Genomic DNA, 72,089 nt, shown 5'->3' on the forward strand with positions numbered 1-72,089 from the left:
ATTCATTGTGTCACATGCAGCTGTTTATGATTCATACAGAGAGCTTCCCATTAATGAATAGTGGTTGGTTCTCTGTGTTACACCTGTCACAGAATCAAGAATTATTATACAGTTTTATAGAGAACAGTAGGAATGATTTCATGAAGATTTCTTTATGGCAGCAAGGTTGAATCAGTCTGAGGGAGAAGGAGCTCTGCGGTCTCAGAAGTGTGGACTGGAGTGGGTGTGGTGAGTTGTCCATGAGGGAGAGCAGTTTGTTCAGTGACCACTGTCCCTCACTGACCAATGACTCTTCCAGCCTTGTGGATTAGTTTGTTGATCCTACTGGCATCTCTGGCACTGATGCTGCCCCACAACAGACAACAGCAAAACAGACGCACTCGCTGCCACAGACCGGTAGAAGAACAACCAGCTAAAGACCGGGGCAGGAAGTAAAACCAACTGAGGATACAAAATAAGCCTGATCTTCAAAGTAAAACAGGAAATAACCGAAGAGAAAAACAGAAAAGCAAACTTCCACTTGACAATCTGGTAGAGACAAAGGTAGACAGAGGTAGAAAGAAAAATTAAAAAAACAACAACAACAACAATAATAATAATAATTAAGACATTTAATTAAGATTAAAAACACAAACTGTGGAAGCATCACTGATAATACGTGTATCCATGTTAGAGTTTAAAGTCCAACATCTCCCTCTAGTGGCCATATATAAACCATGTGTGAGGATGGTGTTAATGTAAAATGTGAATCATAGTGTTCCAGTCAGTCATCAGTGTGTCTCTGCACAGCTGTAATTAAAATGTGTTCAGAGGGCCTCAGTGTCTGAATGGTTCCAGTTCAGCTCCATAACAGCAGCATCCCTGGTTTGATTCCTGTGTTTCAGCTCATATGTGCCTCTCTCACTGAGGGGGACGTCCACTACATGGACATGGATTTGTTCACCAACCAAACTACAGATCAATGAGAGCAGAGGATGTTTGATTTGTTTCAGATTTTTCTTTCCATCTGTGTGAAGTGACAAATCTTCAATCTCATTGCATTAAAAGTTACATGTTTATAGTTCATAACTTTTTTTTAAAGAATTTAGTCCCCACCTCTATGTTTGAACCAATAGCAAAGCTGGTGCTCAGAGGAAGAGGGCGGGCTTTACTTGGTGTCAGTGAGAGAAATGAAAAAAAGCTGAAATGAGTGAGAAGGACGATGAAGGAAACATCTGTGCTGTGTCTGCTCTGTAAGTAGAATCTCTGTGTTTGTTTGAATTCTTGTACTTTGACTGTCTGCTCTCCTGATAACTGATGATGGAGGAGAAGACATGAAAAACAAATCAGGCTGAATTCAAGTTCAAAACACCACGAGGACCAACTGCAGGTCTGAAGTTTAACAGAGTTACTGATGAATTTATGAGTGAAAATCTGAAATAAAGTGAAAAGCTGAACAGAGCAGAGGACAGGCCTTAGTTGTTTGTATGTATTCAGTGTAACTATAATGTAACTTAAAGTACTTCCTTGTTCTACAGTAACTACAGAAGTGGCTCACGAAACATGAAATGATGTGATCAGTTTTATTTTATAATTCTGTTCATCGAGAAGTTGAAAAGTGAAATCCTGGAGCCTCTGGTTTAGTACGAGCAGCTTTTTGCTGACCTGGTTTAGATCCACTTTTCCTCTGACAGGAAGATCAAACTGGGCTGTAGGCGACACGACATGGAGAGTTTGATGTTTGTGTCTTAGAGGGAAACATCAAATAATACGAAGTTGTTCTGAGTGATCACCTTTGTGTGTTTATGTCAAATCAACCTGAGTGTCATTTCTCTTTAGTTCTGATCTCACTGCTGAGCTGCACAACAAACCAAGGTCAGTAACCTTCTTCTGTCACAGTTTAAACCTGAGAAATGCTCACTGATATGACCTGATTGGGTTCATGTTTCACAATGTAAAGTCTAACAGATCATCAGGTTTTTCATTTTAACCCTCACAGCTCGTCTGACTGTGAGTCCCAGCAGCTCTCAGTTCTTTGAAGGAGACTTTGTGTCTCTGAGCTGTGAGGAGGACGACAGCTCTGCTGGATGGACTCTGAGGAGAAACACAACAGAAAAACAGAGGACTCAGTGTGGAGATGGGTGGGGAAGATTAGCCAGTTCTTCCTGTAACATCAGTGCATCATTCACACAGGACAGTGGAGTTTACTGGTGTGAGTTCAGAGAGGGTCCCATCAGTAACATGGTTAACCTGACAGTCACTGGTAAGCTGAGTGTGTGGAGTTAGTGTTGATGAAGCTGTGTGTAAATGGATGAAATGCTGTAGTTTGTCTCTGTGTTGAGGTGGATCAGTGATCCTGCAGAGTCCTGTCCTCCCTGTGATGGAGGGAGATGACGTCACTCTGCTCTGTAAAACAAAGACCACTCCCTCCAACCTCCCAGCTGCTTTCTATAAAGATGGCTCCCTCATCAGGAAGCAGCCTACAGGTCACATGACCATCCAGCATGTTTCCAGGTCTGATGAAGGCCTCTACAAGTGTGACATCAGCGGTCATGGAGAGTCTCCATCCAGCTGGATCACTGTCACAGGTGACACACTCACCTGTCTGTGTTTCTGCAGCTTTCAACATTCACAATGTGACGACAACTTAATGACTGTGTTTGCTTTATTTTAGACAAACACACCACCACACCTCCACCTACATCCACACCTCCACCTACATCCACACCTCCACCTACATCCACACCTCCACCTATATCCACCTCTCCTCCTCCATCACTCTCTCCTCCTGTTCTCTCTGTGTTTTCATTTGTTGGATCAGTCTTTCTTGTGGTTCTACTGGTGTTACTGGTTCTGCTGGTGAGAGAAGATGTTGAGAGGAAACTTGAAGGTGAGACTCAGACTTTTGTAAATTTACATTTTATGCACACTTCAATAACTCCAAATGTTTTCTTAGATTAAAGGACCATTTAGATGATTTTACAGTAAAATATTTTTGCTATTAAATTTGAAAATGTCAGCAGATGAAGGTAAAGCTGCAGAGCATCAGTCGTGCCAGTAAAACAAAGCAGAGGTGATATTTATGGATTTTACAGATGTGAGAAGAACTGCATTCTTTTTAAACTCTTTGGGGAAGTAAGAACATTTAATAATTTAACATTGAGCACATTTGTAAATACATTCTGCCATCTGTGTTGCACTGTGGTGCAGTAGATGGGTTTGATCCCAGCAGCTTCTGTCTGTGTGGAGTTTCTTAGCGTGTTCTCGCTGTGACTGAGTGGGTTCTCTCCGGGTACTCCAGCTTCTCCCACAGTCCAGGAAATGTTTTTGTGTCTTAGAAGACAACTGACACGTGTGTGAGTCAGCGTTCACTGTTCTGTGTCAGCCAGTTCAACAGTGCAGCTCGCTGACGTGTTGTAATAAAATATCTCAGAGTTGTTTGATTCAAATGAGGCTTGTCTACATTTTCTTAGAACCACATGTGGTCGCGAACAATGATGCAGGTCCACCTTATATGAACCAGTCTGGATGTGTTCAGATTGTTTCCTACTCTGTTAGCACCTGTGATGCTGGATGGCTAATTGTCATATAGCTTTTAAATTATTTACCTTTAATATCATGATTTTTGGGCCACATCTGGATCACAGAGTATTTGACAGTGCAGTAGCCGCACAGATGAGGCCCAGATGTGGTTCACAAACAAGTGGTTGAGATGAGACACATAAAGAGACCAAAGATCATCAAATGTGTGTTTTCAGCCTCTCAATCGGTCCTTTAGTTAAAGCATCATTTCTAAAGTTCTGCATGTTAAACACAGCAGCAACATCCTGCTGACGACTACACTTAGTCTGAATCTGGTGAGAGTTCTCACTGCACTGGGTTTTTCCAGCTTGTGGTGAGGTGCCTCAGTCTGCACTGAAAGAAGATGGCAGCTTTTTGGACGCCACCTTCCTGTTCACACAAACTCATTGCTGTTCTGTCCGTCATTCATTGGTTCACAGCAGAGGTGCTGAGAGAAGAAAAAAGGTGTGAATGGCGTCTGCATTTTCTTTAAATTCAACACTCACTCTCTGCAAGATGCAGTTTTAAAAACTGTGTTTTGACACAGCTGTGCTGCAGTAATTAAAATGGTTAATTCTTCAGAGAGTGATGCAGTTATGAACAAACAGCGTTCAGATCGAACAGACTGAGATGTGCAGTTGCTCTTTTTATTTAACTTTTAAAAGAGTCTTTAATTCTCCTTGCAGTCACTGAGTGACATCATGACTCAGGTTCAAGCTTAGATCAGACCTGTGGATGATATTAAACTGAGATATAAATAAAAGCCAGCCTGTCCTTTAAAGAGATATGAGCAGCACCATGCACAGTCGCTTATAGATTTGCTCTAATGAGGAAGCAGCTAAACAACTTTCCTTTCTGTCTTTAAATGTTGCTGTCACACACAAGACTAAGGGGCTGCCTTTCAGCTGTAGATAAAGATGAATCATTTTGAACAGTGAATAATACAAAGCAGCTCTGGTAGAGTTCATGGATATATAAGATAAAGAGCAGGATTTTGGTCTCAGTGAAGCACAAACCTGAAACAAAATCAACCAAATAAAAAGCAAACATCTGTGTCTCAGTCCAGATGTTTGCAAACATCTGTGTCTCAGTCCAGATGTTTGCAAACATCTGTGTCTCAGTCCAGATGTGTGCTTTGGTACACCACATGCATACATGTACTGGTAGTTATGTCTCCAGTCAAACATGGGAAAGTGTGCACTTTACTGGACTAAACGCCTGCAGCATTTCACTTTGTATGTGGTATTCAGAGAAGAAACTTTCAAACTTCTCTTGCAGGTCTCCTGTTTATCCAGGCTAGGGGCCAGTATTATGAAGACTGGGGCCAGTGGGATTATGTTAAATGTCTGTTATACTGACTACTGCAGTTTCTCAACATTCAGAGATGCAGAGATGCATTCAGAAAGCAGTCCTACATATTTGTTTAATATGTGCATTGAAGGACGGCTTTATGTCTTTAAGACATTCCTGCAGTTTAACTAATTGGTGTGTGTTATCTGGCTACATGGATAGATAAAGCAACTCTGTTTCATTTTGCAGAGACTGATACAGCTGTGGTCTACTCAGCAGTGAGAGCTGAAGACATCAGGAATGGACAAACAACCATCAGAACAAGGCGATCCAGGTCTAGCTGCCTTTTAACAGAAACAAGGTGGCTACTCACTCTGTTTCCAGCAATCATGCTAAGCTAAGCTAATATAACCAAATTAAACTAGATCCTCTAGAATAAGCTCTCATTAGCATAGCGTTGCACCAGGGCAACAAAATTTCTTTAAGCCTCATATCCAGTACATGTGAACTTAAATGATGCCAACCAACCAGAGTGTTTGGAAAAGTTCAATAACATGTAGGAATCACTATCAAGTGTTACAAGCATGGCCCTTTAAGGGTGAAGCCTGATGGGAAATGTATCGGGGTGTGTGTGTGGCGGGAGTGCCTGTGGATGTGTGTGTGTGGGTGTGTGTGTGTTTCAACATCATGAGGATGTTGAAACAGCTTTCTACACAAGACACACTGTGTGGATGAGCAAATGTTGCCAATTAGGGGCAAAAGCAAATTCAAGCAGTACCTGCCCAGTAAATCTAGAAAACAGGGTTTCGGGATATTGCTGGATTATTTCAGTTCAGTTCAATTTTATTTATACAGTGTCAAAACACAGCAATTCACACAGTTGTGAAATTTACATTGGGAGGCTGTGCAACCAAGCTTGGCCCAAGTGGAAATGTGGTCCTAAACTTGGAATTACACAAAGTCTGTGCAAATCCAAAAAAGAAAGCAAGAAGAGAGAACGAAACAGTAGTGGGGTATATGTAAAGAATGAAGAGACGTGGAAGAAGCAGAGACCCACAGTTCTCATTCAAAATCAGATTGAGACATTATAATATAATATATCACTCTGGCCAACAAAATATTCACCAACCCCATCACCCAACTGGTCCTGCAGATGGCCCCGCCCCTCCCTGAGTCTGGTTCTGCTGGAGCTTTCTTCCTGTTAAAAGGGAGTTTTTCCTTCCTACTGCAGCCAAGTGCTTGCTTATAGGGAGTCATCTAATTGTCACGGTTTTCTCTACATTGTTGAATGGTCATTACATTACATATATACCACCTTGAGGCAGTTGTTCTTGTGATTTGGGGCAATACAAATAAAAGTGAAGTGAATCAAACAGGGCATGGTGCAGGGTTCCTGAGTGTACCTCTGTTTTACAGCACAGAGGAACTGTTTGGGAAAGTTTCACACAGAATGACAACAATGTCTCAAACCATGAGAATCAGTATGACATGATATTGTACTATTCAAGCCTGAGTGTGTATCATGTTATATAAGTAAATGCGTTTTAAGTGTTTTTTAATGTTTTGTTTCAAAATCATCTGAAATCTTTTGAAGATTTTCTGATGTTTTTATTCCTTAATCACAGCTGTGTAATGATGTGTGAGTTATAATTTCTCTGTTGGTTCTTGAGGGGATTTCTGAAATATAACATTTTTTGTTTTGGCAATATAATTACCCAAAATGAGTGAGAAAGCGATGTTGAATAATTTTCAGCATGTACCGTTAAAATGTGTGCAGTAGAGGGGTAAATGAAAAATATGAAGCAGGAAATGAGAAGAGTGAATCTACTTCAGATGTAAAGATTCAGTTTCTGTTATATCATGTTAGATTTAACCAGAGAGGGAAAAAAGTGGAGACAGAGCTTGTGAACGTTGTTGTGAAGCACAATGTGAATCAGATTGTTTGAACTGTGTGTGTTTGTGTTCAGACTTTAAACCAGAGCCAGACGTCGTCTACTCTTCACTGAAGTAGTCCACCAGTCCAACCACTGACGTCCAGCTGCTGGTCTCTAACTGGTCCCCCCAGCACCTCAGACCAGAGGACATCCACATGTTTGAAGATTTCTTTATATATTTTATATTTTTTTAGCTTTATGTTGTTGTTGTTTTTTTCACTTTCTAGACTCAAATGCAAAATTGTGTTATGTTACTATGTCCCATGTCCTCGGTAACTGGTTGGAATTGTTGTAGTATGTTTGTGATTGTTTGCTCTTGTTTCCCCGTCAGTGATCTGGTTTCACTGGTTTTCTTCATGTGGTTCTGTGGGTTTTAAAAAACTGTCTCATGAAAAATCTGACTAGCGTGATTGTTGCTAACACACACACAGCTTTAATGCAGAAAGCAAAGAATAAACATTAAACTACAACCACAGACTGAACACAGCAGAAGCATCATTCAGTGGCCACAGAAAACCTTCATGATGTTTGTGTTTGATGCTGCAGAGTTTTTATTTCTCTCTCCTCAAACACCAGATGTCAGTAGAGTGCAGATTGCAGTGACATGAAATCTGTTTTCTCACCTCTTCCAATTTATAATCCTACCTACAGAGGCTGCTGAGGGACAGACAACTCTGGCTGACATTTATCTGTAGTGACTGTGAGTCAAACAATAGAATGATAATAAAAACTAAAGCGAAACTGAGCCTCTAAAATATCAGCCAATGGTTCAAAACTAAATATCAGCAATAGAAACCTGTTAAAGTTTCACTGATGATCTGCTTGTATCCATGTTAGTATTTAAAGTCCAACATCTCCCTCTAGTGGCCATATATAAACATGTGTGAGGATGGTGTTAATGTAAATGTGAATCATAGTGTTCCAGTCAGTCATCAGTGTGTCTCTGCACAGCTGTAATTAAAATGTGTTCAGAGGGCCTCAGTGTCTGAATGGTTCCAGTTCAGCTCCATAACAGCAGCGTCCCTGGTTTGATTCCTGTGTTTCAGCTCATATCTGCCTCTCTCACTGAGGGGGACGTCCACACACACACACACACACACACACACACACACACACACACACACACCTCACTGTGTTTGAACCAATAGAAAGCTGGTGCTCAGAGGAAGAGGGCGGGCTTTACTTGGTGTCAGTGAGAGAAATGAAAAAAGCTCAAATGAGTGAGAAGGACGATGAAGGAAACATCTGTGCTGTGTCTGCTCTGTAAGTAGAATCTCTGTGTTTGTTTGAATTCTTGTACTTTGACTGTCTGCTCTCCTGATAACTGATGATGGAGGAGAAGACATGAAAAACAAATCAGGCTGAATTCAAGTTCAAAACACCACGAGGACCAACTGCAGGTCTGAACTGACTCTTTATCTTTGCTCAGGAGTCGAGGAAACACAGCAGGCAGTGAAAAGATCAAATCATTCACTCATTATATCAACACAGCTGTGAGTCTGAAACATGAAATTTAACATGTTCATCATTTCAGTCACCTGTAACTGTCTTTAAAGTTTTGTGCTGCACATAGTGACTGTTATTCTCTGAGCTGTTTGTGGTTTAAACAGAAACTAAAGGAGCTCAATTTTTCTTTTTCTGGGAGACAGAAAAAAGACGTTGCAGGCGTTTCCTCACAGGGTTGCCAATCTTCTAAGGGGAAGTAACATGTCTGTGACCACAGGCCATCAATCTAAAGCAGTTTGGTTAAAAACCATCTTTTAAACACCATTAATAAATGCATGAAGTTAATTTAGACCAGTGATCACTGCTCCTTTTGACGAACTTCACTCATTTTTATGAATGGACTTGACTTCAGTGACACTGGATCCCGTCAAAAACAGGAAAATGAAATATCAGAAACTATCTAAACATTTACAGGTTGTTTATTCCTCTTTGACTAAAACTCCAACCTTCGTAATGAAATCACATTTTCCCTTTTATTTTATTAAGAGAAAAATATTTCATTTATCTTAAATGTAATATTGTAATTTTACTCAATTACTGTAACTCAGTACTTTTACTCTGCTTTTCTAGTACTTCTATTCACTGACATCTTAATCCTGGGTTCTCCTGAGCTTGAACCTGAACGTCAGACAAACCATCGACTGCAGGAGACATGAGCCTCAGACCATCTCACCATCATCATCTTCATCATCACCATCATCATCATCATCATCATCATCATCAGGTGTGTCATTTTTAGTTACAGGAGCGCAGCGATGACGGCCATGTTTGAGCTGTAACTCTTTTCTGAGTTTATGTAACCAGACACTTGTTCACATACACGAGTCAGCTTTAACTAAATAATGATGATAAAATAAGTTGCAGTCGTTGTAGTTTTGCCTCTGCTCACCACCAAAGTGAGATTTCAGTCAAACAATCAAAGTGTAAGTGAAGTGCAGACTTTCAGCATTAGGAGCTTTGGCCATTTTCATACACAGTCTCCTGCAGAGGCTGATGAGTAATGGGACGACTGACAGCAGCTTCATGACCAGGTGAGGATTGTTCCCTCAGCATTTATGAAGCAGCCGTGATATCTGAAGCTGATTCAGTGTGTTTGAACTTTATAAAGTTTGACTGTAATTTTAAATGTAAGGCCCTCAGAGACGTCATCAGAAAAACAAAACAAAGTTATAATGAAACTGCTGTCAGTCAGTCGTCCAGTTACTTTATTCACTCTGAGAACAGAGGACTGTATCAAAGCTGAAAGTCTGACCTTCATCACAGTGTTGCTGTATGATTAAAATCCACTGTGGTGCTGTACAGAGACATTTTACAAAAACATACGGACCTAATTGCATTTTCATGTCTTCATATCAGGAACAGTTAACTGAAGACCATTTTTAAAATTAAATAAATATAACAAAGGTCCTGGGTATGAGTCCTCCATCTGGCCAGTGTCTGTGTGGGTTCTCTTCAGGTACGCCGACTTCCTCCCACAGCCCAAAGCCTGAATCACTTAGGCTACGTTCACACTGCAGGCGAAAGCGCATCAAATCCGATTTTTTGACCCTATGCGACCCATATCCAATCATGGTATGACAGTGTGAACGGCACAAATCCGATATTTTCAAATCCGATCTGGGTCACTTTCGTATGTGGTACTGAATCCGATACGTATCCCATGTTTTAGAAAGCGACTGCTGTGTGAACGGTCATGTCCCATTAAATCCGTCTTTTACATCACTGACACAAGACAGACGCCAATTATCAGCGCCGGAGAAGACATCGTGAACGCTTCCTGGCCATCCAGTGTAGATGTCAGTGAAACTGTTGGGAAGACAACGTGAACATTTTATTTGTACTGTATAATCTGCAGATTCTGACAGAAATCTGCAACTATCCTTTGAAGCACCGCTCCTCTAAAACAGCAATAAGGATCATTATTAGGTTATTTGTATTATTATGTAAATAACAAAATAACTTAAAGCAAAAATTGGGAAACGTAAAGTCCGAAGTCTTTATATTAAGGCCATCAGTCAAACAATATTGTTTGGTCTGGGTCTAAACAGAGCGAGTTCTGTGTGACATCTTCTTTTGCACATGTGGGCCGCTTTGAGGGTTCACACTAGAGCGCGTTTGCTGTCGCATTTTATTTGTAGTGTGAACAAGCAGACAAAAAAATCGGATTTGATCAAAAAATCGGAATTGAGCATTAAGACCTGCAGTGTGAACGTAGCCTAAGTGTGAATGGTAGCCCACAGGCACGTGCAGAGGGGGGGGGGGTGCGGAAGGGGCTTGAGCACCCGCCCCTTTCCTGATGGGTGCTCAAAGTGCCCTTTTGTTGAGGCAATTTTTTTTTTTTAAATGTGTGTGTGCGTGTGGAGTCCTGTCTGTGCCCCTCAACAATAATATTTAACCAATAATCACATTTTTGCTAAATAAAAGGATCTGGCTTGCATCAGTCACATGATCACCATTAACTAATGATCGCCCTTGACGGCAGAACGCGCTGGTTACGAGCCGGGAACGAGCTCACAAAGTGCAAGCGCATTTTTTGCGGTCCGGACGGAGCTGTAGGAGAAACACAAATTAACTCAGAGACACAGACTGATGCGACAAAACCAGTAAGTAGGTGTACAGCGTACACTGTAGTCTACAGCACACAGCAGTATTAGCTTATTACGTACACGTTGGTAAGCTGTCTTGTTGCAACTGACGAACTGAAACAAATGAGCGTGCTGTGTGTGTAACAGCGCGACAAACTTTACCTGTCCTTTTATTAACTGCACAAGTAGTGCTGGTCATAGCTGCTGGCTCACTGGGTAAGGCTGTCATGGGTCTGTAGCTCTGTCACCGTTTTAGGGAACATATTTAGTTTTAAAGTAAGTTACAGGGCTTTTCCTGCCTTTCTGGAGGGATTATATTTCACTTAAAACGATCTAATATGCATGTCCACATAATTATGGATTATTATAATTATAATATTTAAAAAAAACACATGCTGTATTTTAAAGAACACACATTAAGAAACAGATTATATTAGATTTATATTTTAAATAAGACAAAATGCTGATTTTACAGCAGCAAAATTATTGTATCTCTACAGTTTAAAAATGTAATAAGCTTTCTCCCTCCACAGAGTGGATAGTGAAACAAATGGAATCATCATAAATACATTATTATAAATTTATTACTTTTTTTTCCATCATTGCTTTATTATTGTAGCTCTAGTAATAAATAATAAGGGAAGGATTGTGGATCAGCACCATGATGGAAACTTGTGCCCACAGTATATACAGTATTCTGAAGAAGGTCTAAGATGTCACTGTGTGTGTGTGCATGTGTGTGTTTTATGTATATGGATTTTTGAATTATTACTCATAATATAACATTGTCCAGACATGGCTGGTAAGGACATGAGGAGGAAACAGTAGGAGCTGTGTGAGGCTACTAAAGGCAGTGGATCCCTCAGCAGCTGGATTACAAAGAGCACAGGTAACATTAACACATGTACCAGTTGTTGGAGAGGTATTCCAGTATAAAAATAATAATAAGCACAACTGAAATGTTTTGCTTCTATAACATTTTTCTATCATCATTTTATTACAGATTAAGTGTAAGAGTTGTTAAGTGTGGATAATTAAATAATAGTTTATTGCAATAGCAAGTTGTGCCTTGTTCTCAGATAGACAGCAAGTGGAGAGTGATAGATGAGATGATGGGATGGAAGGAGGAAGAGAGGCAAAGTGTGATTCACAGGCAGGGTCTAGTTTATTTCTCAGTTTTTTGTTGCCTTATGGTTCCAAGTGCTGTCACCAATCTTTGCATTTTGTTATTATCTCATGACACTTGTTTAATCAGCTACCATCTCTCCTATGGACTTTTTACAGTCTACAGTCTCAGATCAACACAGCCCTGCCCTCCAGCACTATCAGCAGCAGGAGCAGCAGAAACACCTCAACAGCAACATTGTACCCATCAGGTAAAACATAGGCTACGTTTGCTTTGCCTCACAACAGTGATATAGTATGATGCGATCCCATATTAGATTCTTGATGAATGTGTGTTGTTGTTATTCAGCCTGGTTCAATGTGCCCCTTTTTAGCTTTGAGCACCCGCCCCTATAAACGTCTCTGCACGGCCCTGGTAGCCCATGTTAGCCCTGTGACTCGCTGGGGTACCTCATCTGTCGCCCGATGGCAGTGCCCCTGAATTAGGATCTCCAGCATGTTATTTATTTATTTTAATTTAAAATTTGAATTATAGTGTTCTATCAGCAGGGGCGATTTTAGCCCATTGTTGGGGGTGCTTCAGCACCCCCAAAATGAATCAAAGAACCCCTAAAGATTTCTTACCTTTTTTTGACAATATTTGCTGTTTGTGTGACACACTACTAAAAATATAAAAAGCATACAGTACTTGGTTGAGACGGAACATTTTAACAACAAAAGTATAGATAACCCCTCCCCCCTCCCAAAATGGTTTGTTCCAGCTCGCCCCCACTCTGGCTCTGGGGTCGTTGCTGCCAGAGCGATGGTAGCTGAGACGCAGCGGAGCGGAGGTGGAGTGCCTGGATTAAAACAGGACATATTAGCTACATTTAACCTTCAGTTACTCTTTATGTAGTTAGATAGGAGTCATGTTTCTTTTTAGCTGAAGAACCTTACACCCCGGTAACCTGCAGTGTTGAAAACATGTTTTCCGACGATGTTTGCTACCCTACAATCCGTCCTACTCTGTAGTAAATTCAGCGACATTTGACCGTCCTGTTGCTCCCATTGAAATGTATACAGCCTATTTAAAATCTAAAACTTAAAATTGTCCGTAGCCTGCTGTTGTTACCACTGTCCTGTTTGAAATGGATACTAACTAGTTAACTGACTGAATGCCCATTAACCTTATAACTCCTGTTGTGTGTGTGTGTGTGTGTGTGTGTGTGTGTGTGTACAGAGAGACAGCCAGGTTCATATAAGATCAGATCAAATGATCCATCAATAAAGGATAATGTTGGATCAGTGTTTCAATATTTTATATCTTCTATTAGATGTTCATGTGGTTTGGTTATTTGCCTTTTGGTTGAAAGTACACTGAGAGAGGACTTTTCGTTAGTGATCTTAATAATTATTTTTTTCATATTAATGTAATTTTTTCATCTAATTGAATACAATCTATTTGTGTATGATTGTCAGTCCAAAGAGGGAGAGAGGAAAGAGGGGAACGTGAGGAGAAAGTACAAGGTCAGGAAGAACCAGGTAAGAAAACAGACAGGGAACAGTGACAGGCAAAACAGAAACTATTAAACTGACGAAGAGAAAAAACCTGATTTTACTCACACAATCTGGAAGTTGTGTTCTCCCTATATTAAAGCTGCTGTACAGAATCTGCGAAACAAACTGGGTTGAAACATTTTCGACCCTCTTTAACAACATTCCAACATAACATTATCATTGATTGGGGAGATTAAAATTAATGATATATTTTTATGTGGTTCAGCCACAACTCTACTAAAACCTCAGCCAGTAATAGGTAGGCCAACTTTTGGACCGTCCAGTTGTCTGTATGACTGCCGCATACAGACACACTTATCAGTGTTTCTCAAACTTTTTACAGTGTGTACCACCTGAGAAAAATGTCAAGCTCTCCCAAGTACCACTATGAAAGCATGAAACTCATAAATCTTACAACACAAAATTAGTATTATTAAATTAGTTAAATAAACACAATATTGGAAAACTGATTAGGAGCTGGGAGGGTGACCTCCAGTGTCAGTGTGATGATCATGCCTGGAGTGAGTCCATACAATCTGTGCATTCTTTATTTCTTAGTAACAGATTTAAAGAAATACAATATAAAATTTTACATAGACAGCATAGAACACCTATTTTTCTGAATAAAATTGATCCGAGCAGGTCTGCACAATGTATTAAATGTAAATCTGCGCCGGGGTCCTACGTGCACTGTCTTTGGACTTGCTCAAAAATCTCAAAATTCTGGCTCTGTGTAACTAAAGAACTAAAAGGGATATTTAAAAGCAGAATACAAAGAGATCCAGCTCAGTATCTATTGGGGCTGCCAATTTCGAACAAATTTCCAGATAAAAATAAGCATATACTTCTATGCAAACTACTGTTTTTGGCAAGAAAATGTATTCTTTTAATTGGATTAATGAAAACCACCAACAATAACTCAGTGGTATAAAGAAATTTTTAGAGTATTACCAATGGAAAGACTGAGTGCAAAATTAAGTGGCAATGATGATATTTTTTGGGATATATGGCGCCCGCTATTGGATTACTTACCTGATGATCTGAAGAAAACCATACTGATAGGCACAACCCCACTTCACTGGCGGGTTGAGATTGTCAGGAGATATATGTAAATGATTGGTAGACCGAATTATATATACTGTATCAGTTTCCCGTTTACATGTCTCAGATTGCTCATTGTGGGGTTTTTCTTTGATCTGTTTTGAGGTTGTTTTTTTTTTTTGGTTTGTTTGTTTTTTTGTTTTGTTTTGTTTTTTTTGTTTGTTCTGGGGGTTTTTTTCTCTTCCTTTTATTGCTTCTGTTTTGATGTCTGTTTTGTTTTGTATAAAGGGAAAATTATTAATAAAAAAAAAAAAAAAAAAAAATTAGTTAAATTAGTATCTGCAGTAAAGATTTTTTCATACATTGTATACATTCTACCACAGGCAAAGTTGCCTCCATTTTTATAGTTTATTAATATTTTGTAATAATTTATTCTGTTTTGGGAGTGTTTTTTATGTATCTGTATTATATTATACATACACATTAAAAGTGAATCTCTGGCCAAAACATGCACTCAGTTTACTTCTTACTCACTATGAGCATCATTTAAATAACCTTTATCAGATTTGATGGTTTTGTTACAGACTTCTCAAAAAAGTGTTTTGCTTTTCTTTCACAAATGTGGGGATTAAATTGTGTTAAAATGTACAAAACGGTGATGTCATGTTTTGAGACGAGGACCCAGGCACAGAGAGACTTGATGAATTTAAGAATCTTATGATTTAATAAAGAAATTTGCAGACTTGCACAGAGATGGTAAAATTATGATGACTGATAATGGAGATGAAGACAACAGATGATGACGACAGGGAGGAACAGGGGTTTAAATGCACCAAGGAGACAATCAGAGAGAACTTGGGACAACTGGAGACATTTAAGGATGCAGGGACTGACAGAGACAGGGAAGAAGTCTCATCGTGACGTGTAAAGTTTATCTTGCCTGGCTGGGCAGCTCTCTGGGTGCTCAGCACCCCCAAAGCTCTGATCCTAGAATCGCCCCTGATTCACCTTCACTTTTAAGGTCAGTATTCACTCAGATCTGCCAGTGACAGTGATGGAAGAGCAACACCTCCACCTGTTAAATACATTAAATGGAATGGCTTTATAATACGGTGGGCGGTTCCATGTCACTGTGATAGATCTGGATAGATGATGAATATTCAAGGTACACAATATTTTCCCTTCATACAATAAAATATTTCAGGTGTTAGAGGTCTTTGAAGTACACATAGAGCAGGTGTAACTTGTCAGTTATTATGTCCTAATATTTTTTCCAGGATTTCTCTCAATTTTAGCAATTCGGGTAAACGATGCATCATTTGTCTGCACTCTGTAGTGATGTCATGTAGTGTGATCCAGGATTAAATGAAACAATTAGTTTTTAAACCAGTGTTGTTTTGTAAGTTTAGTGTTTTGTTAGTTTACACATACTAAACCGTAGAGACATTTGAAACCTGCTGTTCATGAGGATGCTAGTTAAAATCCCGGTTCTGGTGTTTATGTTTTCTGTAGCACAGAAAACCAACAACAGCAGCAACAAGAATCACAGAAACACTCAGACCAGCGATGAGTCCAACAGGTGCAACTGTGTCTCCTCCTGTCTGACCTGCAGGTGAGAAACAGGTGTGAGGTGTCAGCTGTCAGGTAATTTTATATTTTGCTTCATAAAAATCAAATTGCCCTTGAATTGGACTAAAATGAAATTATCTTGTAAACAGCAGATTAAATAAATAACTATAAATATATTGTTTAGATTAGAATTTTTTAATATATATTCATAAGGAAACTGGATAAATAATAACTGTTAACTGATAGAGGAGGGGTGGGATTAAATAACTTTTTTACCTCCTTTTAGATATGTAAACTAAAAGTAAACATGGTGTGATATTGTAGCCCTCAGTAAAGATTAGAAAGCTAAATCTCAGCAGAACACACATTTGACAAGTTGTAAACAGACTCTGAAGTGGAAGCGAAACTTTACTTATTGTAGATCACGATTTCTTAATGCATGTTCTAACCTGGAAACTAAGATTCACTTTCATTGTAGCCTAATGTGTCAGCAAAGTTGCCGTTTGTCACTTTGTTTCTGCTTGTAACACTTTTGAAGCAGCCAATTTGAGGTGTTCTCCCCTTGAGCCCATGTTAAAAGGCTGGCTTCACTACACACCACAGAAAGAGAAACAGGACAAGTGAGTGATGATTTTCAAATATTACTTTTATTTCTGTAGTGCAGCACATTGCAGAAAAGCATTAACAAGCAAACATTCCAGTATATCATACATATAAACAAAAATCACATTCATGCTCCAGACTGCAGCAGTCAGTCATAAATCAATCAACAAATATGAGTCAAAACTATTTACTTTGAACATTTTTCATATCTCACATGTTCCTGTGTACAAAGTAAATATCGTTAGATTAAAGAAAAATCTATCCATGTGTATGATCTCCTGACCTGAAAGAACAAAACACATCAGACTTCTTGTGTTTTCCTTTTAAAATAGTTTTTTTTACTCCATCGTTTCTTTTTCTGCATCTTTTTATTGTACTGGCACTTCCTCACTGGTCTCATTTAGTCCCATTTTGTGGTTTGTTTACTTCCTGTTGTTTCACCATCATCACTGATGTTACTGCTGTTTTTACAGAGTTCTGCAGTATTTAAACATGAACGTGGATATTTGACCTGGTGTAATGTGTTCGTCCCTCAGTCTGCTGAGATGATCACCACTCATCTCTTCAAGCGGTTAGTTAGTCTGTTAGTGTAGTGATGTGTAATAAATGCATTTTTTAATGTTTGAAGTTACGAACAACTGCAGTGAGTGCTTAGAGCCACTAGATGGACGGATGGATAGAAAATAGTTTGAAAAGCCTTTACTTTGCTCACACGAGTCACGTTTGACATCAAATTGTTACCTAGAAAGAAGAGTTACATTAACTAGTTACTTACAGGAAAAGGATGGAATCAGAAACTGTGTAGTGTTTGTGATCCTGGCTGTCGACTCTATTTCAGACTTCCTCTAAGCTACACTGACATCACTCCTCCTTTGCTTTGAACTATTCACAGTTGAACACAGCGTAACTGTAAAACCACAGAGTTGAACTTCCTGTTATGATGTTCTGCTCTAAATGCTCCCTCACTTTTTGTCTCTATGACAAACTAAGAATGATAAAAGGATCAGCTGACATGCGTGACGTCAGTTTTAGTTCCAGAGTTCTGCAACATCAACATTGATATCGTGCAGACTGATGCCAGCAGAAATGAGAGCTTTGTTTGGTTTAAATGTTATAGCATGAAAATGTTTTAGTTTTACTTTAGTGTTTTGTTCTTTACATAGTGTAGTAAAGTTTCCTTTACACAGTGGGTTTGTCTTTAGTGTCTGGTCGTTCTGGCATTTTAAGCTGAAAAGCTTCACAAAGGTCAGAGGTTACAAATTCAATTCTCTGAGTAACACATCCATATCATAACCTGCTATAATGTTTCTATGATAATGAATAAATAATAAACTTAGCTGCTATTGGGAAAAAAAAACACGACAAATGAAAATTTCAACCACCCTGTCCTATTATACCTTTTTCTCAGAATTTACCTCTCTGGGCCAGAACAGAAGACCAGGGTAGGGGTGTCAAACATAAGGCATGGGAGCCATAATCTGCCCATCACAGGCCCACTGGGTGTCATTGGAAAATGCAGCTTTGCTGCTTTTTCACTGATGACCTCATCAAAGGTGAAGGTGATGCCAGATTGAATGTGAACTTAAACTACTTTACATTGAGGGGAGTTTAATGTGGCCCACGATGTAAAACCAGTTTGACATACCTGCCCCAGAGTCATTCACTAATATTAATAAACTGGTAAATAACATGCTGTCATTCAAACAGGGTTCATCTTCACTTTTAAGGTCAGTATTCACTCAGATCTGCCAGTGACAGTGATGGAAGAGCAACACCTCCACCTTTTAAATACATTAAATGGAAAGGCTTTATAATACGGTGGGCGGGTCGTTCCATGTCACTGTGATAGATCTGGATAGATGATGAATATTCAAGCTACACAATATTTTACCTTCATACTATAAAAGATTTCAGGTGTTAGAGGTCATTGAAGTACAAACAGAGCAGGTGTAACTTGTCACTTATTATGTCCTAATATTTTTTCCAGGATTTTTCTGAATTATAGCAATTCGGGTAAATGATGCATCATTTGTCTGAACTCTGTAGTGATTTCATGTAGTGTGATCCAGGATTAAATGAAACAATTTGTTTTTAAACACATTTTTTTACTTTAGTGTTTAGTTTAGTTGTTGTTTTCTAAGTTAAGTGTTTTGTTTGTTCACACATACTAAGCCAGGAGTTACTCATTGTTCCCAATATTTTTTGAATCTCGATGTTCAGCAACATTAATTTCTGTCCTCACATCACCTAGTTTTCTTCTAAATGCATGAAACCACAGCAGAAGACTCAGTAATCAGCTGTAGAGACATTTCAAACCTGCTGCTTTTCATGAGGATGCTAGTTAAAATCCGGTTTGTGTCGTTCATGTTTTCTGTAGACCAGAAAACCAACAACAGCAGCAACAAGAAGCCCAGCAGGAACACTCAGACCAACAATCAGTCCAACAGATCCTCCTGTGTGACCTGCAGGTGAGAAACAGGTGTGAGGTGTCAGCTGTCAGGTAGGTGATGAGTGAAGAACAGAACAGAATCCATTTCCTCTTCAAACTGCTGTCAGACATTATCTACTGCACTCTGATCACATCACTCAGACCAGCTGCTTTCTACAAAGTCTCATCAACAACATCTTTAGAAACAAACATCAACAACCAGGAAGCAGCTTCACCTCTGATCACACACACACTCAACTCTACTCACTCACCTGAAACAGTCAGGCTGACAGTGTTGATGCTCTCCCATGATTTTGTCACTTTGTTGAAAATATTACAATTGTATGATCCATCATCAGCAGTCGTCACATTCTTCAGAACCAGAGACACATCTCTATTATTCATATTCCTGTCCTGTAGATCCACCCGGTTCTTAAAAGATGGATGCTGACCATCTGGATCCAGCCGGTCATCCCGGAAAAAAAGCACATAATTATCTCCCAGGTCAGCTCTGTTCCTCTTCATACCTTGCATGATTTTGTCTGATGGAACTCGACATGGTAGAACTACGTCCTGTCCAGGCTCAGCTGTGACGGTGTTCTGGGCTGAAACAGGAAACAACACAGAGCAGAGAGGTTAACGGTCAAAGTACAACTATTCACTTCTACATCAGCTAATCAGAGAGAGAAGAGGGGAAAAAAAACCAAACTTCTTGTACTTTATTTAAGAAGAAAGTTGCCAAACCTTTGAATCTGTAAGTCAGATCAGACTCTTGTTATATACAAGCAGTTTTCAGTTCTCTCTGGGTAGTTTGGCTTCCTCCAACAGTCATGCAGTTTGTTGCACAGTAAGTATTAAATCATAGATTTTAAAGACATTTTTCTGAATCTGATAATCCGGCTCTTTGGAAAAGAGGAAGAAATAAGCAGATGTGGGACATTCACTAAAAAGCATAGAGGATTTATTTGTTTATATGGGGAAAAAGAGAAAGAAGTGGGTATTGAGAATGTCTCCTGTGGCTGCTGTGGAGGTGGAAGTAGAACAGAAGCCACTTGACATTAAGGTTGGGCGATGTGTGAAATTTTTCCAGTCAACAAGGGCGACTTTTTAAAGGGTGGAACAACTGATTTGCACATTTAGAATTTATACGTTTTGTTTGGAGGGAATATTTTACCTTCTTCTCTTGTTTGTTTCAGTATTAATATTAGAGTTGGATGTCTCGAGATCGGTCTTGGTCTCGAGACCGGTCTCGAGACCACTTTTACGTGGTCTTGGTCTCGACGGACTTTTGTCTTGGTCTCGGTCTTGGTCTCGACGGACTTTTGTCTTGGTCTTGTCTTGGTCTCGACGGACTTTTGTCTTGGTCTCGGTCTTGGTCTCGCTGTTTCGGTCTTCCGTTCTCAAATCGACATAGTGTTCGGGAGATTTGGAGTCAACCATCAACGGAGCGGGGGGGTGGCTTACTGGGCTTAAGCCTGGGTCATTTTTTCAGAAGCATGGGGTTTTTTGGAGTGTAATTTGTTAGTTAGATGCCTGGCTGACAACTGTATAAAACAAAAACAACACACGAAGCACAGAGCGCACCGTCGTAAATTCCCCCTAATTTTGGTTTGATCCGAGCTTGGACACTAGGCGACTGAGCACAGCACGCATGTGAGCGAGGGGGGAGAAGCTGCTGCCTGCGAGTTTGCTGCAGACAGAGGAGAGCTTAAGTTCGACCAGGTACCAAAGCAAATCATTCGTACTGAACTAATAATGTAAATATGACGGTGTATCACAAAAGATTGATATCAAACTGATCAGTTGGTTGCGTTACTTACTCTTCGAGTGAATCAACAAATGGATCAATAAAAAGCCGAACAACAATGCTGATTTTTTAGAAAGTCTTAGCTTACATTTCATATTTTCAGTTGTTACCCTCCACGGCTAAACAAACTCTCTAAATCGGTTTCAATTGTGTACTGATGAACACAACAATGGACATAAGGAGCTTCTTTCAAAGAAAAAACTCAGGTAGATGTTATTTTATATATTATGCTTTGTATGTTGTTCAGTATATCTATGCAAAACAAGAGGAATTTCAATACACAGCATTATATTCACAGATGAAACCAGATATTTACATACACTTTAGGTAGAAAACATAAAAACTATTTTTTACTGTTAAACATCAATTTAGAGTAAACTTTTGTTTTAGATAAATAAATGTTGAAATATCTTTTGAATTAGTTAAATGTCAGAATAAAAAGAGGGAGCTGTCTATTTTAATCACTTTCATCAAATTTAGGAGTACATATACACTAAGTTTATTGTTAATTAATAAGAAAACTCCAGACGATTCCATTCTGAGCTGAAGAAGCTTCTGATTGGTTAGTAGAGTCCATGTGAGTAAATTGGTGTCACACCTGTGGATGTTTATAAGGCAAAACACAGAGCCTGTTTCTTTGACATGGGAAAATCAAGAGATGTCAACAAAACACCAGGAAAAGAATTGTGGAGCTCCATAAGTGTGGCTCAATTTTGAATACAATTTGGTGCCACTTGCAATTAAGAAATACAGATAGTTTCTCTCTTTACTCTTAAAGTTAACAAATATGTTTTTTATATTTATCAATCTAAAAAAATAAACATTTAGTCTGATTTGATGTCACAATTAAAAAAGTGTTTGTGTTTTTATCTGAAGAGTGTGTAAATATCTGGTTTCAACTGTATATTTGATGATGTTGGTGTTTGGCTTGATTGTCAGCACAAAGAGGGAGAGAGAGGAACAGAGAGGGAGAGAGAGGAGCAGAGAGGGAGAGAGAAAGAGGAGAATGAGGACAGAACAGAGAGGGAACAAGAGCAGGTGAGACACACATGTTAGTCAAATGGTTGTTTGCCAAAACTCATCAGAACATGTATCTAGTACCTGTTTCTTTTTAGATACCATTTGTTACTTTTCAAATTCTATATTTATTAAGTTATGCAGGCTTGTTTGCACAACAAGGCTAAATAATTATATAAACTTTTCAGAATCTAAATAGTGTACTTTGGTAGAATTAAAAAATAAGTGTAGTGCAGGTCTATGATGATTTTCAGTGCTACTATCATCTAGTTCTGATTCTGGTTCTGTCTTGGTTACTGTTGTAGTCCTGTTTTAATTCTGGATCAGTTCTGAGTCTGGTTGAATTGGGGTTTAGCCCCTGTGTCTTGATACAGGCCCGACTTTGTTCTGCCTTGCTGCTTAATTAAAAAACTAGTTTAAGGTGTCCTGCATATGTATATAGAAGTTATATATATATATATATATATATATGTATGTATATATGTATGTATATGAAGTCATTCTTTTTTGAACAAAACTCAAAACAGAGCCTAATAATCTTTCAGTCATTTCTACCCTCACTTAATTTCCTTTCGCTGCTCAGCTCTCACACAGTGGCTCAGTTATGCTCCAATCCCTCCATATTGTGGCCAATCACATGCGAGGATATAGGATAATATCATTGTGTGAAAAACAGAGAGGGTGAGAGACACGACAGTCAAGTGGAGCGTCCGTCTGTCCTCTCAGTAAGTGAGTGAGACAGTAGACAGCGGTGAGGAGGGCTGTGCGAAAGCAAAAACACATAAATATGCCTGACACCCGTAAACGAAGCAGCATCTGGCTGCAGTTTAAAGACTTTTTTTGTCTCGGTCTTGGTTTTGGTCTTGGTCTCGTCTCGACTCGGTCTCGGTCTTGGTCTCGTCTCAACTTGGTCTTGGTCTTGTCTTGGTCTCGGATTAGGCGGTCTTGACTACAAGTCTAATTAATATGGCTACTTTTTGAATTATTTATTCATATATTTATTTGAGCTGCGCCAAATCGCACTAAAGACTTAACTTTACATCTGAGATTTTTTTAAATGTTTGCTGGGTTTCCACAGAGGATATTTTACCTGGTAACTGGGAGACAGAGAGAGCAAGGAGAGGTTGTTCTGGGTGGGAAGGTGAGAATACAGCAGTGAGACTGGACCTCGGTGCACAACAGTCTACCTGCCAGCTACACCACCTGAGACTCTGCTGAGCTCGCGAATAATGCTTCCTTCATTGTCTCCTTTAGCAGAGGAGACACTGGGAGCATCCTTAATGAAAGGAGAAGGAAAAATGAAGCTACATGATTCCTGAAAACAAACCACCAGATCAAAGTGCATCTTCGGGACTTTTTAGTTTCATCCACTTCTATATTAAAATTATCAATCGGTCTGATTCGCTGAGCTACTCCTTATCAAGTCTCCTGCACATCCGTCCTTCGCCTCGTGACGTCTGTCATGGCGGGCAGGGTGGAGTGATTATAACAGGAGGCTTTATGTTTGTTTGTGTCGTTTATGTGAACGAAGCTCGGGCCTCAGAGGTTTCGCTGTGTCCTGAGGCAGCTTGTATGTTTCTATTTTATTTTATTTTTTAATACGTGACAGTTGTTTACAGTAAACAACAGGAATGTTCGCGGCCTGCCGTTGTGGTGTAACCGCAGAGAAAGTGGAAGCTGGAGGAGAGCTCACCTTCAGCAGCGAAAACCACGACGAAGAGGATCAGCAGAGCCCAGCAGAGAGACGCGAGTGTTAGTGAAGCCATTCCCGTTTATCCCGGTACATCCCAAACACTAACACACTCTATGGATTCAATAATTTTCCCCTTTAACGATGGAGGAAACCCGTAGACGCGACCACTGAGCGATACTGTTGGTACGGAAATACGTACCAATGGGGATAGCTTGATTAGTTTTTGTCTTGGTAAGACTAATAGATGCAGGAGGATGATGTTGTACGATGTACGATGACTTGACATGATATTAAAGTGTTTAGGATGATAGTTCAGGGTGTATTTGGTGTTTTAAAATAGGCAGTATAAACGTTTCAACTATTTGTGGATTTAGAAGAGAAATCCTGGTGTAGGCCTACTAATGGATAAAGGACTTAAGTGGATCGGACCAGTCAAGCTCCTCTTTTTGTCCGCATAAAGATATTATAACTAATCCTGAGATATTTTAGTGTAAGTAAACAGAGAGCAGTTTCAACAATACCTCCTATTTTTTGCCCACCGGGACTTATGTCTGTCACTCCTACTCTTATACTGGAATTTTTCCAAGACATGGGCCGTTTATCAATGCCCAAGTACGCGAGTACGTACTCGCCGAGAACACACGGGAGTACGTACCTGCCGAGAACACGAGCACGGACTCGCGATATGTACAATTGGAACACCTGCGTACATGATGATGTCACAGGTCCGGAGGTTTTACTGCCGTCCCCTCCTAATTTAACTGTGAGTAACATGTTATGAAGCTTAACTGTAATCACAGCCAAACCGGTTTACTCAGGAACAAATAAAACACTGAAATAAACCAAACATTAACATTTATAAGTGATCTAAGTGACTTATATATCATTTTTAACCTCAGTAGTGAAACCTCCATTAATAAAAATAGTGTACATGTACATACGTGTACATACCTTAATAAAAACAAGCAGGTGAGATGTTAGAACGCTTTTATTTCTATTCTAGTGGACACTCAATACTATAGACAGCTGCTGGGGTTTCTTTAACCTGAGTAGTGAGAAGTCCATGAGCGGGGGGGTTGAAAACGATGTGCCTGGAGTCCGCTGTTGAGTTTTGGACGAAATGCATTCTGGGATATATAGCTGTCCCAAGTCCACACCGATGCATGCTCGATAAAATGGGCGGATCGAGAACACATCCGGGACTTTTTCGCGTTCTCGGCTTGATGCGTGCCAATTGGAACAGTACTTGGTCTCCAACTGATGACGTATCACGAGTACACGAGAACGCAAGTACGCACAAGTACGCATATTGAGAAACGCCCATGTATTCTGGAACAGGAATCGTAGTGGATCCTGTCAAAATAAAAGCACACGCACAGCTTCGCTTTCCGTCCCAGTGGAAATTTGTCAAAGCAAATGTCTCGTTGACATCGAAACTGTGGCCGTTTATCAATGCCCACGCACGCTGATGCGTGCTCGCGTCGCTCGGTCGGTGAGTACGTGCATCGCCGAGAACGCACGGGAGTACGTACCCGCCGAGAACGCGAAACACGGACTCGTGATTTGTACCAGCGTGCGTGATGATGTCACAGGTCCGGAGTTTTTACTGCCGCCCCTCCTAATTTAACTGTGAGTAACATGTTATGAAGCTTAACTTTAATCACAGCCAAACCGGTTTACTCAGGAACAAATAAAACACTGAAATAAACCAAACATTAACATTTAGAAGTGATCTAAGTAACTTATATATCATTTTTAACCTCAGTAGTGAAACCTCTATTAATACAAATAGTGTACATGTACATACGTGTACATACCTTAATAAAACAAGCAGGTGAGATGTTAGAACGCTTTTATTTCTATTCTAGTGGACACTCAATACTATAGACAGCTGCTGGAGTTTCTTTAAAACCTGAGTAGTGAGAAGACCATGAGCGGGCGGGAGGGAGGGGGGGGACGATGTGCCGGGAGTCCGCTGTTGAGTTTTGGACGAAATGCATTCTGGGATATATAGCTGTCCCAAGTCTACACCGATGCATGCTCGATAAAATGGGCGGATCGAGAACACATCCGGGACTTTTTCGCGTTCTCGGCGTGATGCGTGCCAATTGGAACAGTACTTGGTCTCCGACTGATGACGTATCACGAGTACACGAGAACGCAAGTACGCACAAGTACGCATATTGATAAACGCCCTGTGTTTTCTGACAGAGAACCTACGGTGGCCCTGAAGTGCAAATCACACCAACAACAAAATCAAATTGAGAAGCACAAAAACAAAATTGAGAAGCACAAAAACAAAACTGAAAATCACAAAATCAAATTAAGAAGCACAACAACAAAACTGAGAAACACAAAAACAAATGGAGAATCACAAAACAAAATTGAGAAGCACAAAAACAAAACTGAGAATCACAAAATCAAATTAAGAAGCACAAACACAAAACTGAGAAGCACAAAAACAAAACTGAGAATCACAAAATTAAATTAAGAAGCACAAAAACAAAATTGAGAAGCACAAAACAAAACTGAGAATCACAAAATCAAATTAAGAAGCACAAAAACAAAATTGAGAAGCACAAAACAAAACTGAAAATCACAAAATCAAATTAAGAAGCACAAAAACAAAACTGAGAAGCACAAAAACAAAACTGAGAATCACAAAAACAAAACTGAGAATCACAAAATTAAATTAAGAAGCACAAAAACAAAATTGAGAAGCACAAAACAAAACTGAGAATCACAAAATCAAATTAAGAAGCACAAAAACAAAATTGAGAAGCACAAAAACAAAAGAAGAATCACAAAAACAAATTGAGAAGCACAATTACATTAAGAAAACCGGAAAGGGTAGGTACCAGTCGGCAACAGGAGACATCACTGATTGGATGTCCGCGCTGTTCGTCTTTGGAACCGGAAGTTACTCTGTGGCGCATTTCGTTTGAAGAAGAACGGCGGAATGTTTTGTCCTAGCTGTGGGAAAAAGCTGGTTGAGGAGTCACCGAACTTTTGCAGCGGCTGTGGCGAGAGGCTTCATCACGCATCTTGCATCGGAGACACTTCACTCCCATCGAGTAAGTTAATAAGCATAATAAAATGTTTGTTATTTATTGATTTATTAGCCTAGCGTTAGCAGACCAGAGGGCTGTTCCTCTAAGCGAGCTCAGAAAATCGAGGCTCATTTGAAAATGCACGCAGCTGTCAAAATGACTGCTCAAGACCTTTCTAGTAGTGAAGGTTTGAGGGCAGTTCTAGTGTTAACAAACCTCGCAGCTAGGGTGCCACGGACCAGACTTGTCCACAAGCATATTGCATAATGAATGAGCAGAAAGACTGCAGGTTAGCCTCGTTCCTGGAACCGAATTTGGGGCAATCGAGCCTGGATTTTCAGAGTGAGCCTGGCTTTTGGGATTAGCTTGCTTCGTGGAACAGTCCTCTGAGCATTTCCACAACTGAAACGATAATAAATTAGTTCATTTATTATGTTTGGTTAACTTTAGGAACTAACACTATTATGTGTCTATACATTAAAACTTACTGGTGTAGAATTGTATTGGTCAATAGTATCAGTTACATTGTCATTCCTTGGTAGAAATTTTCTAGTGAGATTATTCAGTGTTGTCCTTATTTGCGTGTTGTGTGGACAATGGAATGTCACATGAATGAATGTCTTTAATGTGTGACATTGTAGTACATTTTTCCTTTGTTTCCCTGTAGCATCACAGACTACCTCAAACTGCCCGACTCCAACCTTCAGCACCTTCATAGAATACAGAAAAAAGAAAAATGAAGAGAGGCAAAAGTTTTCTGAAGGGAGGAAGGGCTTAAAGAAAAAGGAAAAAAGAAAGGTTCAGGTAGTTTGGCTAGCTCTGTCTGAAAACAAGTTGAGGTTAATTTTCTAATGACATTCTTTAGTTATTCCTTAGGGGAGTTGTGTAAAAAATGTTCAGTGTAGTAAAGCTATCCAGAATAAGAACAATTGTTTACGAGTAATTGTACATTTAGGGTTGTCAGGAAGATCCCTCTTTTGCAGTTAATAAATATTCAAGTTTGAATAGATCTGTTTAGTCATATTAGTATCTACTTGGCCCATTGTTCATGTCTTTTTCCTTACAGATAAATGTCGGCTTGATGACCATTAAAAAGGGTGGTTTGAAGGCATACCGTGGAAAAACTATTTTCCTAACAACAGACCCTGACGCTACTGCCACAAGTCTGCTCAATCAAGCTGTTAAAAAAAATGAAGGACTTTAACAAAGATCTAAAAGATGGACCTTTCCTTCTTCTGTATCCGGATGGCACTGAGGTCATTACTGTCCCTGGAACACAAAGACCATTTACACTTGAGGCTTATAAGGCTGAAGTTGGCAAGCCTTATCAAAGAATCACTGTTTTCATCTGCTTGAAGAGTGACTTTGAGGATGGTAAGCTGCTAATGTTTGTTTGGATTTTGACACACATTCCCTTAGTTTCAACAACTGCTAATTTTGAAATTGTGAAATGATAACATTACGCATAAAGCACCCAAGTCAATAGCATACCTACATTAAAATGGTGAATGGCCTGTATTTGATATAGCACCTTCTAGGGTTCTACAACCCCCAAGACACTTCACAACAAAACCAGTCATTCACCCACACACATTCACACACTGCTGGTGATTAGCTACAATGTGGACACAACTGTCCTGGGACTCACTGACTGAAGCAAGGCTGCTGTACACAGATGCCACCTGTCCCTCCCACTACCACCACCTGGCATGGAGGGTGAAGTGTCTTGCCCAAGGACACAACGACTGTGACAGACTGAGCAGGGCTCAAACCTTCAACCTTTTGATTACAGGGCGGGCTTTTAACTCCTCTGCCACCATTGCTCCCTAAATTAGCTTGTATATGTTATGTTTCTTCCTGGAAACATGAAATTCAGCCATTTTTGGATCTACTGAGTCATGAGTTTTCAATGCTAACTTTATGCCTTTCGTCTTAATCTATTATTGATGATCAAATAAAGTTTCATACATTAGTATGAATTTAGTTAGCTTAGCTTGATTTGTTTTCATGTATTGTAGTTGGAGAAAACTCAGACTTGTCTGACTCTGACCCAGAGATTGTTATTAAAAGGCCCTCTGAGTTTGATCTTGCTGATACACTGGTAAGTACAATTTAAAAAATTTTATAGAGTTTTCTTGTTGTTTAGCCACCACCATTTGCCTCAGTTCAGTAAAACAGTTAATAGTTATATGTGAAATACATTTTGTGTGTGTGTGCGTGCTTGCGTGCGCGTGTTTGTTTGTTTGCTTGTTTATTTGTTTCAGCCATGGGAATTCCAACATGAAAGCAGTCCTTTACAGAAAGCGGCAGAATATGAGTAAGTGATATTTGAAGAACATGTAATCTTTTACTGTTTTTTGCCTACAATTTGTATTAATGAGATATACACTTTTGTCATTCATTCTGTATATGGTTTTTGGAACATGGACTACATAATACTTGTATTGCTTGTTTGTTAATCAAGATGCTTAAATATTTTCAAAGTGTCAATTAATATTTTCACAGTACACAACAAAAATGCTTTTCTTTGTTCTCTAAGGAAGGGTGCTGGGGATCTTGTGCTTGCTAATGAAGTACAACAGGTAAACTATTTTATTAGAAAAACAGTGCAGCAGACAATCTCCACCGCCTTTACTTTGCAATTAGATAACGATTCACTGTTTGCTTATTACATTCATTGTTATTATACAATGCATTTCACATCCTCAATTTTCATACTATCAAGAGATTATAACATCCACCCCTTAAAGGTACAATAAGTCATACCGGTACATGAAATAATCACAAAGCAGTCTAATGTTTCAATCATGTTGGAAGGAAGGTTACATTGAAACTAACTGTGTATGACTCGTCTCTGTCATCTAGAATCTTCTGGCGCTGATCCGTAGCCATGAAACTCATGGAACGGGAGGAGGGAGAGTCACTCGTTTGTTTATAAAGATAGACTGCAGTACACAAATTTGACCACAGGATGTTCTTCTTATTTCATTCTTACTTATTGTACCTTTAGATAATCTATTGGGATAGGGAACCTAAGGTACATCCATCTACTTCCGGACCATGGGTCCCCTACTGCTAAAAAAATAGGAGTCTATGAGCCAATAAAAATTATTTTCTGATCCCGTTTGATGTGTGCCATGTATTTAAAATATGATGTCCGTGAAGTATATAAACACATTTTGATGCCAAAAAGTGCTTACGCGACAGGTGGCAAAGGTTATTTTAGGTTTTGTTTGAAAAGACGTGGCGAAATGTAAATGTTCGTCTCACAAAATTGACATCATCGAACCAGACACAGAGAAGAGGAAAAGCTTAGTTTTGTTTAGCGAGCTTCGAATCCTTCTTCCAGGATGATGTGGAGAAAACCACTATAAATCTGGCCATGTGATAATTAGCAGCTACGCTGGGGGAGAAAAGCTTCTGAGGCGACGTCATATTTGCGACATCTGACTTGTAGTCATTTTAATGACGAATTTTTACAAGCTAACAAATCTCAAATTACATTACAGACATAGTCGAAACACAATTATTTATTATTTAAATTGAAGTACAACATATGTGTGATTCAGAGAGTAAGGCAAAGCAGACCAGAAAATAACTTTTATAGCTCCATTCACTTCCATTCATTTTTCTTTTGTTCAGGGACCCATGAGCAGACCAGAAGGGGAGGAGACTTAGGCTCCCTATATTAAAATAATTATCAATTGGTCAAATATGAATTTTCATTCATCCTCATTTCTGTATTTCCAGGTCATAGATTTGGAAGAAGAAAACGATACAGGCACTACTGAATGCCTCACTGTGGAGAGCTCCTGTTACAGGTGCGTTGTATCTTGAGTAATTATTCCAGAGGGTTGCACAAAATATATACACACAATTATTGTAAATGTATGTAGTTTGACTCTTTTACATTAGATTCTTCAGAAAAAAAAATAGTAGAATCGTTCTATAAAACTGGAACTGCATGTTTATGCATTTGTCTTTTTGCATCTACTCTTTGTGTACATGTTTTCACTCTGCAGAAACTACACACAGCTGTTTGATCCGATTGTGATTGATGATGAAGATCCTACTCCTAACGAAGCCAAAGCTGAGCCCCCAGAAGAACCTGTGTTAGTAATTTAAACATTTGAATCCAATTAACCGCCATCTTGTTCTGTACAAGACATCATGCAATCATGAGAGAAGTATATACACCTTTAAAAAAAAAAGTTTCTCTTTTTTTTAGAGACCCCAATTTGCAGGCACATGAAATTATTGCAAATTTGACACTGGAACTTGACCACAAGAAGGTCAGCAGGTTCAATATATCAAGGTCAGCTGTATGGGATGGAGCTGTTAGATGAAATCCATCATCATCAAGTTTAATGATGATGCTGGCAGCTTTGAAGAAGGTTTGGATACAGGTGGCCCGAGGCGTGAATTCCTCACACTTCTTATGGGCAGTCTGAGAAATCGCCCATCTTTGATGGACCTCCAGAAACCGTTATCTTGTATATAATTCAAGAGGTGGATGTTTTCTCCGTAATTATTACAATGAAAATTTTAATAAAAATTGGCTTATTTTTTTCATTAGCATATTTAATAGCAATTAACCATGATAATTATGTGCCCTGTATAACAGCTGCCAGGCAAGATGAGTACTTTTAGCAGGAAAGATGATCGCTGTATCCATTGTGCATGGGGACCAGCACCACATTTCCTCTCCAAGAACCTGGTCAACCACATCACAGGAATCAGAGTTTCAGCGCCACTGTAGAAGATGTGCAAGATGAGGAGATCACAAAAGTTCTACATCAGGTAGAAAATTACCTAGGCTCAGGGAATGGGTTTACTTAGAAGACACTTGGGGCCAGTTTAAAGATTTAATCAGGATAAAAGTTATCCGGGTTGGATCATATCTTGAAAGTAGGTTCAAGGTAGATTCTGTAATCTGAAAGGACAGATTTCCACCTCCCAACAACACAAGTGAAATAACAAATTGATTATTTTTTTAATCCAATGTTTGAATGAATCGTAAAAGTAGTGAAAATTATATTTTTGTTTTTCTTACAGTAAACCTTTTTTTTTTTTTTTTTTTTAATAGGTCCTGAAAGCTGAATCAGAGGAGTCTTTGCATAATCTTATTTTGCAAAACAGCACAATCTTCCAAACTGCTGGATGCCTCAGAAACGTCAAGCCTTGTGAGAAACAAGCATTTGTGGAGGAGTACCTCAGATGGTACATCCTTGAAAGAAACCAAAGTGTCATTCAACGGTAAACTCATTACTCCTTTTAAGTTCAGGATGGCCAGTTGCTCATCACAGCAGCCACTGACATTTTCAGACCTTCAGATGTATATGAAAAAACTGATTCAGTAGCATCCGTGTGATCTGATGAACAACTAGTTAATTCCTGAGCCACTGTTGCACGCTATTAACCTTTTGACACTAGAACTCTAATTTAGTATACATTTATTGTTCACAATGACCCATAATAATCATAGTCATGCAACATGATTAATTTTTCAGTTATTTATAAAAAGAGGTGATCCCTTGTTTGACACACTTGTTTATTCCAGTGTGAAAGCACTATTTTTTTTAAATGCTGAAATCCCAATGAGCTCTTCTTTTTTTGCTGTCACAGTTAATTTCTGAGCACTATGAATTGTTTTTGTGTATAAGTGATTCTATGCATTTGAAATCTGTCCAAATTTATAATGAAAGTTCTAGTAGGTAAAGACATTTAAACACAATTTAGAAGACTGCAATAGTTATAGCTATAAACCAATTATTAGTTATTTGTCTATCCTTTGCAGATTTAAAGATGGACTGGAAAGTCTGAATTTTTTAAGTGCACTGCAACAACATTCCAGTGTGCTGGCCCCACTCCTATGCTTCTCTGCCAAGGCCCTGACTGCTTCAGAACTGGAGAGCATGTTCAGACCAGATCTCAGCCCAGCAGGAAGCAACAAGCGGCATAAGGAGGTCCTAACACTTGGCTTTTGGGCAGATTATCTCCTTGATTGTGAAGGTTTGAATGGCCGCTTTTATTTGTTTATAGTTTTATGAAAGGAGAGGTAAGGAAATAAATTTTCTGTAATGTACTACAGTGTTTACTTTCTTCTTTCAGAGAAGGCAACAGCAGTGTGTCTGGAAGATTTGATGATGTTTGCCACAGGGCTGACGGCAGTTCCACGGCAGGAATGACACCACCACCATGCATCCAGTTTTTAAGTGATTCGCCTTTTCCAGTTGCAAACACCTGTGCAAATACTCTGAAGCTACCCATCTGTGACTCATACAGCATCTTTAAGGCCAACATGGACTTTGGAATTCAAAATGCTCCAGGATTTGGATGTTCTTAAATCAGCAAGGTCATCAAGTTACAGTTACTGAGATACCCTGTTAGGTTCAGCTGCCATTGGCACACTACTTAACACATTCATGTGACAAGCAACTTCCATATTGTTAAACATTTAGTTGTTTTTTTCTGAATATTGTGTATGTTGGAAAAGTGACAGAAATGCTGGACGCTATTTGTAAATGGTTTTATTAAAGAAAATTTTAAATGTTTCCTTGTGGTTAAATGTTAATATTTAAATCCATGCCAGTTGCTGTATATTATGAACAATATTATATTCAATTTAGCAAGAGGGAAAGGAAACACTACTAACATTAAAAAATGAAGGAAACACAGAAGGGCTGGAGCACTCAAGTAAGTCCAAAGGTTTTATTAGGTGCAAAAAAAGGAAAGAAACTAACGTTTCGACACCGTGTGTGTCTTCGTCAGAGTAACTCTGACAAATGTCATTACAAACTGAAGTTCAGTTGGTATCTAAAACCCAGCTATGTCCTTCAGGGCCAAATACAGTTCTGTGGCCGATTCCCAGTCTTGTGGCTGCTGCAGTGTGTTTGTGTTGTAAATATTCCTCAATGTTTGGATCACCACACAATCCAACCGGTAGCCCCTCCTCGGGAAACACATCCAGTTCCCTCTCCTCAACAGCAAATCCACAGTCTCTTGAACCATATCTGCAAAATGAAAATAGAACAGTGAAGGATTTTTTGCTCACAATATGGAACTATATAAATCAACGCATGCAGTGACATGTTATAAACTGCTCTATCATAAAACAACAACAATCTGATCAGCTTTCACTGTAGCTTACACCTACCAGACACAAATGTACCCACCTTCCTCTTCTGAAATAAGACCACCATGACTCGATGCGCTGATTCCCAGTAGATGATCCGTAACTGTGGCTTGACGATCCAGCATAATAGTCCGTGTGCGCGTGACGGAGGGTACACTGTATTGCTGCCATAGTCCCATTCTCAGTCCCGAAGTCTGTTCGTAATCTCATTGGTATCACACCAAGACTCTTTACACAGTTTATATAATTGTGAGCTATAACAGCCGGGTTGTTGTTTGTTGCTCCACACACAAGCCACATCAGTCTTCTTGAAAAGCCATCTATACATCCTGACAGGGCCAAAGGGTTTTAGTTTATCATAGCCATCTACATGCCATATGTAATTGGGCCCCATGGAGTGATACGTGCGTCTTGTGAACCTCCTTCGAGTTCTCAAAGCGATTCCTTGAGGATTTAGTTGTCTCAACAGCCTCATAACTACATCACGCTTGACACGCAGCTTGTGTTTTTGTTTGAGAACTTGCCACATGGTCCGATATCCAAACAATTGTCCTGGTCCTCGAAGCTCGGACAAAATGGCACGCCTCACCTCAGGAAGTGGAGAATAGTTGCCTCGTCTGTACAGTCCAGATTCTTTTAAATGCGTTTTCAGTGTACGCATACTAATTGAAATGTCATGATTACACTTGAGCATATCCAGTATCACCTCGTATGTATGTCCTGAATCAAAATATTCTCTAATAGCGACAGCTATGTTTGGGTCACCGCTAATGTTCATGTTTGAAAAAAATGCGCTACAGGCAGAGTAACTTCCGGTTCCAAAGATGAACAGCGCGGACATCCAATCAGTGATGTCTCCTGTTGCCGACTGGTACCTACCCTTTCCGGTTTTCTTAATGTAATTGTGCTTCTCAATTTGTTTTTGTGATTCTTCTTTTGTTTTTGCGCTTTTCAATTTGTTGTTGCGTTTAGTGAATTTGTTTTTGCGCTTTTCAAGTTGTTTTTGCGTTAAGTGATTTGTTGTTGCGCTTTTCAATTTGTTTTTGCATTAAGTGATTTGTTGTTGCGCTTTTCAATTTGTTTTTGCGCTTTTCAATTTGTTGTGCGTTTTGTGAATTTGTTTTTGCGTTAAGTGATTTGTTGTTGCGCTTTTCAATTTGTTTTTGCGCGTTTCAATTTGTTGTGCGTTTTGTGATTTGTTTTTGTGGTTTGCACTTCAGGGCCACCGTATTGATTGAATGCATGTGGGTGGCGCTCAGTGGATCTGCGCTCGACAGTGCAGCCTAGGTGGAGTAGTCGAACGCAGATTCACTGATCGCTCAACACAGACAGCATCGTCAGAAGAAAAGTTGATAAAATAAATTTAAAATTCTGCATTGTTCGATACACATGCGTACCGAACCGAAAGCACTGTATCGAACGGTTCAATATCAATACGAATATCGTTGCACCCCTATACATATATATATATATATATATATATATATATATATATATATATATATATATATAAATATATATATATATAGTCCCTCTCCTGTGCAAATCCAAAAAGAAAGTAAGACCCGATCACCCCCACTGGTCGCAGCAGATGGACGCAATCCCTGAGTCTGGTTCCACCAAAGCTTTCTTCCTTTTAAAAGGGAGTTTTGCTTCTTACTGCAGCCAAGTGGTTGCTTAGAAAGCTTTATCTAATTGTCAGGATTTCCTCTGACTTTTTTTTACAGCACAGAAGATGTTACATCACGTTACATTTAACCAGAGAGAAAAAAGAAGCACAGCAGAGACAGAAGCTGTGAAGCACAATCTTGAATCAAAGGTTTGTCAAAGAGGTTAAAATTCGCTATAAAGGGAAAACATCAGTTTTAAATTGTTAATTAAGAAGCAGAAAAGGTTTTTATGAATAATTATGATAAAGTTTATAAATGACAACAGTTGTAATGCTACAAACTGTGGCTTTTTACATGTCATCTGGCGAAAAATTCTGACAAAAGGTACTATATGAGAAGAACTGCATTCTTTTTAAACTCTTTGGGGAAGTAAGAACATTTAATAATTTAATATTGAACACATTTGTAAATACATTCGGACATCTGTGTTGCACTGTGGTGCAGTAGATGGGTTTGATTCCAGCAGCTTCTGTCTGTGTGGGGTTTCTTAGCGTGTTCTCGCTGTGACTAAGTGGGTTCTCTCCGGGTACTCCAGCTTCTGCCACAGTCCAGGAAATGTTTTTGTGTGAAGAAGACAACTGACACATGTGTGAGTCAGCGTTCACTGTTCTGTGTCAACCAGTTCAACAGTGCAACTCGCTGAGTGTTGTAATAAAATATCTCAGAGTTGTTTGATTTAAATGAGGCTTGTCTCCATTTTCTTAGAACCACATGTGGTTGCAAACAATGATGTAGGTCCACCTTATATGAACCAGTCTGGATGTGTTCAGATTTTTTCCTACTCTGTTAGCATCTGTGATGCTGGATGGCTAATTGTCATGTAGCTTTTAAATTATTAACCTTTAATATCATGATTTTTGAGCCACATCTGGATCACGGAGTATTTGGCAGTGCAGTAGCAGCACAGATGAGGCCCAGATGTGGTTCACAAACAAGTGGTTGAGATGAGACACATAAAGAGACCAAAGATCATCAAATGTGTGTTTTCAGCCTCTCAATCAGTCCTTTAGTTAAAGCTTCATTTCTAAAGTTCTGCATGTAAAACACAGCAGCAACATCCTGCTGACGACACTTAGTCTGAATCTGGTGAGAATTCTCACTGCACCGGGTTTTTCGAGCTTGTGGTGAGGCGTCTCAGGCTGCACTGAAAGAAGCTTTGTGGACACCACCTTCCTGTTCACACAAACTCATTGCCGCTGTCATTCATTGGTTCACAGCAGAGGTGCTGAGAAAAGAAAAAAGGTGTGAATGGCTTCTGCATTTTTTAAAATTCAACACTCACTCTCTGCAAGATGCAGTTTTAAAAACTGTGTTTTGACACAGCTGTGCTGCAGTAATGAAAATGTTTAATTCTTCAGAGAGTGATGCAGTTCATACGTTATGAACAAACAGCGTTCAGATCGAACAGACGGACATGTGCAGTTGCTCTTTTTATTTAACTTTTAAAAGAGTCTTTAATTTAAAATTGATTAAGACAAGCAAACAAACAAACAAAACAGTATATAAAATCAAAAATCAAAACAGTAGATAAAATCAGTAGTTAAAATGTAAGTTTTGGAATTTAAGCTTAAAAGTGTGGATTTGGTGCTTTATTCAAAAGCAGCTGAGAACAGGTGAGTCTTCAACCTGGATTTAAATAAACTGAGTGTTTCAGCTGATCTGAGGCTTTCTGGGAGTTTGTTCCAGATATAAGGAGCATAAAAGCTGAATGCAGCTTCTCCGTGTCTGCTTCTGACTCTGGGAACTGATAAAAGACCGGATCCAGATGACCTGAGAGATCTGGAAGGTTCATACTGGGTCAGGAGGTCACTGATGTATTTTGGTCCTAAACCATTCAGAGCTTTATAGACCAGCATCAGAACTTTAAAGTCTATCCTCTGACGGACAGGCAGCCAGTGTAAAGACCTCAGAGCTGGACTGATGTGGTCCACTTTTTTGGTCTTAGTGAGGACTCGAGCAGCAGAGTTCTGAATGAGCTGTAGTTGTCGGACTGATTTTTTAGGTAGACCTGTAAAGATGCTGTTACAGTAATCAAGCCTATTAAAGATGAATGCATTGAGTAGTTTTTCCAGGTCCTGTTGAGACAGATATTTAATCCTTGAAATATTCTTGAGGTGATAGTAAGCTGATTTTGTTATTGTCTTAATGTGTTTTTCTAAGTTTAGGTCTGCATCCACCACTACACCCAAATTTCTCGCCTGGTTTGTGGTTTTTAGGTGTATAGATTGAAGTTCTCTGGTGACCTGTAATCGTTTTTCTTTGGCTCCAAAGACTATTACTTCAGTTTTGTTTTTGTTTAGCTGGAGAAAATGAAGACTGCAGTTTCCCCAACATTCAGATGCATTCAGAAAGCAGTCCTACATATTTGTTTAATATGTGCATTGAAGGACAGCTTTATGTCTTTAAGACATTCCTGCAGTTTAACTAATTGGTGTGTGTTATCTGGCTACATGGATAGATAAAGCAACTCTGTTTCATTTTGCAGAGACTGATACAGCTGTGGTCTACTCAGCAGTAAGAGCTGAAGACATCAGGAATGGACAAACAACCATCAGAACAAGGCGATCCAGGTCTAGCTGCCTTTTACCAGAAACAAGGTGGCTACTCACTCTGTTTCCAGCAATCATGCTAAGCTAAGCTAATATAACCAAATTAAACTAAATCATCTAGAATAAGCTCTCATTAGCATAGCGTTGCACCAGGGCAACAGAAAGTTTCTTTAAACCTTATATCCAGTACATGTGAACTTAAATGATGCCAACCAACCAGAGTGTTTGGAAAAGTTCAATAACATGTAGGAATCACTATCAAGTGTTACAAGCATGGCCCTTTAAGGGAAATGTATTGGGGTGCGTGTGTGTGTGTTTCAACATCATGAGGATGTTGAAACAGCTTTCTACGCAAGAGACATTGTGTGGATGAGCAAATGTTGCCAAGTAGGGGCAAGAGCAAATTCAAGCAGCCCAGTAAATCTAGAAAACAGGGTTTCAGGATATTGATGGATTATTTCATTTCAGTTCAATCTTATTTTTTCAGTGTCAAAACACAGCAATTCACACAGTTGTGAAATTTACATTGGGAGGCTGTACAACCAAGCTTGGGCCAAGTGGAACTGTGGTCCTAAACTTGGAATTACACAAAGTCTGTGCAAATCCAAAAAAGAAAGAAGAGAGAACGAAACAGTAGTGGGGTATATGTAAAGAATGAAGAGAAGTGGAAGAAGCAGAGACCCACAGTTCTCATTCAAAATCACATTGAGACACTATCAATGTTCCCTCTAAGCTGCGCACGTGCGCAATTGCGCACTGCTGGCACGGTCTCTGCGCACAGAAATCTGCGTTGCGCACAAAAAAAATTAACCTGAATTGAAATTAAAATTAATACTTTAACAATTCTGTTTTGCAGTGTTAGTCAGTGAGTGACTGGCTGCTCCCGTATTGTATTAGAACGATGCCACCTTATCCCATAGTCCAGCCAATAATGCGATTCACATTCGTATATACGCAGCTAATCAACGTGGTTGACAGGCTATGACAGCGTCCTTATGTGCCGGCTGATGTGGAGTGAAGCCACGTACAACCATTGGAGATGTGAGCAGGACAGACGGAACAATTGACGGAAACAGTGTGGACTTTGCACCAGTTTTTAAATTGTGTTGATAAGCCACGTAAAAGCAGAGTTATGATTAAAAAAATATGCAATGTTTGGTTTTCTTCCTGAATACTATCGTTGTTTATATTTACTGCGGGAAGAAACGGTAAAAACGGCGCTTTATAAGGAAAAAGGCTCGAAAGCGCTCTCCGCCTGTGAGCAAAAAAAAAAAAAACTCCACCCCCTCTCTTTCCTATTCGTCCAAAAAAGTACCATGTCGACCAATCAAAAAATGGTATAGGAACGCGGCATCATGTTGTTTCAGAAACAGGGGGAAGCTTAAGGAGTGACGTCGGTGTTTTGAGATGTGAGAGATTTGAGACGTTTAGCACAAATCTTGTGTAGTTAGTGTGTAGTGTAGTCAATAGTTTTGTTGTGTGTGTCAGAACAATGAGGCGGCTGCTGAATGTTACAGGTGTTACAGCAGTGATACATCTCCTGTTGTCAGGCCTGCAGGTATCAGGCTGTTGTTCTCCTTTATCTCATAGTGGACAGAAATTATTTTTTGGAGTGGCACAAATAATTTGTGTGGCATCAGATTTGATGCAGAACAGCTGATTGTTCTGTAAATAGTTTGAAATGTTTATTTAAAAACGCCTTGGCTGCATTAAAAAAATAAATAGCTGCAAAAAACTTTGTTGTTTGCCAAACTGAATTACTTTTTTGAAGAAGTAACTATATAAGTTATTGCCCAACATTGGTCATTATATATTGTATTTGGCAGACAGAGTGTTACAGGACTCTCTCCCAGACCACAGACTCATACAAGTCAGAGCTTTATATAAAATAAAAGGGAAAAAAAGAAAGAAAGTTGTGTTTTCAAAATTGGAGTTCAAGTTATTTTTTCTTCCAATAGTGTTAACATACTACACAGGTCATGAACAATATTTTTTTTAAGTTTTCATTGTAAGTGGACTAAAGCAGTTAATTAAAAGTAGTCTAACATAAATGTAAATGCTGTAATTTGATTATTTTAATGTAACTTGGATGGATTCGATGCTGGCGTGACCACAGTGCACACGTCTGATGTCGCTCACAGTGGTCCAAGGGGTCGCTCAGGGAGTTTGTGTGTTCGCTCAGACACATGAAAAATTAGAGGGAACATTGAGACATTATAATATAATATATCACTCTGGACAACAAAATATTCACCAACCCCATCACCCAACTGGTGCTGCAGATGGCCGTCCCTCCCTGAGTCTGGTTCTGCTGGAGCTTTTCCTTCCTACTGCAGCCAAGTGCTTGCTTATAGGGAGTCATCTAATTGTCAGGGTTTTCTCTACATTGTTGAATGGTCATTACATTACAATATATACCACTTTGAGGCAATTGTTCTTGTGATTTGGGGCAATACAAATGAAAGTGAAGGGAATCAAACAAGGCATGGTGCAGGGTTCCTGAGTGTACCTCTGTTTTACAGCACAGAGGAACTGTTTGGGAAAGTTTCGCACAGAGTGACAACAATGTCTCAAACCATGAGAATCAGTATGGCATGATATTGTACTATTCAAGCCTGAGTATGTATCATGTTATATAAGTAAATGCGTTTTAAGTGTTTTTTAATGTTATGTTTTAAAATCATCTGAAATCTTTTGAAGTTTTTCTGATGTTTTTATTCCTTAATCACAGCTGTGTAATGATGTGTGAGTTATACTTTCTCTGTTGTTTCTCGAGGGGATTTCTGAAATATAACATTTTTGTTTTGGCAATATAATTACCCAAAATGAGTGAGAAAGCGATGTTGAATAATTTTCAGCATGTACCGTCAAAATGTGTGCAGTAGAGGGGTAAATGAAAAATATGAAGCAGGGAATGAGAAGAGTGAATCTACTTCAGATGTAAAGATTCAGTTTCTGTTATATCATGTTAGATTTAAACAGAGGGGAAAAGTGGAGACAGAGCTTGTGAACGTCGTTGTGAAGGACAATGTGAATCAAATTGTTTGAACTGTGTGTGTTTGTGTTCAGACTTTAAACCAGAGCCAGACGCCGTCTACTCTTCACTGAAGTAGTCCACCAGTCCAACCACTGACGTCCAGCTGCTGGTCTCTAACTGGTCCCCCTAGCACCTCAGACCATCTTCATGTTTGAAGATGTTTTTATAATTGTTTTCTATTTTTTTTTAGCTTTATGTTGTTATTGTTTTTTCACTTTCTAGACTCAAATGACTCAAATGCAAAATTTTGTTATGTTACTATGTCCCATGTCCTCGGTAACTGGTTGGAATTGTTGTAGTATGTTTGTGATTGTTTGCTCTTGTTTCCCCGTCAGTGATCTGGTTTCACTGGTTTTCTTCATGTGGTTCTGTGGGTTTCAAAAAACTGTCACATGGAAAATCTGACTAGTGTGATTGTTGCTAACACACACACAGCTTTAATGCAGAAAGCAAAGAATAAACATTAAACTACAACCACAGACTGAACACAGCAGAAGCATCATTCAGTGGCCACAGAAAACCTTCATGATGTTTGTGTTTGATGTGCTTGATGCTTGTGTTTTTATTTCTCTCTCCTCAAACACCAGATGTCAGTAGAGTGCAGATTGCAGTGACATGAAATCTGTTTTCTCACCTCTTCCAATTTATAATCCTACCTACAGAGGCTGCTGAGGGACAGACAACTCTGGCTGACATTTATCTGTAGTGACTGTGAGTCAAAAAATAGAATGATAATAAAAACTAAAGCGAAACTAAAATATCAGCCAATGGTTCAAAACTAAACATCAGCAATAGAAACCTGTTAAAGTTTCACTGATGATCTGTTTGTATCCATGTTAGTATTTAAAGTCCAACATCTCCCTCTAGTGGCCATATATAAACATGTGTGAGGATGGTGTTAATGTAAACTGTGAATCATAGTGTTCCAGTCAGTCATCAGTGTGTCTCTGCACAGCTGTAATTAAAATGTGTTCAGAGGGCCTCAGTGTCTGAATGGTTCCAGTTCAGCTCCATAACAGCAGCGTCCCTGGTTTGATTCCTGTGTTTCAGCTCATATGTGCCTCTCTCACTGAGGGGGGGCATGTCATGAGCTGTGTGCAAGAAGGATGTAGGATCAAATTGCAGGACTCACGGACACAGAATGAAAACTAAAAATAGAAGTTTTAATGTTGGAAAAACCTTTTACAAAATAAACTTCACAAAAACAACCCAAAGCCTGAACATGGACACAAGGAACTAAACTGGACTCAAGAAATTAGAAACACAAACTAGGAAAACTATGAGAAGTATGGAGGGAACACAGAGCAACATGCGGGTAAGGTTAAGTTAATGATGCAATACACACAGAGGGATAACGAGGATATGAGTCACAGGAGGAGGGCACAGCTGGGAGTTTTCAAACATAAGACAAGGGGAAGCAAAGCAGAATGACAAAGGACAGTGACTGTCAAAATAAAACAGGAAATATGACAGACCATACCTACACTACACATGAAGGGCACATGAGTAAAGCCAAAGACCTACAAATCACAGAACAAAGGACTAGGGCTAGAAACATAAAACAGATACAAAACTCAAAATGCTGGGTCACCGACCCAGGACCGCGACAGGACATCGACTACATCGTCGCTCAAGAGTTGGCAGTTCGTCTCGGAAGGTTGCCGGTTCGAGCCCCGACTCCAACAGTCTCAGTCCTTGTGTCCTTGGGCAAAACACTTCACCCGACCACCACAAGTAATCGCCAGAGGGTCACCTCTGTCAGTGCGCCCCAGGTCAGCTGTAGCTACAATGTAGCTTACTATCACCAGTGTGTGAATGGGTGGATGTAGTGTAAAGCGCTATGTAAATACAGGCCATTTACATGCAAACCAATTTGTTCATGAACTAAACTACAGCTCAATGAGACCAGAGGAAACTTGAGTTTCAGGAGTGGATAGATAGAGAATATATATATATATATGTGAAAAGATTTTGTTTATTATTCAAATATGCTTTGCTTGTGATTGTGTAAACTCTGAATGACGATTCACCCTGATAAACATGAAGCCTTGCCTATGCTTATCAAATGCCTGTGAAGACAAGTTCCTGTGTAAAGAAGAACGGAAAATGCCACTTAAGCAGACGTTTAGTATAGTACGGACAGAATGTTTAGTAAGATATGCATTTGTCAGTTAAGCAATCTATATTCTGAGAACAGGCGGAGACTGCCTCCGTCTGCTGTGTAACCTACATGCCTATATAACCTGCAATAAAGAAGAGTACTGGGTGACTGTCTCTTGAGACGCTCACCCCATGTACATGTGATTGATTATATTGTCTCACTGTGTCTCTGTTTTACTTTGGCAGCCTTCTATTTGGGAGATTTCTCCAACAATACATATATATATATATATATATATATATATATATATATATATATATATATATATATATATATATATATATATATATATATATATATATATATATATATATTTCCACAATTTTAGGTTTTACTGTTCTGTTTACTTGAAATAATTCAAAGTTTAGTAGGCAAAAAAAAGAGAAATATTGAAAAAAAACAAACAATCAGGACATACAGTGTGTCGGTAAGTGAAGGGTAGCTATTTCTCCAAGCAAGAAAACAGCTCCATAACAGCAGTGTCCCTGGTTTGATTCCTGGGTTTCAGCTCATATCTGCCTCTCTCACTGAAGGGGGTGTACACACACACACACACAAACACACACACACACTGGCCGTTTATCAATGCCCAAGTACGCGAGTACGTACTCGCGTTCTCGGTGAGTACGTACCCGCCGAGAACGCACGGGAGTACGTACCTGCCGAGAACGCGAGCACGGACTCGTCGGCCGTTTCTCAATTCTCAAGTACGCGAGCACGGACTCGTGATTTGTACAGTCGGAACACCTGCGTGCGTGATGATGTCACAGGTCCGGAGTTTTACTGCCGTCCCTCCTAATTTAACTGTGAGTAACATGTTATGAAGCTTAACTTTAATCACAGCCAAACCGGTTTACTCAGGAACAAATAAAACACTGAAATAAACCAAACATTAACATTTAGAAGTGATCTACGTGACTTATATATCATTTTTAACCTCAGTAGTGAAACCTCTATTAATAAAAATAGTGTACATGTACATACGTGTACATACCTTAATAAAAACAAGCAGGTGAGATGTTAGAACGCTTTTATTTCTATTCTAGTGGACACTCAATACTATAGACAGCTGCTGGAGTTTCTTTAACCTGAGTAGAGAGAAGTCCGCGAGCGGGGGGGGCGATGTGCCGGGAGTCCGCTGTTGAGTTTTGGACGAAATGCATTCTGGGATATTTAGCTGTCCCAAGTCTACACCAATGCATGCTCGATAAAACGGGCGGATCGAGAACACATCCGGGACTTTTTCGCGTTCTCGGCGTGATGCGTACTTCGAATTGGAACAGTACTTGGTCTCTGACTGATGACGTATCACGAGTACACGAGAACGCAAGTACGCACAAGTACGCATATTGATAAACGGCCACTGACAGCTCACTGTGTTTGAACCAATAGAAAGCTGGTGCTCAGAGGAAGAGGGCGGGCTTTACTTGGTGTCAGTGACAGAAATGAAAAAAGCTCAAATGAGTGAGAAGGACGATGAAGGAAACATCTGTGCTGTGTCTGCTCTGTAAGTAGAATCTCTGTGTTTGTTTGAATTCTTGTACTTTGACTGTCTGCTCTCCTGATAACTGATGATGGAGGAGAAGACATGAAAAACAAATCAGGCTGAATTCAAGTTCAAACACCACGAGGACCAACTGCAGGTCTGAACTGACTCTTCATCTTTGCTCAGGAGTCGAGGAAACACAGCAGGCAGTGAAAAGCTCAAATCATTCACTCATTATATCAACACAGCTGAGAGTCTGAAATACGACATTTAACATTTTCATCCATTTAGTCAACTGTAACTGCCTTTAAAGTTTTTGTGCTGCACAAAGTGACCGTTAGTGTTTAAGGTTGAGCCGTTTGTGGTTTAAACAGAAACTAAAGGAGCTCAATTTTTCTTTTTCTGGGGGACAGAAAAAAGACGTTGCAGGCGTTTCCTCACAGGGTTGTTAATCTTCTAAGGGGAAGTAACATGTCTGTGACCACAGGCCATCAATCTAAAACAGTTTGATTAAAAACCATCTTTTAAACACCATTAATAAGTACATGAAGTTAATTTAGACCAGTGATCACTGCTCCTTTTGACGAACTTCACTCATTTTTATGAATGGATTTGACTTCAGTGACACTGGATCCCGTCAGAAACAGGAAAATGAAATTTCAGAAACTAAACATTTAATTTCTGTTTACAGATTGTTTATTCCTCTTTAAATAAAACTCCAACCTTCGTAATGAAATCACATTTTCCCTTTTATTTTATTAAGAGAAAAATATTTCGTTTATCTTAAATGTAATAATGTAATTTTACTCAGTTACTGTAACTCAGTACTTTTACTCTGCTTTTCTAGTACGACTATTCACTGACATCTTAATCCTGTGTTCTCCTGAGCTTGAACCTGAACATCAGACCAACCATTGACTGCAGGAGACATGAGCCTCAGACCATCTCACCATCATCATCATCATCATCATCATCAGGTGTGTCATTTTTAGTTACAGGAGCGCAGCGATGACGGCCATGTTTGAGCTGTAACTCTTTTCTGAGTTTATGTAACCAGACACTTGTTCGCGAGTCAGCTTTAACTAAATAATAATGATAAAATAAGTTGCAGTCGTTGTAGTTTTGCCTCTGCTCACCACCAAAGTGAGATTTCAGTCAAACAATCAAAGTGTAAGTGAAGTGCAGACTTTCAGCATTAGGAGCTTTGGCCGTTTTCATACACAGTCTCCTGCAGAGGCTGATGAGTAATGGGACGACTGACAGCAGCTTCATGACCAGGTGAGGATTGTTCCCTCAGCATTTATGAAGCAGCCATGATATCTGAAGCTGATTCAGTGTGTTTGAACTTTATAAAGTTTGACTGTAATTTTAAATGTAAGGCCCTCAGAGACGTCATCAGAAAAACTAAACAAAGTTATAATGAAACTGCTGTCAGTCAGTCGTCCAGTTACTTTATCCCCCCTGAGAACAGAGAATTGTATCAAAGCTGAAAGTCTGACCTTCATCACAGTGTTGCTGTATGATTAAAATCCACTGTGGTGCTGTACAGAGACATTTTACAAAAACATACGGACCTAATTGCATTTTTATGACTTCATATCAGGAACAGTTAACTGAAGACCATTTTAAAAATTAAATAAATATCACAAAGGTCCTGGGTTTGAGTCCTCATCTGGCCAGGGCCTGTGTGGGTTCTCTTCAGGTACGCCGACTTCCTCCCACAGCCTGAATCACTAAGTGTGAATGGTAGCCCGTCTCTTTGTGTTAGCTCTGTGACTCGCTGGGGTACCTCGTCTCTCGCCCGATGGCAGTGCCCCTGAATTAGGATCCCCAGCATGTTATTTATTTATTTTAATTTAAAATGAGAATTATAGTGTTCTATCAGTCATCAGAACCAAACAGAAGGATTTAATTTTTCATGGTCATAAAATAGTTATGATAAATTCAGCCTATGAAAATGTATCTTTTCCCTATAAACGTCCTCTGGGATCAAACTGTCATTAGAAGCAAGACTGCAGTCATATGTATATAATATTAATGCTGTTAGTCCTATTATTATTGCCTCTCTCTGTAGCCCACCTTTCAGACAATCACTGGCATGAGAATCACGGATTCACATGTCCTCAGCTACTTTGTCATGTTACCTCTGTCTATGTTATGCCTGATTAGACTAATAGATGCAGGAGTGATCACACATAGCTGTAAGCCATATATCTTTAATGATGATGTTGTAAGATGACCTAAAATGATATTAAAGTGTTTTAGGATGATAGTTTAGGGGATATTTGGTGTTTTAAAATAGGCAGTTTAAATGTTTCAACTATTTGAGGATTGGCTACAGAGAAATCCTGGAGTAGGATAAAGGACTTAAGTGGGTCAGACTAGTCAAGCTCCTCTTTCTGTCAGTGTAAAGATGTTTTAACTAATCCCTGAGATATTTTAGTGTATGAAGAGCAGTTTCTTTTTCTTTTTCTTCTTTTTTTTCCTGTCCTGTTTGGTTCTTTTGCCATCAGAATTATTGTCTAAAGGCAAAGAAAGATGCCCAAAGGATTTACTTTACCAAGTAGACCATCCCAGCCTTGCTGTAATGGGTTTCCACTCCACTGCCTTTTTTCATACGGGTCCACATTACCGATGCACGCTATTTTTTCAAAGTACCGTCTCTTGGCGTCTGGACACAATCGTTCGCGATACAGCCCTTTGTCTTTTGCGCTGATTTTAAGCATGGTTCTGGCAGTCCTGCTTCCAACACAGTGTGTTTGTTTTGATTTGTGGCCTTCTGACATGGCGCTGCGATCCCACAATGCACTGTGGCGTGACATCAACTCCAAAGCCCTATACACAGAACACAAGAGACCAAGGAAGACCAACAGAGGGGCAGCCGTGTCACTATCCCAGAAAGAGCTGAGGAGAGTCCCAGATGAGGGGTCACTCAGCAGCCGCGGAGCAGAAGCCGGGGGGGGGGGGGGGGTTGCTCGTATGTAGTGTTGATGTGTGTGTGTTCTAAGATGCATTTAAAACCCAGGAGGGCATGGAGCTACCTGCCAGAGAGCAGCAGGTAAGCGCATAGCCCCTCCTGCTAGCCCTCAATGTATACGTCTACTTAAAACTGAGAGGTGGACAATGGCGCCAGTGGTGAGACCAGAAGTTTTGGTCTAAGTTAACTTTGGTCTAAGTTAACTAGACAGAGAGCAATTTCAACAATACCTCTTAATTTTTTACTACATGATAAAGAAATTCTGTTGTGGTAAATGAAAGAAATGTGTCAGCATGATTTAAATTGTAAGAAATAAATGTTTAAAATTACAGAAGAAGAGAAAGTTTCTGTCAACTCACAGAAAATATCCTGTTGGGTTTTTGTTTTAGTGTGAACCCACTGTGAAAAACAAAAAATATAGATTCCAGGAAGTATTCTGATTCTTAATGTTTTAGGATACATGACCTGCCGTTATCCAATGACACATCTGCTTACCTGTATCTTTTGCTCGTTTTTCCTTGTAGGAGCCATAATTAAATGTATTGAATTTTAATGATGACTGGGTTTTTATTTGTTTGGTTGCTATGGTGATGTGTAACGGGAGTCACGTGGGTGCTAGCGGTGACATTAAGAGGCTGTTGTTAGTCTGTCTTTCACTGGTTTGATTTTGACAGAGCAGGGCTGGGTAGCCGTAGTTTTTGTTGACCGCAGCACAATGAGTTTCCCCTTCTTACATTACAGCCTGTGAAGTTCTAAGAGTTTGAATCGCGAGCCGATCACATTGCTCTGTAAACTTTTCAAGCACTTTAATAAACAAGCAAGCAATTCCACCTCTCGCATTATTGTGTAAAGTTGACAGCGCGTCAGGCAAATAGGCAGGCTCAGTCCCCGGCCTCTAGCGACTGTGGAAGTCGCTACACTCTTCCTCTTCTTTTCTCTTTTTTAACTTTAAAAACGGGTTATGTGTGAGACTTTAAATCAACAAAATATAAAATATACATTTTAAATTGTTGTTGATCCCTCTACCCCGAGTCCTAAAGTGTATATTTATTTTTTTACTCTTAAATATTTATTGTTCGTTTACTTGCACTGCTGTAACTGGAGCCTCGTCGTCTCGTCTCTCTGTATGCTGGACTGTATGTAGCAGAGATGACAATAAAGTTTACTTTGACTTCAGCAGCGAGCAGGCGCACCGAGGGCTCTCGCGCTCACTTTTTGTGTATAGAATTTTGAAAAAAACATCGGTGGAAATTATAAGTCTGTATCATAATGTCTGGTGTTTTTGTGTTTGTTGGTTTGTTTTTATTTTGTTTTATTTTGCGAGTTGGTTATTAGATGCTGCTCCAGCCAGCCAGAGAATCCCCCGCCGCCCCGCCCTCTCCTGACCTCGCAAACGGAGGGCGCCCTTACTCCCAGCAGATGGGCGATAGAAAACCGATCGGCCCCTATGCCATTCCCAATATGCGCTGGCTGATGTCGGGGCAGCATGAGTACGAGCAATTGTTTTTTTTTGCCGATGCCCGTGATCCCGCCCCCCGCCACGATGCCGCCCCGGGCAATCGCCCGTGTTGCCCGTATCTAAAACCGCTACTGCCTGCACATATGGATGCACACTCACTGATCCACCGTACATGACATTACAGATTATTTTACATATAAATCCTTTATAAATAGAAATTTTGACTGCAGAATATTTATATTTATAAACATTTTTAGACTTACAAAAAAAACCCCACCCACTCCGGAACACCGGAAACACTGTTGGTATGTATTTCCGTACCAACAGTATCTCTCAGTGGTCGCGTCTACGGGTTTCCTCCATTGTTAAAGTGGAAAATTATTAAATCCATAGAGTGTGTTAGTGTTTGGGATGTACCGGGATAAACGGGAATGGCTTCACTAACACTTACGTCTCTCTGCTGGGCTCTGCCGATCCTCTTCGTCGTGGTTTTCGCCGCTGAAGGTGAGCTCTCCTCCAGCTTCCGCTTTGTCATCGGCTACACGAACGGCAGGCTGCGAACATTCCTGTTGTTTACTGTAAACAACTGTCACGTATTAAAAAATAAAATAAAATAGAAACATACAAGCTGGCTCAGGACAGCGAAACCTCCGAGGCCCGAGCTTCGTTCACATAAACGACACAAACAAACATAAAGCCTCATGTCATAATCTCTTCACCCTGCCCGCCATGACAGACGTCACGAGGCGAAGGACGGATGTGCAGGAGACTTGGAGTAGCTCAGCGAATCAGACCGATTAATAATTATAATGTAGAAATGGATGAAACTACAAAGTCCCGAAGATGCACTTTGATCTGGTGGTTTGTTTTCAGGAATCATGTGGCTGCATTTTTCCTTCTCCTTTCATTAAGGATGCTGCCAGTGTCTCCTCTGCTAAAGGAGACAATGAAGGAAGCAATATTCGCGAGCTCAGCAGAGTCTCAGGTGGTGTAGCTGGCAGGTAGACTGTTGTGCACCGAGGTCCAGTCTCACTGCTTGTAGTGGCTATTCCTTTACTTTTGACAAACCAAACGTCCCACAATTTAAAGTCCACAAGCCACTGCTGCACTGAGGTAATGTTTCGTACGCAGGCAAAAGAAGTCCGCTGTCCAAACTTGAAAGTTGCGTTTTTATGGTTTATTTATCCAGTTTGGCAAGCAATAACAAGATCCTTCCTGCTGCTTCTCCTGCTCTGGTAAAAAACCATAGGCCCACCCCAGTGCATGCTGGTCCTATACCAGTCTCTTTATTTATAGAAACAAAATGGCCCTACAGCTCTTACTGACAAATTTAACAAAGTAACAACAAACAAACAAAACATTAAAACAAAATATTAACCGACAAATAAACTTGTAAATAAACCCCAAAATATAAGTAAACTAACAACAAACTTTAACTAATTTCAAAATAATAAAAATAAAGAACAAATAGCTCCAACACTGCTGTATTCTCACCTTCTCACCCAGAACAACCTCTCCTTGCTCTCTCTGTCTCCCAGTTACCAGGTAAAATATGCTCTGTGGAAACCCAGCAAACATTTAAAAAAATCTCAGATGTAAAGTTAAGTCTTTAGTGCGATTTGGCACATCTCAAATAAATAAATAAATAAATGAATAATCCAACAAGCAGCTATATTAATACTGAAACAAAGAAGAAAAGAAGGTAAAATATTCCCTCCAAACAAAACGTATAAATTCTAAACAGGCAAATCAGTCTGTGCATGATCACGTTGCTCCGCCCATCAAAAAGTCACCTATTGTCATTTACTGGACTGACGAATGTCGGTTGGAAAAATTTCACATATCGCCCAACTGTAAGGTCAACTGGCTTCTGTTCTACTGCCACCTCCACAGCAGCCACAGGAGACGTTATCAATACCCACTCCTTTCTGTTTTTCCCCATACAAACAAATAAACCAGTCCCATCCTCTATGCTTTCTAGTGGGCGTTACCGCATTGATCTTCACTGAGAACTGAAACCTCGCCCAGCTGCCCACATCTGCTTATTTCTTCCTCTATCTCAAAGAGCCAGATCATCAGATTCTCCTGTGTCTTTAAAAAATGTCTTTAATGTCTATGATTTAATACTTATTATACAACTAACTGCGTGTCTCTGGACTGTGGGAGGAAGCCAGACTACCAAGAGAAAACTGAAAACTGCTTGTATATAACAGGAGTCTGATCTGACTTACAGCTTCAAAGGTTTGGCGACTTTCTTCTAAAATAAAGTACAAGAAGTTTTGGGGTTTTTTTTTCCTCTTCTTTGGTTCAGTGGGGTTCACTGGTCTCTGATCCTGTCTCTGATTGGCTGCTGTAGAACTGAACAGTTGTACTTTGAACTTTAACCTCTGTGCTCTGTGTGGTTTCCTTTTTCAGCCCAGAACACTGTTACAGCTGAGTCTGGACAGGACGTAGTTCTACCATGTCGAGTTCCATCAGACAAAACCATCAGAGCTGTGAAGTGGATCAGAGCTGACCTGGGAGATGAATATGTGCTTTTTTACCGAGATGATCAGCTGGATCCAGAAGAGCAGCATCCATCTTTTAAGAACCGGGTGGATCTGCAGGACAGGAATCTGAATAATGGAGACGTGTCTCTGGTTCTGAAGAATGTGACGACTGCTGATGATGGATCATACAGTTGTAATATTTTCAACCAAGTGACAAAATCATGGGAGATCATCAACACTGTCAGCCTGACTGTTTCAGGTGAGTGAGTAGAGTTGAGTGTGTGTGTGATCAGAGGTGAAGCTGCTTCCTGGTTGTTGATGTTTGTTTCTAAAGATGTTGTTGATGAGACTTTGTAGAAAGCAGCTGGTCTGAGTGATGTGATCAGAGTGCAGTAGATAATGTCTGACAGCAGTTTGAAGAGGAAATGGATTCTGTTCTGTTCTTCACTCATCACCTACCTGACAGCTGACACCTCACACCTGTTTCTCACCTGCAGGTCAGACAGCAGAACTCACAGTTGCACCTGTTGGACTCATCGCTGGTCTGAGTGTTCCTGCTGTGATTCTTGTTGCTGCTGTTGTTGGTTTTCTGTGTTACAGAAAACATAAACAACAGAACCGGGATTTTAACTAGCATCCTCATGAACAGCAGGTTTCAAATGTCTCTACGGTTTAGTATGTTTAAATTAACAAAACACTAAACTTACAAAACAACACTGGTTTAAAAACTAATTGTTTAATTTAATCCTGGATCACACTACATGACATCACTACAGAGTTCAGACAAATGATGCATCATTTACCCGAATCGCTATAATTCAGAGAAATCCTGGAAAAAAATATTAGGACATAATAAGTGACAAGTTTCACCTGCTCTATGTGTAACTCAATGACCTCTAACACCTGAAATCCTTTATTGTATGAAGGTAAAATAGCTTCAATGTTCATCATCTATCCAGATCTGTCACAGTGACATGGAACCGCCCACCGTATTATAAATCCTTTCCATTTAATGTATTTAAAAGGTGGAGGTGTTGCTCTTCCATCGCTGTCACTGGCAGATCTGAATGAATACTGACCTTAAAAGTGAAGGTGAACCCTGTTTGAATGACAGCATGTTGTTTACCAGTTCATTAATATTAGTGAATGACTCTGGGTCAGGGATGTCAAACTGGTTTTACATCGTTGGCCACATTAAACTCCCCTCAATGTAAAGTAGTTTAAGTGCACGTTCAATCTGACATATCTCAGTGTAAGAAAGAGAAGTGCAACTTTACCAGCACCTCTGAGTTTTCTCTAATAAATTTCTGTACTTGATGGTGAAAAAACAGGAACTTTCTGTAACTTAACAGCCTGTTTATTGTTTATTTACTTTGGTGTCGTATGAATCACCTTTGATGAGGTCGTCAGCTGTAAAGCAGCAAAGCTGCATTTTCCAAAGCCACCCAGTGGGCCTCTGATGGGCAGATTAGGGCCCCCGTGCCTTATGTTTGACACCCCTACTCTAAGTCTTGTGGTCTGACCCAGAGAGGTAAACTCTGACGTTGACTTAAAAACAAAACTGAGAAAAAGATATAATAGGACAGGATGGTTGAAATTTTCATCTGTCGTGTTTGGAACATGTTTGTTCCCCAATAGCAGCTAAGTTTATTATTTATTCATTATCATAGAAACATTATAGCAGGTTATGATATGGATGTGTTACTCAGAGAATTGAATTTGTAACCTTTGACCTTTGTGAAGCTTTTCAGCTTAAAATGTCAGAACGACCAGACACTAAAGACAAACCCACTGCATAAAGGAAACTTTACTACACTATGTAAGGAGCAGAAGACACTAAAATACTGAATTAAAACTAAAACATTTTCATTTTCACTCCAAGGAGGAGTGATGTCAGTGTAGCTTAGAGGAAGTCTGAAATAGTCGACAGCCAGGATCACAAACACTACACAGTTTCTGATTCCATCCTTTCTCATGTAAATAACTAGTTAATGTAACTCTTCTTTCTAGATAACAATTTGATGTCAAACGTGACTCGTGTGAGCAAAGTAAAGGCTTTTCAAACTATTTTCTATCCATCCGTCCATCTAGTGGCTCTAAGCACTCACTGCAGCTGTTCGTAACTTCAAACATTAAAAAATGCATTTAATACACATCACTACACTAACAGACTAACTAACCGCTTGAAGAGATGAGTGGTGATCATATTAAACCAGGTCAAATATCCACGTTCATGTTTAAATACTGCAGAACTCTGTAAAAACAGCAGTAACATCAGTGATGATGGTGAAACGACAGGGAGTAAACAAACCACAAAATGGGACTAAATGGGACCAGTGAGGAAGTGTCAGTACAATAAAAAGATGCAGAAAAGAAACGATGGAGTAAAAAAACTATTTTAAAAGGAAAACACAAGAAGTCTGATGTGTTTTGTTCTTTCAGGTCAGGAGATCATACACGCGGATAGATTTTTTTTTAATCTAAAGATATTTACTTTGCACACAGGAACATGTGAGATATGAAAAATGTTCAAAGTAAATAGTTTTGACTCATATTTGTTGATTGATTTATGACTGACTGCTGCAGTCTGGAGCATGAATGTGATTTTTGTTTATATGTATGATATACTGGAATGTTCACTTGTTAATGCTTTTCTGCAATGTGCTGCACTACAGAAATAAAAGTAATATTTGAAAATCATCACTCACTTGTTCTGTTTCTCTTTCTGTGGTGTGTAGTGAAGCCAGCCTTTTAACATGGGCTCAAGGGGAGAACACCTCAAATTGGTTGCTTCAAAAGTGTTACAAGCAGAAACAAAGTGACACATGGCAACTTTGCTGACACATTAGGCTACAATGAAAGTGAAACTTAGTTTCCAGGTTAGAACAAGCCCTCAAATATCTTCGAGTGGCTCAATCCATGACTCTAATGAACCTAACACAGAAGACAATGCTGCAACAAACTTTTCAAGTATGTAGACATTTAGTTACAAAACAAACACAAATAAGAGAAATGGGAGTCCCAGCAAAAGCAATCAAGATGAAGAAGGCCATGAACATGCCACACAATGGGCCGTCGGATAACATTAATAAGCTAAATTAATAGAATCCAAATTGAAAACAGGACTGCAGATAACTCCCAACTTATTAAAAAAACTGCAAAAACACAGGAATAATGCTGGTGCTGATGGTGACGAGAGGATAGGGACACCAGCCTCCATGCTCCACCTTCTCTGGCTGTGAATGCGTGCTGATCATTCTACAGCCAATCAACACTAGGAGTAAATCACAGGAGAGAGAGCAGGTGAAGTAGGACGTCAAAATGACGGCCAAAAAGATGATGGATGTACCGGTACACAGAGTGTTTGTAACACAATCAGGCAATAATACAGCAGCTGCATTAAGAAAGCGTGATCTACAATAAGTAAAGTTTCTCTTCCACTTCAGAGTCTGTTTACGACTTATTAAACGTGTGTTTTGCTGAGATTTAGCTTTCTAATCTTTACTGAGGGCTACAATATCACACCATGTTTACTTTTAGTATATCTAAAAGGAGGTAAAAAGGTTGTTTAATGCCACCCCTCCTCTATCAGTCAACAGTTATTATTTATCCAGCTTCCTTATAAATATATATTAAAAAAATTCTAATCTAAACAATATATTTATAGTTATTTATTTAATCTGCTGTTTACAAGATAATTAGTTTCATTTTAGTCCAATTCAAGGGCAATTTGATTTTTATGAAGCAAAACATAAAATTCATTTCATTTATTTCACACATGGTTCAACAGTGTTTCATGGTGATTTTCTGGTTTTCTAAATTAATTTGAAAACTTATTTAGACTTTATAATAGCACTAAAATAAATAGTATGGAGAATGAAGTGCAATAATTGCAATAAAAATATAGTTGAGTAAAAGCGGAAAGCAGCACAACATGGAACTACTTAAAGTATGAGTACATTAAACCTGAGTAATGTAAATGGCAATCTTCTTTTATAGCACTTTTCTACTATGAATGTAAAAAGAAATGTTAGTAAATATTTATTTTCATAACTGTTTACATTGTAGATTCTTACTGAGTGCATCAAAACTATGAATGGGCACATGTAGAATTATGTAGTAAAGAAAAAAGTGTGAAATAACTCAAAACATATTTCATATTTTAGGTTCTTCAAAACAGCCACTCTTTGCTTTGATTACTGCTTTGCACACTCTTGACATTCTCTTGATGAGCTTCATGAGGTCATCACCTGAAATTGTTTTCCAAACGTCTTGAAGGAGTTTCCAGAGATGCTGAGCACTTGTTGGCTCTTTTGCCTTCACTCTGGGTCCATCTCATCCCACACCATCTCAATTGGGTTTAGGTCAGGTGGCTGTGGAGGCCAGGCCATCTGGTGCAGCACTCCATCACTATCCTCCATCACAGCCTGGAGGTGTGTTTGGAGTCATTGTCCTGTTGAAAAACAAATGATGGTTGAACTGCAAACCAGATGAGATGGCATGTCGGTGCAGGATGCTGTAGTAGCCACACTTCAGTGTGCCTTCAGTTCTGAATAAAGTGTCACCAGCAAAGCAGACCCACACCATCACACCTCCTCCCTGATGCTTCATGGTGGGAACCATGCATGTAGAGACCATCTGTTCACCTTTTCTGCATCACACAAAGACACGGCGGGTGGAATCAAAGATCATCATCAGACCAAAGCACAGATTTCTGCTGCTCTAATGTTCATTCCTTGTGTTTCTCGATCCAAGCAAATCTCTTCTGCTTGTTGCTTTTCCTTAGTTGTGCTTTCTTAGCAGCTATTTGACCAACAGTTGCTGTAGAGATGTGTCAGCTACTGGAGCTCTGTGTGGCATTTATCTGGGCTCTAATCTGAGGTGCTGTTAACTTGTGATTTTTGAGGCTGGTGACTTGGATGACTTGATCCTCAGCAGCAGAGGTGACTCTTCATCTTCCTTTCCTGGGGTGGTGCTCATGTGAGTCAGCTTCATCGTAGCGCTTGATGGTTTTTCAGACTGCACTTGGGGACACATTCAAAGTTTTAGCAACTGTCTGGACTGACTGACCTACAGTAATGATGGACTGTGCTTTCTCTTTACTTAGCTGATTGGTTCTTGCCATAATATGAATCCTAACAGTTGTCAAACAGGGCTGTCAGCTGTGTACCAACCTGACTTCAGCACAACACAACTGATGGTCCCAACTCCATCAAGAAGACAAGAAATTCCACAAATGAACGCCTTGTCAGGGTCCCTCCTGTTCCTCCCACAGTCCAAAGACTAGCAATAGGTTTTAACCAGCTGCAGCGACAGAAGCACAACACATAAAGTGGAAATGGGAATTTCTAAGTTTCCAGTTAGAACAGTAACAGCAATCCAGAGTTAACAATCCAAGATGGCACAGAATGAACACAGTAATAATACTGTGAAAATTATATTTTGTACTGCCACTGTTGTGTATTTGTGACTTGTCAAAGAGTAATGACCGACCTCTGCAACAACAGTATAATGCTGTTTTGTTAGTGATACCAGGGTCATATACTATGAAGTGACACACCAGGGTATTTTTCTGTTATCTGGATCCACTTACACTAACATTGTTAATCAGGATAAACGCTCACATGAAGCAGGTAACAAACATGCATGAACTTGTGTGTTCACATTACACGGATCATAAAATGAACCCTATAAAGTGACACCTACTACAGAAATATTATCAAATGGTGATATAAACATCTATAAAGAACATAGAATATATAACAGTAAAATGCAATACTGTTGTAAAAAGGACAATAGTTAATTGTTAATCTGCTGATTTATCATGAATGATTTTATCACTAATTTTTGCTCTTGTTTTGCTGTTTATTTCTAAGGTGATGCCTGCACGTTGGAGCTCTGAATCTTAAAATCGATCCATTGAAGCATTGAAACTTCCTGTCCTACAGTCTGACAAGGGGATCCGGAAATCACTTTAGTGTGACACCAGAATAAAGTGACATACGTTGGATAGATTCTTAGACACAGGTTATTGTCTGAGTTTTGGTTTAAAATTTCCACTGGGTATTTTATTTACAGCACGCTTCAATCAGGGAAACACACACAGACACTAGGCGCGTGAAAAACTTTAGATCCTAATCTCTCTGCAAAAGTCTGCAGGCGGATTTTACCATGTGAGTGAAGTTGGCCCCCCCACCTTCTTCAACTGCAACAAAAGTGGTATCAAACGTTTGTGCTGGTTTGTGCTGCAAAAATTTTCGTTTGTGCTGCTATCATTTTAAAGATATTCAAGACAATTTCTAGAGGTCATCAGAGGTCAACCAGCCCCCCCACATTAATGGAATCAAACAAAACTGGTGTCAACCAACTGTGCTACGTTTGTGCTGGTTTGTGCTACTAAAATTGTCGTTTGTGCTTCCTCTGTTTTAAAGATATTAATGAAAATGTAAAGGTCAAAAGGTCAACCAGCCCCCCCACATTACCCAAATCAAACAAATTTGATGTTGTGAAACTTTTTTTAATCCATCACCATATCTGCATCCTGAAAGCCTGCATCTTCTCATGGGAACATCACTTTTGGGCTTTCTTCACTTTATATTGCATTGTGTCTTTGTAAAATCTTTGTTAAGCAGTGTTACCTTTATTGTGTTGTCATAAAAGTATGGTCTCCAAAAAAATCAATGTAACAACTTCCTGTTCAAAGATGATGATTAGTGTTTATGTTTACCGGGTCTAATGCATCACAAACTAGAGCTCATGTCTCAAGATGTTAAAATGAGTCCAACCACACCAGCTGTCCTTACAAAGAGTTGAACTTTGATCCTGAATAACTACAATCACAAAGCAGAAGTTGTGATGATTATATAATCAGTAACTGTAACTGTGTGTATATGTAGATTATGACAAAAGTGTATTGATGGATTTATGAATTATTTCAATGTTTATTCAAATTTTTTGAATATTCAGTCTTTAATACTTTTTTACATAAATAAAATAAATTAAAAATAAAATCAAAACCATTTCTTACATTGCTGGATTTCATCAGGGTTGTGGTTAAGTCCACAGGAAATAAAGATGCAGGTTCATACATTAGCGGGCTTTAGCTTTAGCTCCAGGTGTGTGTGTGTGTGTGTGTGTGTATGTGTGTGTGTGTGTGTGTGTGTGTGTACATTCTTTGTGTCGCACTCAGTAGTTTGATTCAATTAGAGAGCTGAACAAGAACAAAGTTTAGTGTTTGTGTTCTCAGTTTAAAGTTACAGTGTGTAAAATCTCACCACTTGATGTCAGTAAATTGCAGATGATGAGTAGATAGAAACTTTAAAAACACTAAGAGTAAGACTGACATTGTGTAAAAGAAACTGCAAATTACATCAATAAATGACATTTACACTATAAATGTAAGAAAAAGATCTGCTTGAAGGAATATTACAACATATATTTGGGATCTTATCTGTTCACTTGTCACAGAGTGAAGAGTTAGTATACAGTTTTATAGAAAGTGTGAATGATTTCATGAAGATTTCTTTATTGGAGCAAAGCTGAATCAGTCTGAGGGAGAACGAGCTCTGCTGCCTTAAAAGTGTGGACTGGAGCAGGTGTGATGGGCTGTCCATGGGAACATTTTATTCAGTGACCTCTGACCCTCACTGACTCAAACACCTCCAAAATCTGACCAATGATTCTTCCAGCCTTGTATATTAGTTTGTTGATCCTTCTGGGATCTCTGGTACTGATGCTGCCCCACAACAGACAACAGCAAAAAAGACACACTCACTGCCACAGACCCGTAGAAGATTGCAGAAATAGTCAAATGAACTCTGTTCATAATTCATAATCCAAAACCTGAAACACCTGAAAACAACCAGCTCAAGACCGGGACAGGAAGGAAAACCAACTGAGGATACAAGAAAAAAGGGAAAAGAACATCAAAAACAATAAAAATCTTTTTTTTTTCCTCTCTTGGCTCTTGATGGACGCGGTCGCTCCTTCTCCCTCTCCCTTATCTTTTCTGTTTGGCTTCTCATGTCTTTTGTATAGTCTCGCTTATTCTCTAACCCTAAGAGAGTCTCCCAGACCTGTTCTCTAAAAACATAAAGAAGAACTATGGTTTTGATCAACTGGTCCCTTAATGAAACTGACACCTTCCTGGGCTCGGGAGAGCCCGACTGTACTGCAGAGACATTTGCTGCTGGATACTCGATGGTCGGTTGCGTCGTGTGTCTGGCCACACTCTCGATGGAGGACAATGCACCACCAATTCGGAACCACGATAACAGAATTCTGGATGATTGGAGCTGGCTCGGACCTGGCTTATCGAAGAACAAGAAGCGGCTACAGCTGTTCAAAATCCCACAAGGCTGGTCGACATGATAGACGATTGGCAGGGCTGTGAGCACGCAGACTGTGTTTTTTTGAACGCAATATGGATAAGATCTTGGAGAAGCTCATGGCTCTGCTATATGGATAACATCTTGAAGAAGAACAATGGGAATTAAGAGACCTGGTGACCAGAGACGGACATTAGACCAGCTGTAAAATTGGAAGCAGTTTGTTCGCACTAACCAAAACAACTACCATATTGAACTCATTTTTCTCCTCATCTTTCCTCATGTTGTGCATTTTCCATTGTTATATCTCTCTGACCTGTCTTCCCCATGTGATGTTTGTGTGATGTATGTATGGTGGAAGGGTAAGATGGCACTGACAAAAGGTCAGCAGCCTTAACCCAATTTCCTTCGGGATCAACCTTCAGGATCAATAAAGTTTTATTGAATTGAATTGAATAATAATATTGACAATAATAATGACAATTAAGACGCTCCATTACCATCAACTGAGCTGCTGTGGAGAGAGTGAGCAGCTTCTGTTTCGTAGGTGTATATCTGGCAGATCCTACATGCCAATGCATAGAGCATCGAGCAAGCATCAGTCAAGGGCCTCACCTCATAGCGTACAAAACGCACGAGCTTTTAGCAAATTTTAAAAAGCAAACTTGCGATGTGACGCTGATGGTTTTCTCTTTTCCTATTTTGTAAAGTGACACAGGAAAGGTTTCTAGAATCGGGTAAGTATGACACGCACCACATACTTTCACTTTTAATAAACAACAAAAGGAGAAGAAAAAACATCTGTAAATAGAAAAAAAGGTTCGCACACAAGCTCGATTATATACATATATGTAGAATTTTATTTTAGAATTTTATACCGTAATACAATGTATCACTAAAATTGAAAAACTAGAAAAAGATTAATAGGACAAACTGGAACTGATGACTATCCATGTTAGTGTTTAAAGTCCAACATCTCCCTCTAGTGGCCGTATATAAACCATGTGTGAGGATGGTGTTAATGTAAAATGTGTAGTGGCAATTCCTTTTGTTTGACAAACCAAACATCCCACAATTAAAATCCACAAGGTACTACTGCACTGAGATAATATTTTGTGTACGCAGGCAACTTGAAAGTTGCATTTTTGTGGTTTATTTATCCAGTTTGGCAATAACAAGATCCATTTTTTGTTATTTCCTGCTGCTTCTCCTGCTCTGATAAAAAAACAAAAACAAAACAAAAACATAGGCCCACTCCAGTGCATGGTGGTCCTATACATTGGCTGTAGAAAACATGGACGACGCGACCCCGCCTCCTCCCATTGTCCAAAAAGGAAGCCACTAGGCTGCCATCTTGCAAATTTGGAGCCAGAGTCTGCGCAGTAGTGACTTGAGGTGGAGCGACTGTGTAACGCTCCCGCCCACACACCCGCTGGACGTGACCGCAAACACGCCCCCCTACACTTTTTACGTAGCCCGGCTGCTCCAGTTTTTTTGCTGGTTTACCGCGACTGACGACTCCTTTAATTAAGGTAAATACAACCATGTCACTGTTATAAAAAAAGACACACAGCTTATCATCTTATAGTTCTAAAATCACTCTGTTGTTCATTCGTTTGCTAGATTAGCCGCTAGCATACTCACTGTGTTGGAGGCTTGTTGCTAGCTAGTTAGCGATGCTACACACCTGCTACTCTAATAGTCTGTGTTATTGAAGGATTCAGCACTCCTTATGTTTGTTTTTATCCATTTTTAGACAACGATGAGATCATCTGCACACTCTACAGAAGCCCAGAGTTACTGTTAATATCAAAAATATAATGCTGTCCTTTGAGATTTTAACATAAGACTGTGAGTGTAATGGATCTAAAACTGTTTAAATCTTCAGAGCCCTCTACATCCTGGTAACATGGAGACTTTAAAAACATCAGCAGAAGGTTTCAGTAGTGTAGTCTAATTTGTTCTTTTCATTTAATAAGAGTCCATATTATATCAACAGCTACATTCACCCTGGAGAGAAACTAGTGAGGGAGACCATCAGGACCAAGCTGGGTTTCCTGGGTCCAGAGGTTTGGAGAAACTTCTTCCCTTTCTTTCATCACAGCTGTCCTGTGCCAGATGTTCTGTTGACCCGCTGAAAGAGGCATCATTTAAGAAACACCAGGAACACTGAAGCTCATCGCATTGATGAAGCAGGACTCATGATCTTCACCAGCAGCTCCCTCACTGGGAAATCTTCAGCACTCCTCTGTAGGCCCGATCCAGAAGATGGATAAACCCAGCATTTCATGAACACTGTGATGGAGACCTTTGGTTTGTGTAATGTTATAAATACTCGGATACTCCCCAGAGGCTACAGACTTTTACATAAAGATATTATATTCAGTCCTGTAGAAAGTTATATATTTAAAAATATATGATCCTCTCTGGTTACTCTGGTATGAATAACTCTGCATCACTTTATGGTAAATAACACACTATCTCCAAAAAACTGTGAAAGAATTCCAGATGACAAGTTTGCAGTTCAACATACAAGTGATGACCTTTGACCTTAATCAGGTTTTATTTAATTGTGTTAGAGAAAATCTCATATGGTCTTCATGCAGCTGAGTACATCAAGTGTTTAAAACGGAAGCTGTGCAGGTCTGAGATACAAACTGAGGTCCTGTTAATGCTGATATATAGTGACACAGTTACATGAGTGATTAAACCTTTTGTTTTTTTTGTCTTTAACTTTATCAATAAAACAGCTGCAGCTTTCACTGACAGCACATGTGGTACTTTAACCTTTGTACTGTTTTCATCAGTTCATTTTGCAGTTAACATGTTGGATGATCTGTCTGCTGTCACTGGGTGGTGCTGAGGTCTGAATCTGAGGGCAGCTCCTGTAATCAAAGAGAACAGAACCATCAAACTCAAATATAAATTTTATCCCTCAAAATTGAAATGAAGCTGATTCTTCTGTCCTCACACACTCAGGATCTGAAGTTCTTCTCTTATATTTTTTCAGTATTACAGTACACTACAGTACTTTAATCCATAGTTCCTGATTAATGAGGAGTTACTGAAGTACAAGCTTTTAAAAAAGATGTTACTGTCTTTACAGATGTGGCAAGAGACTGAAAACATGCTGTTGTTTGCACATATTTAAGAATCAGCTCTGCACAGGAGCTGCAGCAGCGTGCAGCCTGTTGCTTTTACAGTATAATACTTGTAATAAAAGTGCAGTAACAGTAATTAGTGACTGAGTAGCCCGGGGCGTTTCTCTTGATTTCTTTAGTAAATTCATTCACCTGCACAGATTAGCTAAACGAACCCTGACAGCCGAGTGCTCGTCTTAGCTAGCTAGGTCTCAGGACCTAGCTAAGGACGGTAGTTACGGATTAGCTTACAAACAAGTTTAACTTACCGAAAAAGTGCAGCGGGGCCTCGGGTCCTTCTGTCGGGTAGTCCAGTTTACTGAAGAACACCTCAGGGTGTCAGGTTAAAACACTCAGTCGTGTTTTCGTAGCGTAAACGCTGGCCCTCCTCTCAGAGCCTACGCTCTATCTGCTATTCGCGAACACAGACACGCAAGTTTCTCCGTGACTGCCGCTGTCAGTCAAAGCTGCTATGATGACGTTTCACCCCAATTTAACATAGAGGCGGCCAGAGCGTCAGGTTTACATGTAAAGTCAATGGAAAGAGCGCGATGACACGCGATTGCGCGTCCGGCGAAAATTCGGAGGCAGATTTGCGTCGCGAAAACGCCAAAACGCCTGAAACGCGCCTCAGTGTAGCGCGTGGGGCGCGTTTGACTCGCGAAAAAAACCACGCGCGTGAATTTTTGTGTTGCATTTTGTGCATACGCGTGTTTCGCCTCTACCGCTCGAGTTGGAAAAATTTGAACTCCAGCGTCAAATCGCGCCGCGTCAACCAATCAGGAGCCTGGTGACGTGGCTGTAACTAGGTCAAAGGGGCAGATCCAGCCAAAGCCCTTCATTCTTCAATGGAGGGAAGGCTAATCAACGCCGTAGCAAACAACCCGGAGCTGTACGACACCAGCTGCTTTGTGTACCGAGACGGGAATATAAAGGACCGAGCTTGGAGGAAGAAATGTGAAGAGATCGGGTAAGTTCATTCATTTCTCTTTTTACGTTTTTCACTGACGCGGGGAAGCCGCACAAAAGCTAGCAAGCCACCGCTATTTTCCCACTGATGTACAAATACCGTTCTGCTTTTATGCATGTTGTCATATAGGAATATAGTTTATTAATAAACAGCACACCGTGGTCCCGCTCATCCGTCACTGCCTCGCTTTTTCGCTGTTTTCTTTTTCTTTTTTAGCACAGTACAGCGTTGCATTCTGCAGCCTGATTGACAAATCTCCTCCGTGTCGTGTCTCCTGCGCTTGTCAAATTTATCATGTTTTGTTTTGATAACCATCACATCCAATAGATAAAACAGCACAAAAACACCCATAACTATGACCCTCATTCGGAAATAGACACCTGCACCGCGAGGGAAAAAGGCGCACGAAAGTGGCAGGCAGATGAAGACAAAACACGGCATAATACTTTTACGTTTTGCAATCTACAAAGGTTTGCACTTTGAGAATCAACTTGTGAGAACTGTGACTAATGTTCATGTGTGTGGGGAAAAAAGTGTATAAAGTGCGTGGCGAGGGGCTAGTTATTCTGACAACCCCTGCTGCAATAAATGAGGGACCACTGTATATACTTTCTCTATGATTATTGTTTAAAACCTGTTAACATTTAATATTGTCTTGATAGAACCAGCTGATTCTTCAGCAGAGCATCCCCTGTTGCTTCTCCTTGCTCCCCAGTCCCTGAGCTCCTGCTGCTGCACCCACAGGTATGTAATTGTAGCATCAGATGTACAGCACGCACTGATAACTTTTTACTTGGTGGGATTCCCTTGTGATCACCTTTACTAAATATCTACAACTAATCTGATTATATCCTGTTTTTTTTGTGTGTTTTTTTTTCAATGTTGAAATTAAAATCTAGTAGCAGCCTTCTCATTTCTTTGTGTTTTGTGCTGTTTTACAGGCCCAGAGAGGAGGACAGCTCCGAGGCAGATGAGGGATGGGTCCCAGGACGGTCCATCGGCGGTGGAGCTGGCCATCCTGGTGTCCCTGAAGAGGCCACGCCAGTCTCCAATGGAGCATTTCCTCCTCAGCCTTGTTCCTGCTCTGGAGAGCAGCTGGGTCCTTTTATTCCTGTCTCTCTGTAAATACTATATTTTATATATTTATGTTTAATGTTTTTCTGTTTGTGAATTTTAATATTATTTCAAATAAATTTTTATAATGACTAATGTCTCAGTTCTACTACACAGCAAATGTTGGCACACGACTTGACACATGTAGAATTTATTTCATATTATACTAATGACAGAATATACTAATACAGTGGGATGCAAAAGTTTGGGCAACCTTGTTAATAGCCATTATTTTCCTGTATAAATCGTTGGTTGTTACAATAAAAAATGTCAGTTAAATATATCATACAGGAGACACACACAGTGATATTTGAGAAGTGAAAAGAAGTTTACTGGATTTACAAAAAGTGTGCAATAATTGTTTAAATAAAATCAAGCAGGTGCATAAATTTGGGCACCACAAAAAAAGAAATGGAATAAATATTTAGTGTATATCAATGTGTGTGTGTCTCCTATGTGATATATGGGGTGCCTTTGTCTGGACGTGCTTCCCATCCAGAGCTCCACAGCAGAGAGGGAAGTTCCAGCACTCCTGGAATCCCTCTGTGATGGACCGCCAGTCTCCAGGTGAAGGCACAGCCATGAAGTCGCCCACTAGACAGTCCCAGATGGCCGTCGCCACCTGGGGGGTGATCTGGCACACCGTGGACACACCGACTCTGAAACTGAACGTGATGGTCCTGAAGGAGTCCCCGGCGGCAAGGAAGCTGGACAAAATTGTTCAAAATTAGTATTATGTGTACTGCAGTTACAAAATACATTATTCAAATTCCAAAATACTTTTGTGATGTCAGATTTAAATTACAAAACATAAATCTTACATAAAACATTTTCTAATTATAAGGATAATTACATAACATATATTAGATATAATATAAAACAGTCAGTTGTGTTTTGTTTTAACTTTAACATATCATAATTTGATTGGTAGCAACTTTTACCACTACAGTGTGCCAATCACTCATAATTCCTCAACATGTCAATCAGGTAGGAATGAAGTAAGACATTAATAGAAATAAAGAGTTGTATGTTGACATGTAGCCCTTTCCTTGCTTAAATCATTGTTAATATTTTTGAAAAATTAACCTGTGATAAGACATAGCTTATCAAGATAGAATATGCTAGATAGAACCATATAACTAAAGATGAACCAAACTGTTCACAATTTTATCCAGCTCTCAGTTTTAAGAAAGGCTGGTGACCCCCGTTATAGAGTCTGACAGCTGCGGGGATTGTATACAAATATTCAACTATACCAGAATTAAACCAGGTGTAAAGAAAAAAGAAAAAAGGAGTGAGTATCACTACAAAGATTAACCCACAGTGGTCCTCATACCACAGTTTGATATCAGTAAACACTGAGAGCATACATTGATATGACACCACAGCCATGCTATCATTGCTAACACTGATAACAGCATAAATTGAATTAAATCGGGACTTGATGAGAACTGTCGAGTATCACTAGAAATATTATAAACAGTCTCCATACCACAGTTTGCTATCAGTAAACACCGACGGCATTCACTGTTAGCATACCACATCCATGTTAGCAGTGTATAAACGATAGTTTAGCATATATTAGCACAGGTATCAATAAAGGACTACCGTATTAAACACTTTTACTAACCTCAGGCAGATGGACAGGCGCTCTGCAGGTGGGATTGAGCGCCTGTAGTTGGTGTCTAGGCGGGTGATGCTGAGACCGACGCGGGACAGCAGGTCCTCAAACTGGGCGAGTGAAAGACGGTGATATCGCTGAAATCGGCCGTCATCCAGGCGCAGCTCCTCGAGCAAGTGGTGAAAGTCACCAAACTGCTCACGCCTCTGGAGGACCTGATGGACCCAGGTACGGCGAGGACGTCCTTAACGCCGCTGCTCTGCTCTCCACAGTAAATAGAGGAGGGAGACTCTCTCTTCAAACGCTAGCTCGACAGCTGCCATCTAGCAAAGATACTGTCTGGCACAACTTCCTCCCACATCCCTCCCACATTTCCGGTTCACGCGCGTCAAAATATGCAATTCTGACGCGCGATGGATTTTTCTTGGACAAGCGTTGAGGTGCGAATGTGCACGCGTCAAATTAGGGGCGTTTGGGGCGTTTTCGCTCGCGCCTATCGCGTTCGGTGTGAACACACCGTTAGAATCAAACTTATGGGAAAGGAGACCTCTTGGACATCAATCAGCATGATGAGAACTATTGATAACAAAAGAAAGAATCTTTGGAAAAAAATTATCTGAGGAGAATAAATTTATTTTAGTCTGACCCCAGTCCCATCCGCTAACATGGAGGAGGCGGGGTTTATGACCTATACTGCAGCCAGACACCAGGGGGCGATAGAGACGTTTTGGCTTCATTTTTGGGGAGCTGTTGCGTCGTCCATGTTTTCTACAGTCAGTGGTCCTATACCAGTTATTTTTTATTTATAGAAAAAATTGCTGACTGACTTAACAAGGTAAACACCAAAACAAAACAATCAAAAAAAATATTGACCTACACATAAAACACGTAAACAAACACAAAACTATAAGTAAACTAACAACAAACGTATTTTTTTTATTATTTTGAAAATTTTAAAGGACAAATAGCACCAACAAAATGTGAATCATAGTGTTCCAGTCAGTCATCAGTGTGTCTCTGCACAGCTGTAATTAAAATGTGTTCAGAGTCTGAATGGTTCCAGTTCAGCTCCATAACAGCAGCGTCCCTGGTTTGATTCCTGTGTTTCAGCTCATATCTGCCTCTCTCACTGAGGGGGACGTCAACTACATGGACATGGATTTGTTCATCAACCAAACTACAGATCACTGAGAGCAGAGGACATTTGATTTTCTTTTAATTTTTCCTTTTCATCTTTGTGAACTCATAAATGTCTAAGGCATATATTATTATTATATATTTTATAATATTATATTTTATATATTTATATATTTAAATAGTTTTATCACTTGTATTTTTTTAATTTAGTCCCCACCTCTCTATTTGAACCAATAGGAAAGCTGGTGCTTAGAGGAAGAGGGCGGGCTTTACTTGGTGTCAGTGACAGAAATGAAAAAAAGCTGAAATGAGTGAGAAGGACGATGAAGGAAACATCTGTGCTGTGTCTGCTCTGTAAGTAGAATCTCTGTGTTTGTTTGAATTCTTGTACTTTGACTGTCTGCTCTCCTGATAACTGATGATGGAGGAGAAGACATGAAAAACAAATCAGGCTGAATTCAAGTTCAAAACACCACGAGGACCAACTGCAGGTCTGAAGTTACTGATGAATTAATGAGTGAAAATCTGAAATGAGATGTTGGTGTTTGTATGAACAGAGCAGAGGACAGACCTTAGTTCAGTACTAGTCTATTGTATGTATTAAATGTAAAAATAATGATAATAATAATAAATAATAATAATAAATAAAATAACTTCCTTGTTCTACAGTAACTACAGAAGCGGCTCATGAAACATGAAATGATGTGATCAGTTTTATTTTATAATTCTGATCATTGAATTCAATTCAATTCAATTCAATTTTATTTATATAGCGCCAAATCACAACAAAAGTCGCCTCAAGGCGCTTTATATTGTACAGTAGATAGCACGATAATAAATACAGAGAAAAACCCAACAATCATATGACCCCTATGAGCAAGCACTTTGGCAACAGTGGGAAGGAAAACTCCCTTTAACAGGAAGAAACCTCCGGCAGAACCAGGCTCAGGGAGGCGGGGCCATCTGCTGCGACCGGTTGGGGTGAAAGAAGGAAAACAGGATAAAGACATGCTGTGGAAGAGAGACAGAGATTAATAACAGATATGATTCAATGCAGAGAAGTCTATTAACACATAGTGAGTGAGAAAGGTGACTGGAAAGGAAAAACTCAATGCATCATGGGAATCCCCGGCAGCCTACGTCTATTGCAGCATAACTAAGGGAGGATTCAGGGTCACCTGGTCCAGCCCTAACTATATGCTTTAGCAAAAAGGAAAGTTTTAAGCCTAATCTTGAAAGTAGAGATAGTGTCTGTCTCCCGAATCCAAACTGGAAGCTGGTTCCACAGAAGAGGGGCCTGAAAACTGAAGGCTCTGCCTCCCATTCTACTTTTAAATACTCTAGGAACAGCAAGTAGGCCTGCAGAGCGAAGTGCTCTAATAGGGTGATGTGGCACTACAAGGTCAATAAGATAAGATGGGGCCTGATTATTTAAGACCTTGTATGTGAGGAGCAGGATTTTGAATTCAATTCTGGATTTAACAGGAAGCCAATGAAGGGAAGCCAAAACAGGAGAAATATGCTCTCTCTTTCTAGTCCCTGTCAGGACTCTTGCTGCAGCATTTTGGATTAACTGAAGGCTTTTCAGTAAGTTTTTAGGACATCCTGATAATAAACAATTACAGTAGTCCAGCCTGGGAGTAATAAATGCATGAACTAGTTTTTCAGCGTCACTCTGAGACAGGATATTTCTAATTTTAGAAATGTTGCGCAAATGGAAGAAAGCAGTCTTACATATTTGTTTAATATGTGCGTTGAAGGACATGTCCTGGTCAAAAATGACTCCAAGGTTCCTCACAGCATTACTGTAGGCCAAGGTAATGCCATCCAGAGTAAGAATCTGCTTAGATACCATATTTCTAAGATTTTCAGGGCCGAGTACAATAACCTCAGTTTTATCTGAATTAAGAAGCAGAAAGTTAGCGGCCATCCAGGTCTTTATGTCTTTAAGACATTCCTGCAGTTTAACTAATTGGTGTGTGTTACCTGGCTTCATGGATAGATAGAGCTGCGTGTCATCTGCATAGCAGTGAAAATTTATGCTATGCTTTCTAATGATGCTGCCTAAGGGAAGCATGTATAATGTAAATAGAATTGGTCCTAGCACTGAACCCTGTGGAACACCATAATTGACCTTAGTGTGTGAAGAGGACTCTCCATTTACTTGAACAAATTGGAGTCTATTAGATAGATATGATACAAACCACTGCAGTGCAGTACCTGTAATACCTACAGCATGTTCTAATCGCTCTAATAGGATATTATGATCAACAGTATCAAATGCAGCACTGAGGTCTAGCAGGACAAGCACAGAGATGAGTCCACTGTCAGAGGCCATAAGAAGATCATTTGTAACCTTCACTAAAGCTGTTTCTGTGCTGTGCTGAGCTCTGAAACCTGACTGAAACTCTTCAAATAAGCCATTCCTCTGCAGATGATCTGTTAGCTGTTTGACAACTACTCTTTCAAGGATTTTTGATATGAAAGGAAGGTTGGAGATTGGCCTATAATTAGCTAAGACAGCTGGGTCTAGAGATGGCTTTTTAAGTAAAGGTTTAACTACAGCCACCTTGAAGGCCTGTGGTACATAGCCGATTATTAGAGATAGGTTGATCATATTTAAGATTGAAGCATTAATTAATGGCAGGACTTCTTTGAGCAGTTTTGTAGGAATGGGGTCTAAAAGACACGTTGATGGTTTGGAGGAATTAATTATTGAAGTTAACTCAGAAAGATCAATTGGAGAAAAAGAGTCTAACTTAACATCAATGGTACTAAAAGAACTCCATCCCGGAGTAAATAATAAAAAGTGACGTGAAACATAGAAATGTAAATAGGAAACTTTGTCTTTTAATAAAGTATTTTGCAAATGATACATGTCTATTGACCTTTTTTGTTTTTTTGTTTTTTTTTTCAATAAAAAGCAACTGTGCGAAAGAGGTGGAAAATCAATACCATAGCTCAACAGTGTTTCAATATCAGAATCTGACATTGTTTCAATGTCAACAGTGTTAGAAAATATAACGTCGAATCAATGTCAGGTTTCAACATTGATTCAACATCAAAACCTGACGTTGTTTCAACGTTAAAAATGGGTGCAAGAGTGATGTTGGGTCAACGTCACACTTCAACGTTGCTTCAATGACGTCGCCTGATATTGACTCAACATTGTTTCAATGTTTCCTTGCTATCTGGGTGTAGATAATATTACATCTGTGGGATGATAATTGGTAATTTTTTCTCTAATGATAAAAATTTTATTTGTGAAGAAGTTCATGAAGTCATTACTAGTTAACGTTAAAGGGATTGTTGGCTCAGTAGAGCTCTGACTGTTTGTCAGCCTGGCTACAGTGCTGAAGAGAAACCTGGGGTTGTTCTTATTTTCTTCAATCAGTGACGAATAGTAAGATGTTCTGGCTTTGCGGAGGGCTTTCTTATAAATCAGCAAACTATTTCTCCAGGCTAAATGATGATCCTCTAAATTTGTGACACGCCATTTCCTCTCCAGCTTACGAGTTATCTGCTTTAGGCTATGTGTTTGAGAATTATACCACGGAGTCAGGGACTTTGGATTTGAGGCCTTAGTTTTCACAGGAGCTACAGTATCCAGAGTCGCACGTAGTGAGGAGGTAAAATTATTAACAAGATAATCGACCTCTGTTGGAGTAGCGTTCAGATAGCTGCTCTGCTCTATGTTGGTACAGGGCATTGAAGATGATAACAGTGGGTGGATTATATTCTTAAACTTAGTTACAGCACTTTCAGAAAGACATCTACTGTGATAAAGTCTACTCTCCACTGCTGTGTAATCCATTATTGTAAATGTAAATGTTATCAGGAAATGATCAGACAGCAGAGGGTTTTCAGGAAACACTGTTAAATGTTCAGTTTCTATGCCATATGTTAAAACAAGATCTAGAGTGTGATTAAAGTGGTGGGTGGGTTCTTTTACATTTTGAGAGAAGCCAATTGAGTCTAATAACAGATTAAATGCGATGTTGAGGCTGTCATTTTTAGCATCTACATGGATGTTAAAATCACCCACAATAATTATTTTATCTGAGCTGAGCACTAAATCAGATAAAGTTGTTTAT

At 39.6% G+C, this 72,089-nt stretch overlaps 2 protein-coding genes and 6 long non-coding RNA genes across 13 annotated transcripts in view; 7 read left to right on the forward strand and 1 right to left on the reverse strand.

Moving 5' to 3' along the window:
• Positions 1-2,515: 2,515 nt before the first annotated feature.
• Positions 2,516-6,910, forward strand: LOC120437570. Its single transcript, XR_005611245.1, has 4 exons — positions 2,516-2,567; positions 2,801-2,869; positions 5,080-5,191; positions 6,798-6,910. It is a non-coding gene; the product is annotated as an uncharacterized LOC120437570 (long non-coding RNA).
• A 1,059-nt stretch (positions 6,911-7,969) lies between these two features.
• Positions 7,970-11,706, forward strand: LOC120437576. The gene is made up of 3 exons (XR_005611251.1): positions 7,970-8,027; positions 8,841-8,994; positions 11,649-11,706. It is a non-coding gene; the product is annotated as an uncharacterized LOC120437576 (long non-coding RNA).
• Positions 11,707-16,067: 4,361 nt separating this feature from the next.
• LOC120437571 lies at positions 16,068-17,300 on the forward strand. Its single transcript, XR_005611246.1, has 3 exons — positions 16,068-16,169; positions 16,668-16,746; positions 17,203-17,300. It is a non-coding gene; the product is annotated as an uncharacterized LOC120437571 (long non-coding RNA).
• A 2,232-nt stretch (positions 17,301-19,532) lies between these two features.
• LOC120437582 lies at positions 19,533-42,084 on the forward strand. The gene is made up of 3 exons (XR_005611258.1): positions 19,533-19,661; positions 38,015-38,126; positions 41,148-42,084. It is a non-coding gene; the product is annotated as an uncharacterized LOC120437582 (long non-coding RNA).
• LOC120437552 lies at positions 26,439-32,904 on the forward strand. Of its 6 annotated transcripts, XM_039608122.1 has the most exons (9): positions 26,439-26,748; positions 27,791-28,098; positions 28,743-28,825; positions 28,989-29,041; positions 29,264-29,306; positions 30,475-30,545; positions 30,747-30,836; positions 30,953-31,024; positions 31,131-31,178. In XM_039608122.1, the coding sequence occupies exons 2-9, from the start codon at positions 27,915-27,917 to the stop codon at positions 31,144-31,146; spliced, it is 612 nt and encodes a 203-aa protein (XP_039464056.1). In that variant the 5' UTR covers positions 26,439-26,748; positions 27,791-27,914; the 3' UTR covers positions 31,147-31,178. The 6 variants fall into 6 exon arrangements, 2 of the variants coding, with proteins under 2 accessions (XP_039464056.1, XP_039464055.1); XM_039608121.1 differs by having other exon boundaries at positions 30,953-31,199; XR_005611223.1 differs by lacking the exons at positions 26,439-26,748; positions 30,475-30,545; positions 30,747-30,836; positions 30,953-31,024; positions 31,131-31,178 and adding exons at positions 31,811-31,980; positions 32,522-32,736; positions 32,836-32,904 and having other exon boundaries at positions 27,958-28,098; positions 28,400-29,041.
• On the reverse strand, positions 33,421-34,814 carry LOC120437577. Its single transcript, XR_005611252.1, has 2 exons — positions 33,900-34,814; positions 33,421-33,737 (listed from the first exon to the last, which is right to left on the reverse strand). It is a non-coding gene; the product is annotated as an uncharacterized LOC120437577 (long non-coding RNA).
• A 2,640-nt stretch (positions 42,085-44,724) lies between the features above and the next one.
• On the forward strand, positions 44,725-54,387 carry LOC120437568. Its single transcript, XR_005611243.1, has 4 exons — positions 44,725-44,783; positions 45,610-45,739; positions 51,614-51,946; positions 52,185-54,387. It is a non-coding gene; the product is annotated as an uncharacterized LOC120437568 (long non-coding RNA).
• Positions 54,388-65,911: 11,524 nt separating this feature from the next.
• The window catches only part of LOC120434292 (Fc receptor-like protein 5), a 7,709-nt gene continuing 1,531 nt past the window's right edge, over positions 65,912-72,089 (forward strand). Inside the window, exon 1 of the mRNA XM_039602094.1 lies at positions 65,912-65,956. Coding sequence (XP_039458028.1) covers positions 65,912-65,956 — 45 coding nt within the window. The remainder of the gene's footprint in view (positions 65,957-72,089) is intronic.

This window comes from Oreochromis aureus, linkage group 3, assembly GCF_013358895.1.
Source record: "Oreochromis aureus strain Israel breed Guangdong linkage group 3, ZZ_aureus, whole genome shotgun sequence".
Classification (NCBI taxonomy): domain Eukaryota; kingdom Metazoa; phylum Chordata; class Actinopteri; order Cichliformes; family Cichlidae; genus Oreochromis; species Oreochromis aureus.

Bases quoted from the DNA above. Each gene is read 5' to 3' on its own strand.
- LOC120437552 (XM_039608121.1), top strand. From the start codon at position 27,915: ATGAAGGACTTTAACAAAGATCTAAAAGATGGACCTTTCCTTCTTCTG. The intron at 29,307-30,474 runs GTAAACTATTTT...CTGTATTTCCAG, and splicing joins TTGCTAATGAAGTACAACAG to GTCATAGATTTGGAAGAAGA. The intron at 30,837-30,952 runs GTTAGTAATTTA...TCTTTTTTTTAG, and splicing joins GAGCCCCCAGAAGAACCTGT to AGACCCCAATTTGCAGGCAC.